The sequence below is a fragment of the Patella vulgata genome, chromosome 5, assembly GCF_932274485.2.
Source record: "Patella vulgata chromosome 5, xgPatVulg1.2, whole genome shotgun sequence".
NCBI lineage: Eukaryota > Metazoa > Mollusca > Gastropoda > Patellidae > Patella > Patella vulgata.
This window is the reverse complement of record NC_065883.2, coordinates 33193594-33256342: the sequence shown is the minus strand read 5'-3', so window position 1 is coordinate 33256342 and position 62749 is coordinate 33193594. Positions and strand designations below refer to the sequence as shown.

Here is a 62749-nt window from a genome sequence, read left to right as displayed (position 1 = left end):
AAAATCGGATAAAAAATTGTGACAGCTAGAGAATCTACTAGCTAAAAAACACGATTTTTCCTACAATCAGGGAACATAATCAAGGAAGTTACAGCCTGATATGCATAAATAGCAAAAGGAACTGAGATCTTTGGGACATAAAAATATATTTTAAGTTTCATCAAAACCCGATAACAATTATGACTTCTAGAGGGTCCACAACCTTGGTATGACACGATCTTTGGATTATAAACAAACATTTCAAGTTTCATCAAAATCGGATAAAAATTGTGACTTCTAGAGTGTCCACAACCTTTACACGTTTTGTGTACAAGGAGCGTCCATTTTGTCTGGTAGTTTTGGTCAGATTTTTACGAAATTTGAACTGAACTCTCAATTATGTGTAACAATGATATATTTAAACAATTTTTAAAATTGAATACAAATTGTGACTTCTAGCTAAAAATAGGATTTTTCGAATCAGGGGCCATAATCCAGGAAGTTATGTTTGGATATGCGCGATTATTGAAAGGAACCAAGATCTTTGTGATGTAAAAATAAATTTAAAGCCAAGGTTCATCAAAATCGGATAAAAATTGTGGCCTCTAGAGGTTCCACAACCTTGATATACCCTATTTTTACACTATTGACCACAATATGCGATATGCGCGAATATCGAAAGGAACCAAGATCTTTGGGTTATAAACATGACTGTATTTCAAGTATCATCAAAATCAGACCAAAATTGTGACTTGATATACCATATGTTTACACTATTTGCATACAGGGGTGGCTATTTTGTCCGGCAGTTTTGGTCCGATTTTCACAAAATTCGAACTCAACCGACATCACGGAGTAACGGGGATATACATGTAGTCAGAGTTTTTTTTAAATCGGATAATAAATGTGACCCGTAGCGGGACCACAAGCTAAAAACGCGATTTTTCGTACAATCAGGGGCCATAATTCAGGAAGTTACAATCCGATATGCGCGAATATCGAAAGGAACCAAGATTTTGGGGTTAAAAACATGTATTTCAAGTCTCATCAAAATCGGATCGAAATTGTAACCTCTAGAGGATCTTTGTGATATAAACATAAATTTAAAGTTTCATCAAAATCGGATAAAAATTGTGGCCTCTTGAGGGTCCACAACCTTGATATACCATGTTTACACTATTTGCGTACAAATGATATATTCAAATGATTTTTAGATCAGATAATAATTGTGACCTCTAGGGGGACCACAAGCTAAAAACACGATATTTAGTATAATCAGGGGACATAATTCAGGAAGTTGCGATCCGATATGCGCGAATCTCGAAAGGAACCAAAATCTTTGGGTTATCAACATACATTTTAAGTTCCATCAAAATCAGACAAAAATTGTGACATCTAAGACTGTCCACAAGCTAAAAATATGATTTTTCATACCATCAGGGAGGCCATAATTCATGAAGTTATGGTCCAAGATCTTTGGTAGATAGTTTTGTCAAAATGGACGGATAGGGGCAACGGCACAACTCTTTATCACCACGATAAATAAAAGATGCTAAATTTCTGATTATATATCACTGTTTATTTCGCAAAGGTGAGGTATATTATTAGCTCATATTTTTCTTTTATGAAGGTCACCTGAAACTTACCTCGTTTATAAACAAACTAAATAAGAAGAGCCGCAATTCATACAATAATATTGTGATCATATTAATCAAATACTTATATCATATTAAAACTGGATTTGAAACAATTATTGGCTTGCTAAAAACATTCATCATGTCTGGTCTTGTTCAAAAGTCTTCATCAGCAATGATGTCTGGGAAAAAACTGAACTCTGACCCCATTCTTTGCATTCGTTTATCATGTAAAAAAGAAAATGTTCAAAATTACAATTTCATGAAAATTATCTTTTTTTTCTGATCTTGATTCACAATCCGACGCAGACGCGAACTATATTAAGAAATATAAAATGAACCTACTTCACAGGCTTTTTCCATATTATTGCTCTTCTTTTCCACATCACTGTATTTCTTCCAATATCCATAGCAATATGGATAATGTAGAAAAAATTCATCATAGGCCTTTCTAGCTCCATCGATATCATTCTGCAAATAAAGAAACAGAATTTGCTAAAACTAAATAATACAAAATGTTTACCGAGTTTGCAATTTAAACAGTTATTTGATAAACCAAAGTGAAAAATCATGGAAATTAGCAAATATTTATGGACACTCGATAAGGCTAACAGCTATAAAATATTTTAGAACTTTCTTTTGAGTTTTTCTGATATATTGGGTCATTTATCTCAGTACCTCAACTACCAAATGAAAAAAACTGCGAAGTGGTTTACCGATATGTAATTTTGCACGCATAGATTTCTGAGGAATTATAACCCAATATTACCAGGAAAATTCAAGTCTCATATATATCGTTGGTGAAGTGTCAAAAGGGTGTATATAAGAATTTCTAAAGATTAAGAAATAGAACCTTTTGCATTTCAAAATTTCCACAAATCAAGATACAACATTTGGACACATGATACCCAGAACAGTTCTAATTGGCGTAGAGATACACAGTTTTGACAGAAATGTGCATATTAATTGGTAGATTTAAAAAAAAAGTGTATTTGAATAATTTCCCGAGAAACACCCTTTTGACATTTCACCGACGATAAATTTATATGAAAAATAATTATCTATCATTAGTTTAGTTCACATATTACACTAAATATAATTATAATGAGAGCTCTTACACTAAGAACTAAGTAAGGGTTGATCTGTGCATGGAGGCCATAGAAATTTCTGTCTGGGGTGTACGTCTATCGAAAGAAAATTAATTTCTTGAATATTACTTGGTGAATTAATTAACGCTAGAGGTAAATAACTGTGCGACAGTGCGTTTTCTGCAGAGGTGTGTTAATTAACTGATGGGTTAAAAATGAATGTCAGTGGTGTGTATTGTTTAACTGGTGTGTTTTCTCCATTGGGTGTAATCAAGGACCAGCAGACTTTATCTGGCATGTGCGTGATAAATTAAAATTTTGGAAGTAAAACTGGTTTGCCGTGCAATTTCTCATTGGACCATGTGTTTTATGCAGGTCTTTGTAAAATTAAGGACAGTCTTTAGATCGGTGTGTTTGCTCACTATATGCTCGATGTATTCTTATCAGACACCATACGCAGTTTAAACTGCACACCATAGTCACGCTACTTATAGATAAAGTTGCATTTAATAGAACAAAACAAGCCAACAGTGAGGCTGATGTCCCCCGCCGACATAGGAAAATAATTAGAGGACACATATAAAAATCAAATTGCGAATCGCTCTGCTTACCCTGAGCAGAAAATGCTCATTATCAAACTTAGTCAAGGTATTACTGTAATGAAACTATACACCAAGTTTCATCAATCTCACTTAATTAGAACTAAAGTTATCGTGTCTCAAAGCATCAACCAATCAAATTGCTTATCTCTGCTTACCCTAAGCGGAAAATGCTCATCTTCGAACTCCATCAAGGCATTGACCTAATCAACACATACACCAAGTTTGAACATTCTAGCTCAATTAGGAAGAGAGTTATCGTGCCCCAAAGTATCAACCAATCAAATTGCTTATCTCTGCTTACCCTAAGCGGAAAATGCTCATCTTCGAACTCCATCAAGGCATTGACCTAATAAACACATACACCAAGTTTGAACATTCTAGCTCAATTAAAAGTTATCGTGTCCCAAAGCATCAACCAATCAAATTGCTTATCTCTGCTAACCCTAAGCGGAAAATGCTCATCTTCGAACTCCATCAAGGCATTGACCTAATCAACACATACACCAAGTTTGAACATTCTAGCCCAATTAGGAAGAGAGTTATCGTGTCCCAAAGGATCAACCAATCAAATTGCTTATCTCTGCTTACCCTAAGCGGAAAATGCTCATCTTCGAACTCCATCAAGGCACTGACCTAATAAACACATACACCAAGTTTGAACATTCTAGCTCAATTAGGAAGAGAGTTATTGTGTCCCAAAAAGTGTGACGGACAGACAGACGGACGGACGGACGGACGGACGGACGGACGGACGGACGGACGGACGGACGGACGGACGGACGGACGGACGGACGGACGGACGGACGGACGGACGGACAGACAGACAGACAGACAGACAGACAGACAGACAGACAGACAGACAGACAGACAGACAGACAGACAGACAGACAGACGAACCCATTTTAATAGTCCCCTGCTTTCTTCGAAAGGCGGGGGACAAATATAGACCTTATCTATCGTACGAAATGCAATGTCATTTATAAATATCGAACAGGCAGGCCCTAATTTGATTTTGAATATCCCTGGGTATATAGCGAATAAGCCAAATTTGCCGTATGTAAATATACTTATTCTCGTTTTCCGACAAGTTAGCGTTGGTAATTTCAAATTTGTACGATATAACCCGATTCCTGATAAAAATAAAACATAATTCAAATGTCAACCCAACTGTTTCAGACTTCACGTATCACCGTTTCATGAATAGTTCGTGCAGAGCACACGGTCTGCCATCTCAGTAATGGTTCCTTGATCAAAGTAACAATGTAAAAGCGCACACAAGCTTATTCACACAGGGTTCATATGGGAAACTGTTGGTGTCAAGGCAACTACAGTTCGGTTGGCTGCCAGGCAAGATAAGGCAACATTTTGCAAGAAATGGATACAGAACAAGCTAAAAACAAAAGCAATTTTTTGCACAATCAGGGGCCATAATCCAGAAAGTTATGGTTTGAAATAGGCAAAAATCAAAAGGGACAGATCTTTGGGATATAAAGATATGTTTCAAGTTTCATCGGGGGCCTTGGAAATTACGTTTGGATATACGCCATTATCAAAAGGAACCAAGATCTTTGTGATATGAACATAAATTTAAAGTTTCATCAAAAACAGATAAAAATTGTGGCCCACAGATGGTCCACAACCTTGATATACCATATTTTTACACTATTTGAGACGAGGGGCGGCCATTTTGTCCGGCAGTTTTAGTCAAACAAATTGTGGACGGACGGACAGGGGCGATGGCATAATACGTCCACATGAAAATGTGGGCGTATAAAAAGATACCGATATTAAACTATAAAATTTGTCAATTTATTCTTTGAAAATTCTGATATATTGTTCTCGATTTGTGTATTGTATCTTTTTATACGCCCACAATTTTTTGTGTGGACACTTACAGGTCACAATTCCTATCCGATTTTGACGAAACTTGAAATATAGGTTTATCTCCAAATGATTTTGGTTCCTTTCCATATTGGCATGTATCGGATCGAAACTGCATGGATTATGACCCCTGATTGTACGAAAAATCTTGTTTTTAGCTTGTGGACACTCTAAGAGGTCACAATTTGCATCCGATTTAAAATCGTACGCAAATAGTGTAAACATGGTATATCATTGTTGTGGACCCTCGAAGAGGCCACAATTTTGATCCGATTTTCATGAATCTTGAAATGTATGTTTATGTATGCTACCGTCTCTTTGTCTGCAGGTGCTGTGGTGATGGCCCTGTCTTTCTGAAGTTCTTTGAAGGCTTTTTGTTCTCTTTAGGTGTGGTTGTTGAGTAGTCACCTGTGAGAAGGCTAACATTGATAACAGTTTGGGTAATAGTTTCATTCTGAGATGTTTTAGCATGTGCTTGGGTTGAGGTTTAGTTCATTGATATTATTGGTATGGTTGCATTTCACAAGGATGCATAGTTTGGTATTGGCTTCAATCTGTTGCGAATAGTGTTATATGTATCAGGAGGCGAGCTGGTGATGCTGAACTTTGGATAATTTTAACTGTTTTTCAAACCCTAATAGTGACGTGAGAATCTGCATTGACACATCTTAGTAACCTGTGGTTTATACAATTGTGTCATGTGACATGTCTGAAATGTAGAACTGTATAATAAGGTAATTCAATAGTCAGTGAGCAGCTAAAAAGACTAGTATATGTCCTCTTCTGGATCAGAATTGGAATCGTCTGTTTAGGGAACATGATAAGAATTATTAACATCAAGGTCATCAAGAGATGCATTCATTCTCGCAATAAGAGTTACAGTGAGAGTGGTGAGACAATGTTGGGAACAGTTCTGCGTGACTGGCATACTTCATCAATGAATAAGCCTGGGAGTGGCCATACGTTGGAATATGTTTATTGTTTTTGGGTACATATTATAGGGGTGATGATTTTCCGTGATCGCGGAAAAAACGCGGAAATCGCGGAATTGTCCACTCAAAACGGAATTTGAAATCTCACACGGAAAAAGACGGAAAAGCCGATATTTGCTGATACTAAACACAAACTCAAAATAATTTTGCAGTTATCAAAGTATTTCATCTTTTTATTCATAAAAATCGGAAATATTGAATGATATCGCGTGGTTTTGTTACTGTCTATTTTAGTATTTCGCTACTTTCATTTCATCATTTCATTTAGGAATCATAATTTTAATCGAAACGAAAACCCGTCTTTCATGTATCCCATTATAAAATTTCTCTGTAGTTTAACTTGAATTAAACATTGTAATGTATATATATGTCTTTAAAAAAAACTTCTGTCACTTCATAAAAGTAAAAATCGTTTCATTTACTTCTTATTTTACTGCCGGGCTCGTGACTCGTGTTTATCCGCATTAACCACGTGACATCAGAAATATACCGTAGCCTTGTGAATCCAGCCCTTATTCTCGAAGAAACGGTAGTAACTACGAAGATGTCTGGATAAATCGCCACTACACCTAGCAGCTGAGAAAAATGGCTTCGTCTGCTAAAAAGATGAAACGAGCTCACAAGATGTAATTTTCTGTTATTTAATTCGGGAAACAGGTTTAAAGAATAACTAGTCATTGAACATTACAAGTCATTCACAATTCAACATTTGTTATCATTGGTTTAAAATGATCCGTTTTGTAATAAAAGGAATTTTAAGATGTTTTATTCATTTATTCATAAAATAACATTTTATCTCGAAAAAACGGAATATGGTCAGCTCTGAAACGGAAAATAACGGAATTAAAAATACTTAAAACGGAATTTGCTATTTTCTGAAACGGAAAATCATCACCCCTAATATTATGTGGTAATGTACATAACTTTTCGGGTGGAGCAATTAGATTTTTGGCTGGGATACCCCACTATTGAAACCAGCAGCTGCCAGACAGGATACGCCCACATTTTACATGAGATGTAGAGAAAACAAGCTACAATCAGGGCAATAATCCAGAAAGTTATGACCTGAAATGTGCAAATATCAAAAGGGACAGATCTTTGAGATATAAAGATGTTTTAATTTTCAAGGAAATCTACTTGAAGGGAGACAACTCTATTTACCGTTAGTTTTAATATGGTTTCAGACTACTATCATTTTTTTTCAGGAATAAAAAGGTCCAAAAATGACGTTTTTTGTCAAATTAATTACACAATAGGGGTAGTTAACGTTTTAAAAACTACACAGTTAACGGGTTAAATAATACACACCTTTGACGTTGCACAGTTTTTCACCCCTAGTGTTAATTGACTCACCTCTCATTCTTAGTCAATTTCTCACCCTTGTTACAGTGGCATTATGGGAGATTGACTGTTCTCGCTATAATAGTTTAATATAGATAACATAAATAGAATATGTTGAAAACTTCAGTCAATTTACTCCACTCTAAAAAAAGATATTAGCTTTTGAATTTTAAGCCTAGCCTCGATCATCATTACTAAAGTCGGTAAATTAAAAAAAACATAGTCTTGGTTATCCATTTTTGGATTTAATCATCAATGAGCGTTGAGCAGCAGATCTGATTCAAATCCAGTGAAAATCACATGGCATCGAGAATTGATTTTGGTTACGATAAGTTAATTAATGTCTAATACTAATTAATATTTTATACAACATTTCAGGCCTAAAGAAAGACTTGCAATAGGCAGATTTAGCTCTTGCATAATGTATGTTTAATTAACACTCCTTATTTACAATGTTAATGCAGTAGTCGGAAAATTAATTTTCTTTCGATAGACGTTCAGATAACACCCCAGACAGATTTCTATGGCCTCCATGAACAGATCAACCCTTACTTAGTTATCAGTGTTATATGTCATAAATATGATAAGCTTGTATGTCGTAAATATGATTACTACATGTATATATGTTGTAATAGCTGTTATCAGTTTGCAAAGTGTTCAGAATGAGCTGCTTATCACAATAAATGTAGTTGATAATGTTGGAAACAGGAAATAATCGCAATATGGTTTCATTGCCACTGAGGGACTTTATATAACACAGTACCTATCAGCAATAATGTCAATATTTACAGATACCTAAGAGGTGTAATAGTTTAATATTCAAGTTAAGATAATAAACATTACTTAAACATGCATTATGCAAGAGCAAAATCTGCTTATTACAAGTCTTTCTTTAGGCCTGAAATGTTATCTAAATTATCAATTAGACATTAATTAACTTATCCAGACCATAATAAACTCTCGATGTCAAGGCTAGCCTTCGATGTAGGCTGGATTAGATTCCTATATGCCGCTAACGGCCAAAGATAATTAAATCAGAAAAAGCGGATAATCGAGACTATGCTGTTTATATTAATGATTTTAGTAATGATAACCGAGACTATGCAAAAATTTCACCGGCTTCTTTCTCGGCTCATAGTGGATCAATTTGACTGAAATTTTCAGCAAATTACCTTTACACTATATAGTTTTTAACTATTATAGCGAGAACTGCCATCTCTTTATCTTATCTCCAATAATGTATCTTTAATAAACATGTTAATAAATTGGTCCAGTCTGTAGAATATTAGAGTTTTTCCAGCTTTAATATTCAGCCTTTTTCAAGATACCAATCTTTGGTCTGAGCGCTCATTAATTTCTGATTTTTCTGTTTTGATATCACCAGTACTGAATTACAAATATCGGTGGGTACAAATTCCGGATTCAGTTTGAAGTGCTCAATGACTTTTAAGAAAATACAATATTACATAATTTTAGGTAAAGGTTAAATGAGTAGATCTATAATTATTTAATATATTGTATTGTATTTGTTTCATTAAAAATTAATAATTGATTATTGGATGTGGGATGTATTACAGTACCTCTTGTTCAACATATTGCAATAAATATGTCCATCCTGTGAAATCAGTTGGATTATCATTGACAGCTTTCCAATATTTATCTAGTTCACTTTCCGTTTTTGTTTCTTCTTTAACCTCTGTGGGATTTTCTAAAATAAATGAGAAATAAAAATCTTTTAACTACACAATACCAACACACTTGATGTTTAAAATACAGTGTAACTAGTGTGCTTTGTCTCTAGCTTGTGATGCAATATCTATATTAAAAGCAACATGACCGTTTATTATATCGTGACAATAAATGGGGAAAACCAAGGTATGCGGAAGCCCCACGAACAAGTGCCGTTTGTTCGGTTTTGGTCTGTGATATCACTTTTGTGGAAGCAGACATTAAATTAAGCTATTTCACACTGTTTGTTCTAGCTAGGTCTTCAGTTGTTGTGCACTTACTACACTAGGCATAATACTATCCTCCATTGTCGATATGACATTATAAATGATCAATCTAACAAATTATTTTTAAAAATAATAAGGTATGCCCATTCTCCTCCAACTTGTGTTCCTTTATAATTATAACCATATAATAACTATTTCTGAGATATGATTATCACAATGTTCTTAAAGATGCCTTCCCGCGTATAAACTGTGTGATTTTATGATGTATTTGGACTAAAAACATTTTCAAACTAATCAATTTATCAAAAATTTGCTTCAAATCCCTTTCAAATCTTTGTATTCGCAGAGAGATACCCCAAGCTCTATTTCAGAAGCCATGTTTGTCACCTAACTTGATTGAGGGAGGGTCCATTTTTCAGAATGTAGTTGTCATTACTTACTGTCTATTTACCATACATATTGAGGTCTAAGTTATTTAATGAATTATTTTCTGCCAGTTTCTTTTTCTGGCGTTTAATTGCAGAGTCTGTTATACGTTTATAACCCTAAATTTTCCCCAATACCTAAGTCAAGTTGGCAGACAATAAGCTGGCAGGCAATAAGTCGGGTTGGCAGTTAGTAAGTAATCTGTCACTCTTAAATTTTTTTGGTTCTTATTGTGATCCATAAACAGTATAATTTCTTTGACATAGACAGAACTAAAAATTCTTGCCATCAGCAAGCAACTTGTAAGATTCATGCAATTACATAACATGAATTTACGTTGATTCCACCAAATAAAACATAATATACCCCTATCCAATACTCCTAATTAAATATAAATGCCAGTGAAGTTACAGTGACCGAATGCATGAATGCATACTAGAAACATTAATTCTTTAATTATTATACATAGCAAGGATTTGTACTCATTAACGCCTGACCAATTCCTTAATTACCCAATAAAATAAAACAATTAACTACAGGTTATTTTTTTCATGTATATGAAATGGAGACAAATTAGCATATCTTAAAAGAATGATTTAACTTTAGAATTGGATATCAGAAGGCCATCTTTTCCCGGTAAGATCACAACATCAATGTTGATTTAAACCGACAAATAAATCTTGTTTTCAATGTCGAAGATTTTGGATGATATTGAGTTAGAGACTTAGCTACTTTAATTCAATTGGTTATAACGGCCAAAAAATTTGGTCTTAACGGCCATACAAATTGGTCATAACGGCCAAAAAATAAAAAATAAATAAAAAATAAAACCATTTAATTATTACATGTACGAAATGATATTTATTTATTAACATAAATATTGAATAGGCTAAATATACATACATTACATAAACATTAAAGGAGCTAAGTCGCTAATATTTGGGACCTAGAAATTGACCAATTGGGTCGCAACGCATACAATAATGTAATATACATGTACTGAGCTCCATGGAAAACGCATCACTTAGTTTTTCGTATAACAAAATGATCCTGTAAACATATCTTATTTATTTTGCTTCTTATTGTGAACAATATTCAAATGGGAACACATCAATAACAACACATTTGTACACTTATGGATGTTTAATCTGTAATCAACGGTACAAAGTCAGAGGGGTCAAAACCAAAAGTACGACACAGATGTCAGCAGCGCGCGTGTCCTACACGGGCTCTTACGCACGCTGTGCAGCGACGTCGCATGGAATTAACCAATTTGTTTGAAAGAAGGCCTGGGGCAAATTGTTCCATTCTTGGACAAGAGCAGCTTCTAAAGCAGCAATGGTGTGCATCTGTGGTCTCCGATACAGACGGCGTCCAATCTCATCCCAAACATGTTCTATCGGTGCCATGTCCAGATACAGATGAAAGCGACCCATCACTGAAGGGCACACTTTGCCAGTCTACTCTTCTCCATGTCTGGTGTCCTTGAGCACATATCAAACGCTGCTGACGGTGATGATCCCTGAGGATAGCTCCAACATAAGGTCGTCGTGCACGGAGTCCTACTTCTCTTAGACGACGTCTTACGGTGTTGGCACTTACTGGTCCTTGTCTTCCGACGACTGCTGCACCCTTTTTTGAGTCCCTTATTACACATAGCGCTGAAACGCATTATGGCAATTTATGGTACACAATTCGTGTAAAATGTTTATTTTGTCTTAAATATTGGATAACAGAAGGCCATCTTTTCCCGGTAAGATGACAACATCAAGTCCGTAACTCAATATCATCCAAAATCTTCGACATTGAAAACACAAATTGTTTTGCAATTTAAATCAGCATTGGTGTTGTGATCTTACCTGGAAAAGATGGGCTTCTGATATCCAATATTTAAGACAAAATAAACATTTTATCATTGGTACACGAATCGTGTACCAATAATGCGTTTCAGCACCATTTGCAACAAGGTGCTCAAAGAATGAGGCTAGACATATTCCACAAGTCATGTCAAACGGTGATATTATCATATTCTTATTTGGAGAGCATGCGCAATAAATGATATCGGTGTTGACTGGAATAAGCAGACGCTAGAAACTGACTTGCGGTTCAGACTTCTGGCGTATTTCGCCGAACATAACTGATGACAATTCACGGCAAAACGGACAGTTTATATAAATTCATATTACATTATTATTTGTGTTGCGACTCATTTGTGCCATTTTCTAGGTCCAAAATTAAAATATTAGCGATAGCTCCTTTAATAAACCGACAAATAAATCGTGTTTTCAATTAATGTTGAAAATTTTGGATGATATTGAGTTAAAGACTTAGCTACTTTAATTTAATATGTAAATTTACATAGACATATTAAATGTCTATAACCCGTTCATTCATTCTGTTGTTTGAGACTCTACTTTTCAGACTTTGGTGTATAAATTTCATGATTTACTGTGTGAACCATCGTAAATTTTAAACGGATTTCTTCGATTATGAACAAACTACTTAACTTTGGTTATTATAAACTTACCTGTGTGTTTGTAATGAACTCCCGTTCGATAAAATCCATTGCACAACTAATTATCACAACGATGAGAACAAGTTCTCTCTTGAAAAATTTGAAAATTTACTTGTAATTTCGACAGAGTCGATGTCAACAATGTCTTCGTGACGTATTGGTCGAATCCAATATACCTGTTGCGGGGGTTGGTTAACATTGAAAGATAGTTTGACAGCGCGATCATTTTGATCGCATATGGGTTTGGCCGACGAAAAATATCAATTGAAGGCAATTACATAGGAGATTACATATGGAAACCATTGATCGCCAGTCTATCAAATTTTCTTCACAATTAAAATATCACTGATTGCACGGATACTCGTAAAAATAAAGTCATGTATAAACTATAAATATCCTATCTTCTTTATGTTATAAATTATTTAACAAGGATCATGAAGCTTACCTCCGAATTCTCTGAGTGTATTTTTAATTTTATACACATTCTTTCGATCGAATAATATCCGCTTCAGTAAAATCTTTAAGCGTGTTACGGCAGCGATCAGCGTGTCTATTGGGTGCCCGGGTGGGTATATAATGCTACTAAGCACGTATGACCCCGTAAGATACGGAACATTAATTCTCGATTCGACAGTTTTGACCGAAGTGTGATAAAGCCCGTAAAACGAATGTATAGTTGTGTTTGTGCGGCATGCGTGTTCAAAAGTAAATAATCCCATCCGAGTCACTAATCAAATAATTAGAACAAAATATTTCAAAAAGTAAAGCTATAAAATTTGCAGAGATTTTACTAGGATGTAAAAGACGGTAACTAAATACAGGAATGCGGGTAGTTATGTGTGCGAACGCTCAAACTCAATGCCAATTGTCGTAGGTATCCAGACCACTCGGACCAAAGACTACTCGGACTAAGACCAGTCGGACCAAAACAAGACCAGTCGGACCAATTAAATTATATTATAAGGCTAGACAATATGCTATTTATTTATTATGAAATCACAATACAAAGAAGCAAATAATTCTTATACGGAATTCTTATATTTAGAGTTGTTTAGTTCAATTTTGTGTACGGAAAATAAATCAACGATTAGTTTTAAAATTAATTAATAATGGTGCCAAAAAAAATTATCAATCTAATGAGACTCGGTATGTCCAGACTTTTGACAGTTTCTACATATACGGGTATACTGTTCTTGTCTGATAGCCTAATTTTACTTTTTCCACATTCGCGGTATCCCCAGTGGTTTCATTTCGTTCTACCCCACTAACCCCTGGGTTACTATATATGGGGGGGGGGGGGGACACGTTTTCAAGTTATCCGCCTTTGATGCGTTAATATAAACAGCACATAATAATACGAAGACCGGACGTTTATATGCCCCTTTTTAAACGTGACTACAAGTGTGGTTCTCGATATTTTGCGATTTGGAATACAATTATCAATTTATTCAAACAACACGTTATTATTAGTTCGAGTAGTCATATTAAAACACACTCAATTAGCAATTTATTCAAATAACACTTTATTATTGGTTCGAGTAGTCATATTAAAATAAACACAATTATCAATTTATTAAAATAGCACTTTATTATTGGTTAGAGTAATCATATTAAAACAAACGCAATTATCAATTTATTAAAACAACACTTTATTATTGGTCCGAGTCGTCTTTCTGTTGGGTCCGAATAGTCTTTTTGTATGGTCCGAGTAGTCTATTTGTTTGAGCTGAGTGGTCTATCAGTTGGTCCGACTGGTCTTGAACCGAGTGGTCTTTGGTCCGAGTGGTCATGGATTCTTGTCGTAATTGTACTTGAATTTCCTATGCTGTCACCCCTAATACGAAATGATATCTTCCGCAGAGTGACGTGACCATCTTCCATATTGGTATTTTTCTCTGGGCAAAGTTTGTGATATTTCAATTTTTCAAGAGAGAACTTGTTTTCATCGTTGTGATAATTAGTTGTGCAATGGATTTTATCGAACGGGAGTTCATTACAAACACACAGGTAAGTTTATAATAACCAAAGTTAAGTAGTTTGTTCATAATCGAAGAAATCCGTTTAAATTTTACCAAGACTCAGACAGTAGATTTCTATTTTTTTTCGGACAAATCAATCATTTGAGAAATTAAGGCACGTGTCACAATTCCAGAATCCATTGTTGTTTAATTTATAATAAAAAGTATCAAATTATATTTTGTTTATTGTTTGTTTCATGACATTGCTACCACTGCATCCAGTATCCGAACACTGTCTTTAAGCCTACATAATTCAAATTTTGTATTCATTTAATTTGACCATTTGTACACGTAAAATACAAGATATGAGGATACAATATAATTATTATAAAATGCCTGTTAAACATAGTGCAAAATGCTATCAGAGATGTCATAGCCAGTACCTGGATTTTCTTTGGATTCTCCTGATGTCTCATTTTCTTTCTCAGAATTTGTTCCTCGAATGGGAGCTGACATGTTTGTTTACGTTATGCATGATGGGAGTTTGTTATGATCTGATGACTTCCGGTTATGGCCGAGTAAAAGAAGTTTCGTTAGAGAATAAATGCCCCCTAAAGTGAAACTTAAATGAGAAAATGGCACTTGGCAATCTCATCGTATTGTCGCAGGTTACCTGCTTCATTTTGTCGTTTCTTCTTTCTTTTTTTGTGTTTGTGCCTGTCAGTATAAACAATCATGAATTCAACGGTCACTGTTTACTTCATGCAACAGGCAAATGGCATCCAGAGAGTAAACAGGCTAATATAGAATTAACTGACTTACATTGGGGTCCTTCAAGTGCCTGCAATTTTTCAGTATTTATTGGAGTAGTTGTTATGGTGACATCATTCTGTTATACAATATGGGTATCTATTTATTTGTTCAAAGGAACTGACAGGTAATAATGAAAATAATAGATTAAATTAGATCTGTTGTAAAATAATTTAAATTACCAGTACCGTAAAAAAGAAGTTAATCAATCAGGATTGTAGCTAAGACTAATAAAGAGTAAGACGATTATGATGATTCATGAGTGACATAAAATAATATATAGATATTAAGAGAAATTACCTTTATTCTCAACTCTGAATGTGCATTGTCGGAAACTCCAAGTAGGATGGGTTTTATAATTGTGTAGGCCTACTATTATTAGGCCCTATGGTACAGTACTCAATTTTGAAGTAGATGAGGCACATTTGAAAAATGGAATGTTTTGATGTTTTTATACGCCCACATTTTCATGTGGACGTATTATGCCGTTGCCCCTGTCCGTCCACAATTTGTTTGTGGACACTCTAGAGGTCACAATTCTTATCCGATTTTGACGAAACTTGAAATATAGGTTTATCTCCAAAAGATCTCAGCTGCTTTTGATATTGGCATGTATCGGATTGAAACTTCATGGATTATGGCCCCTGTGCTTTTTGTACGAAAAATCACGTTTTTAGGTTGTGGACCCTATAGAGGTCACAATTTTTATCCGATTTTGTTGAAACTTGAAATGTAGGTTTATAACCCAAAGATCTCGGTTCCTTTCAATATTCGCGCATATCGGACTGTAACTTCCTGAATTATGGCCCCTGATTGTACCAAAAATCGTGTTTTTAGCTTGTGGACCCTATAGAGGTCATAATTTTTATCCGATTTAAAAAACCTTTCAATTATATCACCGTTACACCCAAAGGTTGGCTGAGTTCGAATTTCGTGATAATCCAAAGATCTCGGTTCCTTTCGATATTTGCAAATATCGGACCGTAACTTCCTGAATTATGGCCCCTGATTGTACCAAAAATCGTGTTTTTAGCTTGTGGACCCTATAGAGGTCATAATTTTTATCCGATTTAAAAAAAACGTATTATTATATCACCATTACACCCTAAGGATGACTGAGTTTGAATTTCGTGAAAATCGGCCCAAAATTGACAGACAAAATGGCCGCCGTTCTTTCTGGAATAGCATAAGAATATGTTATATCAAGGTTGTGGACCCTATAGAGGTCACAATTTTTATCCGATTTTGTTGAAACTTGAAATATAGGTTTATAGCCCAAAGATCTTGGTTCCTTTCGATATTTGCACATATCGGACCGTAACTTCCTGAATTATGGCCCCTGATTGTACGAAAAATTGCGTTTTTAGCTTGTGGATCCTATAGAGGTCATAATTTTTATCCGAATTAAAAAAACGTATTATTATATCACCGTTACACACTGAGGACGACTGAGTTCGAATTTCGTGAAAATCGGCCCAAAATTGACAGACAAATTGGCTGCCGTTCATTCAGTTCCTTTCGATATTTGCGCATATCGAATTGTAATTTCCTGAATTATGGCCCTTGATAGTAGGAAAAATCACTTTCTTGTTAGCTTGTTCTCTATCTATCTCTCGAAAATGTGGGCGTATCCTGCCTGGCAGCCGCTGGTTATCCGATTTTGTTGAAACTTGAAATGTAAGTTTATAACCCAAAGATTTCGGTTCCTTTTGATATTCGTCCATCTCGGACCATAACTTATGGCCCCTGATTGTCCGAAAAATCGCGTTTTTAGCTTGTGGACCCTATAGAAGTCATAATTTTTATTCGATTTAAAAAAACGTATTATTATATCACCGTTACACCCTAAGGACGACTGAGTTCGAATTTCGTGAAAATCGGCCCAAAATTGACAGACAAAATGGCCGCCGTTCGATCTCAAATAGCGTAAAAATATGGTATATCAAGGTTGTGGATCCTATAGAGGTCACAATTTTTATCCGAATTATGGCCCCTGATTGTACGAAAAACCGCATTTTTAGCTTGTGGACCCTATAGAGGTCATAATTTTTATCCGATTTAAAAAACTGTATTATTAAATCACTGTTACACCCTAAGGACGACTGAATTCGAATTTCGTGAAATCAACCCAAAATTGACAAAATTTCCGCCGTTTGTTCTCAAATAGCGTAAAAATATGGTATATCAAGGTTGTGAACCCTATAGAGGTCACAATTTTTATCCGATTTTGTTGAAACTTGAAATGTAAGTTTATAACACAAAGATCTTCGGGCATATTGAATTGTAATTTCCTGAATTATGGCCCTTGATAGTAGGAAAAATCACTTTCTTGTTAGCTTGTTCTCTATCCATCTCTCGAAAATGTGGACGTATCCTGCCTGGCAGCCGCTGGTTTCATATTTCTTTAAGTTTTTCTTAATTTCATTTTCTTTCACTTTCAGTTCATGGCTGGATGCATTTATGACATTCATAGTCAGTGTTTTAGTGACTATTTGTCTATTTTCTACAGCTTTAACAATTAGTGGTGGATTTGCTGTATGGTGTAGTTTAGTTACAGATAAACTGTCAGGAATAGATAGGTGTGTATCATATTCAAGATGAATTTCTTTACAGGCCAATTTCGAAATACATAACCATTGAGAAAGAGAGAAATGGGATTTAATTTCCACTCAACCCACACTAGATCATTTCAGGACTAATGATATATTTTTAGGGAGAGGGTTTAATACATGCAGGCTAAGCCTATTCCCCAATTCGATTCAGATATCCTGAATAACAATATTGTTTTAAAAAATAATCTTTATTTTAATAAGTCAGGTTGTGTTCTTGAGTTTTTAAAAGTAGAAGACAAATAGACGACCAGAGAAAACCACTCTATGTATACAATACTGGGGTCGAAATCACAAAACTTGACTCGATGCGTAGAGTGTAAAAATATAAAAGTGCCATTTAAAACCACCATAAATGTCCACAGTCCTGACTGGTTTCGTCAAATAAAGTTTAACATTTTCAAAAGAACAGTTCAACAGAAACGAGAAGCAAATTTAAATAATTATGTCATCATCACCCTTGTCTGTCCGGGTACATGTACATGATATATTGAAATGTATTTTGGTTGTGGAAGTCAACTACATGTATACAATTTTACAAAGATTTACAAATAAGTTGCTTGTTTATCTTGTAGGTGTGAAATGGGTGATTATACAACATTTTTACCCAAAAATCTTAATATAGACAGTTCGAATTATTACATGGAATTTCAGATAGCTCAGGTAAATAAGTTGATTATTATAAACAATGTTTAAATATTTTGACAATGTAAAACGAGATGAAATAAATATATCATCAATATTGATTAATTTTGGTGCCACAAATGAGATCTCCTGGAAGTAAACACTTGATCTAGTCTACTCTGTTCTTTCTTATGGATGCCCCCCCGTAAATGGATGCTTGTGACTCTGCCCCTCACTTTGCATCATATTCATAATATATAATAAAAAGCCTTACCTTAGTAGATATTTCCCCCAATTATCATTGACACTGTATTTAAAAAGTTGTACTCCAAAAATTCACTACAATCATACATGCCAATTCTGCACCCCAACTGACTATCTTTTAGTGCAAACTCAGGTTGATTTGAAATTAGTCAGGCAAAACCAGTTTAATGATTGATCCCCGGCTGGATTAAAACAGCGGCCACCAGGCAGGATATGCCCACATTTTTCAAATGATGGATACAGAACAAGCTAAACAAAAAGCGATTTTTCGTAACATCAAGGGCCATAATTCAGGAAGGTACGGGAACCAAGATCTTTGGGTTATCAACATGCATTTCAAGTTTCATTAAAATCGGATCAAAATTTTAACCTCTAGAAGCTCCACAACCTTGATATACCAGATGTTTACACTATTTGAGTAGAGGGGCGGCCGTTTTGTCTGGCAGTTTTGGTTCGATTTTCATGAAATTCGAACTCAACCAACAATAATGGTGTAATGGTGACATATTCGAACGTTTTTTTTAAATCGGATAATAATTGTGACCTCTTGAGGGACCACAAGCTAAAACGCGATTTTCCATACAATCAGGGGCCATAATTCTGGAAGTTACGATCCAATATGTGCGAATATCAAAAGGAACCAAGATCTTTGGGTTATAAACATGCATTTCAAATTTCAACAAAATCAGCTAAAAATTGTGATTTTTCGCACAATCAGGGGCCATAATCCATGAAGTTACGGTCCAATACATGCCAATATTGAAAGGAACCAAGATCTTAGAGAGATAAACCTGTATTTCAAGTTTCGTTGAAATCGGATAAAAATTGTGACCTGTAGAGTGTCCACAAACAATTATGAACGGACAGACAGGGGCGACGACAATATACATCCACATTAAAATCCATGAAGTTACGGTCCGATACATGCCAATATCGAAACAAATCGAGATCTTAGAGAGATAAACCTATATTTCAAGTTTCGTTGAAATCAGATAAAAATTGTGAACTGTAGAGTGTCCACAAACAATTGTGGACGGACGGACAGGGGCGACGACAATTTACGTCCACATGAAAATGTGGGTGTATAAAAAAGTAATTTTCATACGTCCACATTCATAATGTGGGCATATATTGCTGTCGCCCCTGTATGTGTGTATCTGTGGTTCGCCTACAGGCCGCAATTCTTAACTGATCATCTTGAAACTTTACATACTTATTCCTTATACCCTAAGGATGATCCCTGTTGTTTTTGGTGCATGCCCGACCCCCAGGAGCAGAGCCACGCTTATCTCTTGCATTTGTTTGTCGTGTGGAGCACTCTACCGCTGTAACACATCTAACACCAGGGCAGTATGGACATTGGATAGGACTCACAATAACATTTTTGCAATCTGTATTTTTATTTACTTCCCATCAATCATTCTAATATACCTCTAAGACAAATAAACCAAAAAATCATGCAAAGATAGTTTGAAATAAACACCAAAATCGCAAAAGTGACTTTTTTAAAATATGCACAATCTAAAACTTTTATAATGTGGAATGGGAATTGAATAAATATAGTATTTGATAAATAAAAAGTACTAGTCAAATTACAATTTGTCTTCTGTGTGTTGGAGAGACTAGTTATGATTGTCAAGGAAAACATTAAAACTCTATTGATTCATACTAACGTCTTATGTAATATATTTAATTTTATCTATTACAGTTTGGAATATGGGGTTTATGGATGTGTTGGGTAGTTCTAACATTGTTGTCAATCATTAAATTATACCGCTACCATAAACAAGAAGCATTTTTGAAAAGTGTGAACCATCAGAGACAGCGATTATTACAGAGAGTGGGTCATTCTTCATCTTATTCAGGAGACTTATCTACTTGATCATTTTGTAATTAACAAATTAACCCTTTAGCACTTGGACCACTTGAAACTACTGCTCCCTCTACAGCTTGCGCACCACAAATCATCCGAGTCACATGAGTAGCTTTAAACCATTTAAAGGAGGCAAGTCTGTAACTCAATATCATCCATAGTCTTCGACATTGCAAACAGGACTTATTGGTCATTTTAAATCAATATTGATGCTGTTATCTTACCGAGAAAAGATGGGCTTCTGATATTCAATATTTAAGATAAAATGAAAATTTAAAAATTGTCACACGAATCGCATGGCAGAATGCTTTTGGGCACCATTTGTATTGAAGTGACTCGTTGAACGAGGCTTAACATACCCCACAGAAGAATACTGGAATAACCAGACGTCAAAGACTGCCATTCAATTTGGACTCTTTGTGTATTTCACCGAACGAAAATTACTGATTACAGTAAAAACAGAAATGATGGATTGTAAATCAGTTTATATACATCCATATTACATTATTATATGCGTTGCGACCCATTTGTGTCCATTTCTATGTGCCAGAGAATAGAGATTTAGCTCCTTTAAGGACTGTATTCTAGTTCTTTGACTTTCTAGATAGTAGTTTCTGCTGGTTTCGGAAATGAGCTACAAATTTTTTCAGAGAACGAGGGTAGTCTATATTTACTTGTCTCAAGTGCTATGGGGTTAATTCTCTCTTGCAATTTATTGATATTTCTGTTTTAGTCAAAATTTGAAAAGGGAGATAAATCTGTTCTGTAATATATAGATTTGTGTACCAGTACTGGTAATATTTTTGATTAACACACTTTTTTTAGAAAGGCATTTCATGATTTTTTTTAAAACTCTATCAAAATTGGACATTGGTGGAATACAGAAATGTTATTGACCCTTAATAAATTACTCACAGATTTTTGTAATCATTAATGTAGACTTTACATGCATCTGTTATACGTTTTTTAAATAATCATCAATTTTATAGTAACTTTAGGGCTTGGGCGAAAAACAATCTGCTTAACACATGACTTGGCCTTAACATATGTGCATGCACAGATCGTTCCCACATATTAACACTTGTCAACTAGGAGCATCTGTGAGAGGTGCTGTTGTGTGAATGAAATTCATGTACATGTAGCTAACATCTTTTTACTGGATTCTCAAGATATAGAATATATGGAATTGGTCCCCGACTTAAAATGAAAATATTATTACAGGTTTGGGTTGGGTTTTGATAAGTAGCATAGATTTGATATGAATTATATATCACTAGTCTTGTTATAGTCTTAATAATACTCTACACAATTCATCTTTATAAAGCAATAATTGGCTAGTACTATTAACATATTCGATTTGTCATACTACCTCTAGGCTCTAGTATTGTTTTAATGTGGGCTTACAAGACCAGATATTATAATATATTGCGTTCGAAATTGTTATAAAGTGTATGTATGTTTGGAACTGATCAAGATGTGATGCTTAACATAATGAATTTTATCTATTCTATTTAGAAAGAAGAAAAAATGTTATTTAACTTTATAAATGTTTTCTGTCATTTGGCACCTTCTCCTGTAAAGAACTGAAAATTGCATTAAAGATACATTAGTTAACAGTTTAATAAAGAGATGGCCATTCTGGCTATAATAATGCAAAAATAGATGATAAAAATATAAAATATTGAACATTTCAGTCAAATTACTTTGTTCTGAACAGAGTTGTTACTGTTGGAAGTTTGGACTAGAAATAGGCATTAACTGTGTCCGCACCGTCTACGAGAATTGCCGATCGTTTGATTGACAGACGATAACTCCACCCACATATTCTCGATTATCCAGTAACATACTCAATGGATATGTTACCCTCGCTTGGTAGGCCTTTCATCACCAGACGTCAGTGACTAACAGTAAATGTTAGCTTATTCGGTCATTTCTTGATTTAATTTTAAATGGACGACTGTTTAAATCCAAGCCATCCGAGGGTCTACATAGTTGATTTTGAGCTTGTCAAGTAAAGAAAGGTCTAATTGATAATTTCTATAACATCTGAAGCCTAAATAAAGACTTACAATAGGCAGATTTAGCTCTTGCATAATGTATGTTTAAGAAGTGAATTAATTTGTATAAAAGAAGTTTGGTGAGTTCAACCAGAAATACAGTGTTCAGAAATTATAAATAAAAAAAAGTACTGACTACCATTGCGAACTTAGAACAACACGAAGCAGCCACATGCTATCTGAAGCAATGTAGTTTGAGTTACTTTTCTCATTTCTGACACTTGATGGATAATTGTTGCCCTGAATGTTGGTATATTAGAAATCTTAATACTAAAGTAGATGTGGAATTATGTATGATTTTTATATACCTATATGATCATTATCCCTGTCTGTCCGTCCATATCTGAAATAGATTGTGGATGCTCTAATATTATTATTTATACAGTGTTTATAATCATGAGACAAAGTACCTATGGATTTTTTTTATAATTACTGTCAGATTACTTGTCTTGTAAATTCTCCCATTAAGCTACAAAAGAGTAGAAATGTGGCAACCTTTGTGAACTGCTGGGTTAACTTAGCTGCTGTGGGCGTATATATTTTATTGTCTGGCAACCATCCATTTATATTTTTGTATTTTATTCCTTTTCTCATGTATATAATGTGTAGAAACAAGATACTATTATGGGTGCCCCGCCAATTATATTATGCACAGGCGCCCATGATCTCGTTGTGGACAGCCCACCGATCTCGGCATTATAGGTGCCCCTCCGTGTTAAGGCACCCCACCAATCATGTTGTTTTGGGCACCCCCATTGATCAAGTCGTGGGCGCCAATTAATCTCACTCGGCATTATGTGCGGCCCGACAATCATATATTGTCATTATAAGGTGCACCACCACTCATGTCATTTTGGGTGCCCCTCCGGGATAAGGCACCCCACAGATCATGACGTTTTGGGCGCCCCTTTAATCAAGTTTGGGGGGGGGGGGGTGTGGCGATGGCCGAATAGTTACCATGTGCGCGCGCTGTATCATAAGGTCTGGCATTGAGTCAACTGGCGTGGTTTTGATTCCCCGGTTGTAGTGACAAGGAGTATGATCGCCTGTCCAACTTTGTGGGTTTTCTCCGGGTCCTCCGGTTTCCTCCCACTGCTAAAGACCCCTAAGCGAAAGTGAAATATTGAAATAAAATTGAACCATATGTTAGTCCCGAAATGACCTAGTATGTGTCAAATCTCTCTCTCTCTGATCAGGTTGTGGGCACCCAACCAATCTCTCCCCCCCCTCCCCCCGCGTAGCTATGGGCCTGCTGTTACATGTCTATTATGTATATTTTCCTTATGAATTTTCACCAATCAAACTATACTAGTGTCAGTAAAATAATACTTTAACAGGCATTTATGTGTTTTTTCATTTAATGGTATTAAATTCAGTATATATTTCTTGTATATTATGTATATTTCGAGTGTATTATGTATATTTCATGTGTATTATGTATATATTTTTTGGTATATATTTCATGTGGGAGTAGGTCTATTGTATTGTGGTCACACCTGTACAAGGGTTCTTTGTATGGTTTTTCTTTCAATGATTTGGTGAGATTTTTCAGCTAATCATAAAGACAAACTCCATTCAAATTCATCTGAGTAACAAAAATTCATATTATAGAGAGTTATGTGGGATATTTTTTAAAAATATGGTAGGTTGGTCGACTAATGCTACTGATTGAAAAGCAGAGTAATGAACAGGTTTTTCATACAGTTATTGTCCATGTCAGTGGAACCTTGAAAATACTCAAAACTTCAATATATCTGAAATTGAGTTCCTGCTACATTGAATAATACAATAACATACATGTCTTTGTTTATTCCCTTCACAATCTGCATGTAGGCGTATATTTGTTTCCTGGTAATTTATATTCAGCCAAACGATCCATGTCTGATTTCATTCTATAATTATAATCACATATTATCCTAACAGATGTGTATTACAATATAGTATAATAATGTTTACTTCCTATATAAAATATTGAGTTGATTTTATCAAGGCATTCCATTCCTGTTTAAAAGGACACAATTGCCAGATTTGAATGTCTTCAGATGTGTTAATTATACATTTTATTCTGTAAAGTTGAATAAAAAAAAATATAAATTGTTTTAAAATTATTCAAATATGGTACATTTGAAATTCAGCGAGATCTGTATACCCTTGGAAATCAAAGAGATTTAGGCAGAAACCTCAGTGTCGATGAAAATTCTTCTTCTCTCTAGCATTAAATAACTATTCTCAGTGTGTGTTGACAGAGGTTATCAAATCAAAGAGATGTAGGAACCAGTACTAGTAGGCAGCAACCTCACTGTCGATCAAAATCTTCTCTCTAGCATTAAAGATGGGTTCCCGCGTACAAACTGGGTGATTTAATGGTATATATGGACTAAAAACATATTCAAACTAATTAATTTGTCATAACTTTGCTTCAAATCCTTCTCAAACATTGTAATTTGCGAAGGAATGTCCTGCTATAAAAATTTGATCAAACCAGGCCATGTTTACGTCACGTGACTTACCTCTCTTGGAAGTCAAAGGAGAATTCATTGCATAAATAAGACGATGTTGTCTTTAATCGCTTACTATTTATTACAAATATCGAATCCTAATTAAATTCTCGGATTATCCACTACCCGCGTCTTTTTCCGTCATTTTTATCGCAGAAAGTGTTGTACGTCTAACTCTTCATAAAGTTTATCAACTTGTACATCAAGCGCTCAATGTTTGCATATGACCTTTGACATCACGCGTGCAGAAATTCCTAATAGTCGGGCCGTTGATTAGGGGAACCCTTACATTTTTGTCCTGTATACGCTCCATGAGTGATTTTCTGGGAATCCATTATTTTTCTAGTAAGATTGGATATCTCTACTTTCCATATATACCAAAATTACCATACTTTTATTGGAAATAACCACCCAATAAATACTTTTCTGGGAACCCAACTTTAAATAACTATTCACAGTGTGTGTTGACAGACGTTAAATCCCATTCCATTACTAATACACTGTTACAAAAAGCACTATTTACCGCTGTATATTCCATGTATATTTCATATACTGGTATTTACAGATAAAGTGGAAAGATTGAAAATGTGACTGGATGATTGGAAGTCCGCAATATCATTCATTTCCGCTCTTGATTTATTTTTAAAAACATAGAAAAAATACAGGACTTTTCACAAGGAACAAGTTCCAAATACCGGTACCATTTTAAAGCGATGTCTTTTATTTATTTATTGACAGGACATGCTTCAAAATATTTTGATGTTACTCAAACTTTTATTATTTACCTCTTGTAGACTGCCAGGGGTGGGTGTGAGAACCGGAGGTGACTCGTTCTGAAGAGCTCTAGCGACGTGGCGTGCGGTGACCGTCTTATCAGAAAATTTTGAAAATTACATCGCCCTAGATGAGATATAGAGCACTTTTCTGTTGGTTTAAAACACACTGGAAACGGTGATTTCTTTGCCCAAATCTGACGAAACAATATGTGAGGGATAGTATGCCCGCACTGCGTTGTCTTCGAGTATTCTTTTACCAGATCCTTCGTTCGAAACCCCGTGTAGGCCGATAAAGTCCCTCTTGAATTTCCGGCGTGGTTTCCCATTGTCAATGGTCAAGGGCAGAATCCTGGCAATATGAATAGAATTGAGTCACTAGGATGGGACGAAAACCCGATGTTGGAAATCGAAATGGTAGTAAATCGTGGCCAGGCAAAATTTTCCTTATAGCACACTGTGTATGTCCGTCTTCATTATCCTGGTTGGTGCAGAAAAGTACAACATCAAACCCCATTTCATATATATTCACCTCGGAGAAAAATAAGGGCTACATATTTATTGTACATGAAACATCTGACATTTTCTCCGTGGCAAAAGTGTACACAGAGGTGAGGTTACTTCAGTTGTAAATGCTAAATTAAATTTAGGAAAAATTGATTCGTGTGCCTTTTGGCTGGAAATAGAGAGAGAGAGAGAGAGAGAGAGAGAGACCTTTCACTCGCGTCAAGGGGGGCCCTTTTCTACGAATCTGAGGCCCCTGTACACGACTGGGGGCCCTGTCTAAGGGGAGGTCATGTCAAGTTTTCTTCCCCGATTTGACGTTTTCTTTCAGTTTTCTTTTTGGAACTCTTCAAAAATATTTCGGGGCGGAGGCTGCCTCTGGGCCTCCGCTATAATATGCTTCTGTACAGTGCATTTAAAGAATAGGACTCATTTTATAATTTTGAGGCAAGTCCCTAACTGAATATCATCCACCGTCTTCGACATTGCAAACACGACTTATTGGTAAATTTAAATGCAAGAGTTAAATCTGTCGATCTATTACAGGTCTTTCTTTAGGCCTTAAATATTATCTAATTAATTATTAATTTGACATTAATTAACTTATCAATGTAACATCAACGTGTGCCATAATGGAAGCTTTATTATTATATTAGAGTGTCGTAATACATTAGACCAGTGATTCTCAACCAGTGTGCTCTAAGTGTGCCGCGAAATTTTGAACGGCACACTAAGAAAATGCGAAAACCCACACGTGCCCAATTGAGTATTCACTGGTGTCTACTGATATTGAGTTTGAGTCATTCTATGTTTCTATGACTACCCTCTGCCTACTTTTGTATGCCGTCTGACTTACCATGTTTTTATTTTGCAAAATTCAAATATTTTTCATATATATTTAACCAGGTGTGCCGCTAATTTGTCATGTGTTCCAAGGTGTGCCGTTGGTCAAAAAAGGTTGAGAACCACTGCATTAAACAAAAGTGAGTGGGTCTTAGGGGTCGTAGGTCGTACGCCATACAGTGTACTATGAGGGAAATTTTGCCCGGACAGCGCACTACGACCTACTCTTCTTATATCGAATTCCAACTGTCAAGGGATCTTTTACGTGCACCCCAATGTGTACACAAACGGTTTTTCGTCCCACCCGAACGACTAGACAGCTGTCATTGTCAGTGCGAGGGGGTGACCACCAAATGGAAACAAAACCAGACCCAGCTTTTCTATAGTTTTTTTTTTTTTTTTGCGTAGAATACGATGCCGAGCTGTTATCAGTCCGCCGTTGGGGCGTTTTCGAGATATTCGGGGTCAAAGGTCAAAATGAGGCCATTTAAGGTGAAAGTGAATACGCCGCCATTCTTGTATCATGAAAATATGCTGAAGATGATCGAAACTAATCACCCTTTCATTAAAAATGTAAACTTGCAAAATTCACCTGCATGCGTTCTTTGTGACCCCAGGTGTCAAAGGGTCAAATTTTCCGTTTTTGCACCAGGGAGATTTAACACAATACAGCGTAAAATATAAAAATTATAGAGAAACCTGTTCTAATTAATAAAAATTAAAAGGAACATTTAAAATTTATCTTTAAATGGTGTTTCGTCTCATCCGAACGACTAGACAGCTATCCTTGCCCGACCCTCAATCCTGCATCACTGACGAGGGGGAACCACGCCGGAAAATCTGGATGAATTATCTCGGCCAATGCAGGGATGGAACACCTGACCTCCAGACTAGCGAACCAGCGTCTTACCCACTTAGCCACCGTGACCCCCTCATAAGTGGACTATAGACGAAAAGTATTGAAACCTTAAAAGGTATATCAATGTTAAAGTTCTAAAGAGATGTACAATTACACGTTTCCTGTAAATTGTACACAAATCCCGTATTTAAACATGTTTGAATAGTAGAATTACCCATAAAAAACAGTTAAAGTACAACATACATGTACTTTTAACCAACATAGTGATCTCTATTCTCAGGGTACGAAACGTGGAATTCTTATCGCGGAGCCATTGGTTGCTACAGCAAGTCCTAGTTTTATCACTGTAGCAACGCCGATGCATCGAAAATTCCTTTGCTATCAGGTCAACACCCAAAATTGCCCGCTTCATTATTTAATCGTGCCTATGATATTACCGGAAATCCATGCGGCTAGTTTACATTTTTATTGAAAGAGTGATAGTTTCGATCATTTTCAGCTGTTTTCATGATACAAGAATGGCTGCGTATTGACTTTCAGTGTAAATGACCTCATTCGGCCTTTGACCCCGAATATCTCGAAGATGCCCCAACGGCGGACTGATTACCACTCACGCAAAATTTTACTCTAGAAAAGTTGGGTCTGGGTTTGTGCCCATTTGATATCCCAACCCCACCCCAACCCCCGTTCTGAGCCACCGATCTAATAGTCAACTCTCTATTCCATCGTTAGCCTGCGATATTTAGTGGATTTGAATACGGTTTGTGATGGATGATTTATCGTAAAGATGGATAATCGCGACTTTGTTTATCATCGTACCAACGATAGTAATGGCGATCGCGGCTAGCCTAAAATTGAATGACTACTATCTGGGTTCAGAGTGTGTAACACTTTGGTCCTTAAGACAATTTTGGTTCTTTGAAATTGTTGCTTCACTCTGTCTATAGAGTCACTTAATGAACGTGACTATAATATATGTAGAACATCCACAATTATATGTATAAACCCATCTAGTTATTCGCGAGATCTATTATCACCCATTACCCTAGATGCAATAAATTGTATCGAGTAAACTAGTTTCAAATGCAAAATTCTCAACACATATCCCAGTTTGCATGGAAATAAGTAATTATGTTACAAATAGTTAAAGGAGCTAAATCGCTAATATTTTGGCCGAATGGTTAGCACGTGCGCGCTGTATCACAAGGTCTGTCATTGAGTCAACTGGCGTGGTTTCGATTCCCCTGTCCAACCTCGTGGGTTTTTCCGGGTCCTCCGGTTTCCTCCTACTGCGAAAGACCCATACGCGCAAGCGAATTATTGAAATAAAATTGAACCATGTGTTAGTCCCAAAATGACCTAGTTTGGCCGAATGGTTAGCACGTGCGCGCTGTATCATAAGGTCTGTCATTGAGTCATTTGGCGTGGTTTTGATACCTCGGTTGTACGTGACAAGGAGTAGTGTCGCCTGTCCAACCTCCTACTGTAAAAGACCTCTACCCGCAAGCGAATTATTGAAATAAAACTGAACCATGTGTTAGTCCCGTAATGACTTAGTTTGTGTCGAGTGGAATACACATGGGACTCAAATAATGAGTTTAGAGACTCATTTTTGTGACTCACCCAAAAATCCATAAAACGACTGTTAAGTGAGTCAAGTGACTCGTCTGGTAAATTGAGTTCTTTGACTACTTTACATTGCCGTAATGTATATACAAAACATCAACACTTTTAGTTCATTTGTTTGTGAAACGTAAAAACAGGTTTGTTTAACTACTTTCTGCCCCCTAACATACATCGAGCCTGTACGCTAATTTAAACAGATAAGCTTTCGCTTTAACTTTAAAAGGTCAATCTTTTTTATAGTTTGGAGAATAATCCAGCTTAATTTTGTGTTAAAAGCCCTTACAATCATCTACCTTATGGTCGAGCAACTAACTCAATATACGTGATACGTTTTCAAACAACTGGAAATGGAGACCGGCGTCCCAAGCTGTATTATACGGTGTTTGGATAAAACCAGACTTTATTTTATAAAAATAACGCGTAGGTGAAATTTACCTTTTGTTATCAAGCACAACACGTGCTTCGTGCACTGTATAGACCTCTAAAGGAACGGCAATAGATTACCATTCACCCAACGAAAAAACTGACCCGAAATCTTAAAAAAGTTACGTGTCCGGATAAGTGGTTTTGACGTTCACGTCCAAACGACTCAATGAGACAAGGTAAAAATACACCATGCATCTATACTTTGGTGCTTAAATTTAATACGTACACTGACATTTATTTCTGAGGGTCTGTAAAATCGGGATGGTCCCTTTAATCACACTGAGCTTGTGCCATCAGTCACTAATCGAAATTACGCATCAGATCAACTTTTGAACGTCGTCCCTGCTTAGTTTATAACGTCAATGACCGCAAAGTCATGGACCCATTATAGGGCTGACAATCTGAAAGTCTTAATTATAAGTTATCAGCCATTATCAGTCTGAGTATTGCTCCGGACACTCACCAATATTTCAGTGTTAAAATGCCACTATAATACCTATGTACGTGTATATCGACTATAATTAACGAAGCAGAAATCACTCATCAAAACAAATTTAACCGATAAAAAAAAGTTATTAAAATTCACTATCTAAATTTAGTAAGCCCGAATTGCAGGAAGGTAAATACTATGTGAGCAAGACGACAAAAACATGTCATAAATTAGTATGGATGGAAAGTTCTAGGTCAACAACTTGTTTACATTTGATCCGCATACTTTAGGTAGACTTGTTTCTTATCTCATAGTACAAAACCACTCAGGCAATACCACTCAGTCACGTGTGGGCCTGTTCTTATTTAAACCCCCAATTTTGAGTCAGTCATAATAGAATAGAGCTCACCATGATGTGTGTATAGTTACGGTTAGGTTACCCATATGGAAACAAAACTAATATTATCTTATATAAAATAGTATACATGAGACAATGCTGATTGTATATTAAACTTATGTTCATTGTACATTATTGCTTATTTATTTTTTTAATGTCCTGTTTAGTACAGGATGTACATAAATTTAAACTGTATTATTATATGAAAGTTCATTATACGCGGAGGGTAAATAAGAAATCCACTAATTGCACTGTAAATTTAATAATATTGTATTAAAATAATCAGCTATGGGTACCTTATCGACATTTGAAGTTATTATATTCAATCACAACGGAGTGTGTGAACCTGGTGATAAATTGGAAGGGGAGGTTATCGTTGAAAATACTCGCCCTATGAAAATTAAGGGTAAGTTTTTTTTTATATTTCAATTTGTACTTTGATACTTTGATAGCCTAACTGCCTAAACATGTTTTCTTCGCTGACACACACATAGATTTAATATGTTATCTGCATTGCATATCATACAGACTTCATAGGGGAGAAAGAAAAACATGGACTTTAATATCATCTTTGTTTCTCAGCAAAGTACCCCACAAAAATATGTGTTTCGACATCTTGCAAGATTTTGTCGATGAAATCACAACTTGTTAAAATTTCGATTTAAGTCAGAACAAATCGCGTTAAGAGATTATGTTAGAGCTAAGACCTGTGTAAAAGGTTAAAGCTATTAGGCTGTCAACTTGGCAACTTGCCATTATGAGTAGATAAGCCGTGCATTCTTGTTAATCATTAATAATTGCCTTCGGTGGTCATTAATAAAAGAGCAAGAATATACCGCAAATTTAAAAAGTATAGGCCCTATCACCCTGGCGTACACCTTATTATGTAGGACGCGAAATTCATTACCAGTTACGACAAGACTGTTCGCGTTGTCATTTATCCCAATCAGAATGTAATATACATATATATATATGTATAACTGAAGCCACAAGGCGTTACGATTTATAAATTGTCACAGTAACTTTAACTCGAAAGCACTTGGGTTTTGTGAAATATAATAATGTAACACAGCGAAATATAATACGGAGTGTAAATTCGCCATTCGAATGGCGAATATCCTAGAACGATAAGGATGGTTATTCGCCATTCGTTAAACCTAAAATTCTTGTAGATTGTTTGTGCTTTTATTGAAAATACAGACCCAGAATCCCCTCTTTAATTGTTATTTGAAGCTTCACAATGAAAACAGACACCGAGGAAGCTTCCTTCACACATTGTGTGTAGATGGAAATGGCATGCATGTGAAAAGTTCCGTACTCTATGAAATTTTCTTTCTTAACTATTAAACTAATCCAGAAACATTGAAAAACGCATTTATTTGCACTTTTGTTGATAACAAAGTAAATGAAATACAAACTTAATCCAGTTTCATTCTTGTCGAGCGAAAGCAGCAGGAGCTTATTTTTTTTATTTACCACCCGTATATTTCTTCCATTTCAAAACGAGTGTTTTATTGGCCTCTCGTTTTCATTTGCTACCCATAGCCTACATTTCTTTTCGAACCGTGTGTTTTATTGTCAAACATATAATTCATTTACAATACTAACCACATAGGCGTACGAGCCATGGATGAGGAGGCGTGGTGTGGGGGTGGGGAGCTGCCCCTCATTTTCGGGAAATCAAATTTTGCATGGAGATGGGTAAGGTAAAGTAAAAAAATATATATATAATATTTTATGGGAGAAATACATAATGTACCCGAAATTCGATGATTTCTAGGTAATAATAAAATACTAATTTTCCATTTATTTAAATTGAGTACGGCAAATTTGTAAAGTAAAAAAAAAATATATAATATTTTATTGGAGAAATATATAATGTACCCGAAATCCGATGATTCTTAGGTAATAATAAAACACTAATTTTCCATTTATTTAAATTGAGTACGGCAAATTTGTACTGTGTTTGCTACGGATTTAAACATTTTGTCGAAAGACACTCTTTTGCGACATTTCTTGGCATCGATCATTATTTGTATCATCATCCTTTCGGGAATCGTAACTTCTTTAAATTTGGTATACAGTTTAGAACATTTAAAATCAGTTTAATAAACAGTGACATTTTTACGGGAATCACCAATCTTTGTTTGGACGACCGGGAGAAATCAGGAGGACCGAGAGAAAACGCACGATGTTCGACAAGCGACCACTAATGGCAGTAAGAAATTAAATATTGGGACAATATTGGGCGAACATATGAAACTGAAATTAGAATGTCACAAACTGTTTAAGTGCTGAACCCCACAAAGTGTCCCATTCTTCCAATGTTAGGAAATGAAATGGGGTTTAAGGTTTTACTTTTCTGCTAATGAAGACGGGCATTCGCCACGCAGTGTTCTATGAGGGAAATTTTGCCTGAACAGCGGTCCCATTACAGCCTACTCTTACATCTAATTCTAGCTGTCGAGGGTTCTTTTACGTGTACACGGGACCACCCGAACGACTATGTTGTCGCCTGCCAGACACCCCGTCTTGCATCACTGATAAGGAGGAACCACGCCGAACATTCTACACCAACATTGGGTATCATCATTTTGACGGAGTACTGGGTGCTGAACCCACAAGGTACCCCACCCTTCCCATGTCATGTTAGGAAATGCAATGTCTGCTCGGACTCGGCTGTTGTAGACGGACATACGTCCGTACAGTTTGTTATGAGGGAAATGTTGTCTGAACAGCTGCGGTCATATTACAGTCTACTCTTACATCGAATTCTAACATATACACGGGATTTCCGTCCCAGCCGAACGACTATACGTTGTCCCTTGCCAGAACCTCCGTCTTACATCACTGATATGGGGGAGCCACGCCAGAAAATCCAGATTAGCGAGCCACTGAGCCACTGACTGAGAAACCGCCCACCCCATATTAGGTACGTGGGTTGGAAGGGGCGTGTGTGTGTGTGTGTGTGTGTGGGGGGGGGGGGGTTAACGCGTACGCCTTGGATAAGGTCTGTCATTTAGTCAAGTGGCGTGGTTTTGATTCCGCGCTTGTACATGACAAGGAATAAGGCCGTCTGTCAAATCTCGCTGATTGCTAAGCGGAGGGTAGGGGGGTGGATGGCCGAATGGTTAGCACGTGCACGCTGTTTCATTAAATCAACTAGCGTGGTTTCGATTCCCTGGTTGTACGTGACAAGAAGTAGGGTCGCCTGTCCAACCTCATGGGTTTTCTCCGGGTCCTCCGGTTTCCTCCCACTGGTAAAGACCTCTACGCGCAAGCTAATTATTGAAATAAAATAGACCTAGTTTGTGTCGAGTGGACGTTAAACCCCATCAAGGGCGTGAATTTATCATAACTTTGGGGGGGGGGGGCGGACGAACCCTGGAATCTGGAACATTTCATTACCAAACGAAATAAATAATTACAAACAGTTTACTGTACCAGTGTTATTTCGATGAAGGCTGTAACGAGGTATGATGATAATATGGAAAAATGAAGTTAAGTGAATCTACGATCAGGGCTGTTCTCTTTGAATATCTTGGCGACATGAAAGGGGTCATTATGCACCGCACACGCCATCAAGTGGCTCAGTCGGTTTTGCGTCATGGAGTTGCGCAGCCAAGTTTTATACGGAGCAGAGTGCTGAAGAATCACTCGGCTGAGCAGGAACTAGCAGGGTTCAGCAGTGTGAGATGAGAAGTGCTTCGGCAGAAGGGAACGTCTGCCTCACTCCAGGTGACATAATGAGGAACGCTTCGTGCACAAGTGAAATAGATTTGGCCGAAAACAGGCGCTTGAAGAATGGCAATTCTTGTTCCAAGTCCCGATTCAGTTCCAGATACATAGAAACAAGCTCACCATCATGTGGATATAAACCTAAAAATATGTTCTGGCGATCAAAATAATGGGGGTGGGGAGATAGAGACCTATTCGTCCCCCCCTTCCGATTCTATGGGGGGAACGTGCCCCCCCCCCTAAATCCACGCCCATGGACTCCATCTCTCTCTCCCATCTGCTAAGCGCAAGCGTATTATTGAAATGAAATTGAACCATATGTTAGCCATTCAATGGTCATATAGCGTTTGTTTTAGTAGTTATTTTCGCATATGTTTACTGCAACGAAAATGATTTAGGCCTATGTTCATTTTGTAGGACGAACTTAAACTATTTTAAGTGTTTGGTAGCATTACCTCTTGACCAGACAACGTGACAGGACAGAGAATATCGATTTTAAAAAAAAGAATGGCAAATAACGTAAATGAATGACGAATAACTCATGTCTTTGCCATTCGAATGAATGGCGAATATCCTCTGTAAATATAATATCCTATATATAGTTCAAGGATTTTATGCACACAATTTTAAAAATAAAATTTTAATTACTATGACTAAAGATTGGCTAACCCACATACTGTTATCAGTTTAGCATAACTGCATGAATTGACATTTATTTTATCTATATCAAGTTAAACCTTGAAACTTAATTTATGACGATATTATAATTATGGTATCTGGTACCATTCACGAATCGTGGCAGAGTTGACATTGAACTAGAGATATGCGAATACAATTCAAATGGCACATTGGGTTGTTGTTGAAATTAGACTGTATTTGAAACCGTTTTGAATTTCAATTTACAATTAATACGTATATAAATTATAACACTTCTTTTCACGGAATTTAACAAACGATCAGTATTATGCCTTACTGTAAACAAGTCAAAGCTTGGATTTTCCATTCATTGGAGAGTCTAGTGTTATTGTTATAAAACTGACTGCAATTTTTACTTTTTATGGATAACAATGGGTGCATTATTTAGTCAGTTAACAACATGGAAATGCACTCAGTGGAAGAAGACGTAAATTAATAATTAAAAAAAAAGGAGAAGAAAAAAGTGTAATATCTCCCAGGCCTCAAAATTCTGGAGTGGTCGTTTGTTCGAATAGGGATATCGGTTAATTGGTCTATGTGTCCGAGTAGTTTCAACTTAGTTCAACAGAGACGCTATGTTATTCTTCATTTTAAGTTATATATTTGACACGCTCAACGTGGATATTAAGGGTGGTATAGCATCTTCAGCAAAGAAAATTGTATGTTTATCAACCGATAAAACGGTTTTACAGGTTTTTGCTTTGCAGTCGGTCTTAACGTCCCCTTCCATACTGGGTGATATCGCAGACATTAACTAATTAACTTTGTCTCGGTGATTATAATTATGTAAGGCCAAACGGGTCAAAGTTGATCATATTAACCACACTATACAGCCTCCATTCACGAGTGTTTCGTCAAATGCAGCTCAGTCTAAACTTGAATCGATATGAAATTGATGATATTTGTTCACAAATTTAAAATATTATGTAGCAATTCTTCAATATAAAGTCTCTTAAGTTTAAATTGTCTTAAAAAGAAAATATCATTTCAAAATTTTATTGCATGGAAACTTTAAAAAAAAAAGAAGTCTCGGTCTCTATACATTATTACACCAGAGGGCGCCCGCCACCCAGATTCGAACAGAGGGGAATCTGGTAGTCGAAGTAAGCAAACATTCCTTGCTCCAACATATTTATACTTACTATTTTAATAATAGTTTATTATATTGAAATGGTATATAATCTATATTACAAGGAAATAAAAAAAAACTCTAAATTATTACGGCAAAGATATTAAAGTATGGCGCACTAATAACATCCAGACTATATATATAGCTTTGGTGGATCGAAGATGTTTTTTGCCCCATTGGCAGATGAATAAGCAATACATATGCTACAATTCATTAATGTTCGATGTGAAATTTTCGAATTTCCCGGGTTCTAGATAAATTTGTACGTAGAATAAGCAAAATATAGACCTACGTAAAGTTGGGTAAACGTTCGTGTGTACGTAAATAAATCCCTGCCGTGGTCCAGTCAAAAATCTCCCTCATAGCATACGTCTGTTTAAATTACAGGGGCAGGGTTTTCAGCAGAGACAGAAATTTCAGATCTAATTATTGAAGTGACAATTCGCGCTTATGGTGCCTGACTCAAAGAAAATTGAACGCTGTAGATGCCATTTACTACGGATTTAAATATTTAAGTTTGGATCTATAAAGTCACGCAGTGACAAATCAGTAAAAATAAATGAAATAACTTTAGATATCGTTTAATAAGCAGGTGATATCACCCACGTCATCCACTGGCGATAAGAGGTGATTACTGATTATTTTATTTGATTACAAATTACCGGTATTGATACTTATTTGTATGACAATATCTGCAAATCCTGTTATTGTTTAAACAAAGGGTTGGTTTTGGATTAGCCAATTGGCAATACGCAGGTACGATTGTTTGTGACACGGAAATGTCACACTAGCGAATATCTTATTGATTTTGGTTAGTAATTATGTGATAACCTATTAATCATATCCTTTATTTTGAAAAACAAATGCGAATCACAAATGTTTGTTTAAATGTTGATTATAATTTGAATTATTTTTTTTTTATCTCAAATGGTTATCTTTTTTTTTTAAATGTTATTATTCCAGTCACACAAATGACAGAAATGTACAAGTGATAATACGCATCTAAGATAAAACGCCTTATACAAAGTCATGTGCAGGCTACATGTCATTTACATACAATGTATGTTGTATTTTGTTGTTATAGCTAACACTGGTCAAATGTGCTTGTTTACTTCACCGCAACCATAAACCTGTCCAAAGAATACGTCAACCATACATTAAGCACTCACTTTATACTTTCATATTATCAAACATATCTTGGATGAATTAAAACTAGACACAGCTACGGGCTATCAGATGGGCAACTTTTGTAAACAATCTATCTTTTAATGGCTTTTAGACACAACAATAACCCGTAAACTCTCCAACAATAAATATTTTGTTATGTTTCAGTTTTTTATTTTGTTTACACCGAAGAAAAAACACAACATTCCGACCGCAAGCATTTCGAATTTTGGGAACTTAAAGCATTGTCATTGTCATAAAGAAAATAAATCAAATTAATTTTGAATTACATGTATATCATTATTCCAAATAACCCTGGGCTCTCATAATTATCACCTCAAATCAAAGAACAGACATACTGATTTTAAGCTTTTGTTGAACTCTTTGCAAACCATATTGAGTTCGAAATCGTATACAGTTCTACAGATTTGTCTCACATTTTGAATATACAAAATGAACATTCGCGATTTAACTGTATACGGCTATGTTTTTTACCAATCGGCCAAGACCCCAAATTATCGCGGTTGGTGCAGAGAAGTAGGGTCTTAAACCCCATTTAATTCATTCATTATTCCAAAGCTCAAAAGCCTCTGTAATAGATATAGTTCTATGCTGTTTTAAATGGCCCATTATAGTCACATAAAGATTTGGACGTAAATTGTTTATCCATGAAAATAATGTCTTTTGGGAATAATAATCATAGTATACTATTCAAAAAAAGTAGGGGATATTTGATTTTGGGGGCATAATACTAAAATATGCAAATGATTACGAAAAAAGTCACTATAGAACCTAACAGAAGAAACATTTCCAGTTACATGTGACGCCCAAACGCACCAATAGCTACCGCATGGAATGCAGGTGATGCTTGGGATCATCATGGGGGTCCAACCCAAGATTTGCACGACTCTGACTTTGAATGTTACAGTTATTGTGGCATTGAATTCCAGGGTGGAAACATCAGTTTAATTGTTTTAATGACCAGAAAACAAATTTTGATATGCGTCGGCTTACCCAAAATGAAAGGTTACGTGCCCTTGGCATGCTACAGATCGGCACAACACAGGCGGTTGTGGCGCGGACGATGAATGTTTCTCAGTCTGTCATAAGCAGGCTATGGTCCAGATACCGTGATACACAATCTGTACAGGACAGACCACGCTCAGGTCGACCAAGGGCGACAACTCAAGCCCAGGATCGATTTATCCGTACCTTGGCCTTGAGAAATCGTGTCATCACAGCAAATCAGATCAGCGCTCGTCTTCAAACAGACACTGGTGTGAGAGTGAGTGGCCAGACGATTCGGAATCGACTGCATAGGGGTCACCTTCGCGCCCGACGTCCTCGCGTGATCCCTTGTTTGAGAGATCATCACATTCAGGCAAGACGTCGTTGGTGTAGGGATCGTCAACACTGGGATAATCGACGCTGGAGCAATGTGATGTTTTCAGATGAGTCAAGGTTCACTGTTGATTTTTGGACAGACGTAGGAGGGTGTGGCGTCGTCGAAACGAGCGCTTCCAAGACGTTAACGTCATCAGACATGATCGATTTGGGGGTGGTTCTGTTATGGTGTGGGGAGGCATCACTGTTGCTGGAAGAACGGCTTTACATGTTGTTGCAGGGCGTGTTACAGGCCAGTACTACCGGGACAACATCTTGGCAGTCCATTTTGTGCCGTTCGCACGACGTCATGGCCGCCGTTTCATCTTCCAGGATGACAACGTAAGATGTCACAGGGCCAGGATCGTTACAGGTTACCTCCAACAACAGAACATCACCACATTACCTTGGCCAGCACTGAGTCCCGACCTCTCCCCAATCGAGCATGTCTGGGACATGCTTGGACAGAGGTTACGTCAACGTCAACAACGTCCTGCCAATGTCCAAGAACTTGCTGCTGCGTTGCAACAGGAATGGGACAATCTGGACCAAAATGACCTTAGACGTCTCATTAGGAGTATGCCACGTTGGATCAATGCTTGTTTGGCAAACAGAGGAGGATTTACCCGTTACTGACTTGGTTGTGATGCTGTGGTAACTTTGCTGTTTGACCCCGGGTATCATTTTACCCTTATAATGGCCAGTCTGTGCCTTACTTAGTCTAACGATCATTTGGAATAAATCGATGAATGTGAACTTCATTTCATTTTGTCATTTGTTTCTTCGTCAGTTTCATTAGGTGACTTTAATAACACTTAAAAATCAAATATCCCCTACTTTTTTTGAATAGTATATTATAAGTTAGTTCTCTCGCCCGATACCCATTGTTGGATGGGCTCGGGACTACATAATATACACATGAAAAATATAACGGTTCTTTCTTTTGCTACACTTGCAAGGGAAAAGCTAGAAAATATTTAACACCGATTTAACTACTATTTGTTTATATGGGGGACAATTTATCTTTCACCCGTGAACATGATGGTATAATACAACCAATCTGTCCTACAATTCGTGATACTTTGGCATTTATGCTGAATTCTTAATCTTTGTTCTCAATGACCCTATTTGACCGATGGTTCCAAACAGATATTCACTAAACATTGTGTAATGAGGGCAATTTTGCCAGGACAGCGACGTTACCGCCTAGTCGTCTCGAGTTCAAATTGTCACTGATTCATTGACGTGCCTGCCAATGCTACCTGGGACCTTAGTTTTTGGTTGCACCCAAATGACTAAAGACTGTTCCTTGCTAGGGCCCTCCATCCTGCCCAACCCCCCTTTTCTCAATCTTGTTTGAGGTATTATAAATCCTTTTTTAATTTTTTTTTCTCAGAAATCCGTTTAGAAAGTTCTGGTATAGCCCACGTGCATTGGGTAGATACAAGGAATGCTGAGGGTAGTGTTGAACCGGAATCAGCAGATGAACAATATTATAAATGTACAGAAACATTGTTTCCACAAGAAGAAGGTTTGTATTCTTATGCATATGAACCAAACTAAGACAAACCAAAAACCGATAATCCCCTTTTTATGGCTGGTGACATACTTAGTTATTTTGAAAAGAGTTCTAGCTTGCCGTTGAGTGTGTTATATTGCATTTGAAATGGATAGAAATATTCTTATAAATTCATACAGCTTAAAACATCATTAATCTTTGCATTGTGTACAAACAAATTTGAAAACCCAACTACTTGTATGAATACTGGATGTAACTAGAGGGTGTTCTTGTGGTGGAGCATAAAGTGCCACAATTTAAAAATTAATATGCAAATTTAACAAGTGGTATGGTCATGATGAAGGCAAATTATAGGCTTATTTGGTAAGGCCATGGTGGCTCTGTTAGTATGGCTCACTAACCAGGTGGTCCCGGTTTAAATCCTGGTGTTGGTCGGGGGAAGTTCTTCTGGGGTTTTCCAAGCTTGTTTCCCCTTGGAAGAGCATCCAGTCGTTCAGATGGAACAAAAACCACTAAGGTCCATAGGCGTAGGAGCTCAAAGTAATTCAGGGGGGCATAAGAGAAAATTGCTCGAAATCAATACCGTTTTTTCGGGCATACATATCATAAGAGAGCTTCGGGCATGTTTTCGGGCATGCAGTGGACAAGAAAAAGACGAGAAAATACTTTTCGGGCAGTGTGGATCTCATAGAAATAAGTTAGTTATATTTTTTTCTCTAAACGTTAATAGAAAAAAAAGGTCGTCGAATTTTTTATTGCCCGAAAATAAACTTTAGGGGTGGCAAATGCCCCCCCCCCTGGCCCCCCGGCTCCTACGCCTATGCTAAGGTCCCGTGTAGACATAAAAGAACCCATTAGGAATTCGTTGTAAAGGAAGCAGAAACTCTGCTCGGGCACAATTTCCCTGATAACATATTGAGCATTATCTCGGCTGGTGCTCAAAAGTACGATGTCGTTAATTCACAAAGCTTATTTTAATTCTAAAGATTTTTTTTTCTCCAGCAAATCTGGTTCGGAATTCGTTAAGAACTGGTGATGGATACCATTTGTTACAGCCTGGCCACCATTCATTTCCTTTCAAGTTTCCGATACCTCCAAAATTGCCATGTTCTTTTGAAGGACCATATGGCCACGTCCGTTACTGTCTAAAGGCAATCATTGAAAAAACTTGGAAATTAAAAGTTAACACTCGACCATTTACAGTTAAATCTAGATTGGATCTGAACAACATACCTCACTGTAATGTAAGTATTATGGACGTTTTAATTTTCGATTGTTTACTCTATATAATAAGGCATGTTCAGTAATAGCAGATTGTGATTGGTCAACTACATATCAACCTACCAAACATAACCCTACAATTTCACTAAATTTATTTGAAGGCGTTCACTATACAAAAGTTTGATCTTTTGTTATAAGCATGTCAATACACATGAATAGTTAGAATCGTCAACATCAAGTTTCTTGATAACTTAAACTGGAGAACTGAAGTCATTTTTACAAATAAAATTGTGTTTGTTTTCATTAGACAAGAGACTATATAAATACAAGAAGAAGTAGGGGGTGTTTTATTTTCTTGGTGAGCCAATCTGTGTCTAATGCTTTTATTTTTACTTTTAGGAGGAGCTGGTGAAATCAAACAATATTCAGCTATCATCAATACTGTTTTCCACTGGTTCCTGCTTCGCATCTCTTCATCTTTCTAAACGTGGTTTTATACCAGGAGAAGAAATCCCAGTTAATATCTTTATCAAAAATGATAGTCAACTTAATATTCGTTCTTGTACTCTTGCATTGAAAATGGTAAGTTGGTGAACAAAAGCAAGTCATATTGTAGCATCTTTTAGAGGCGAAATTCTTCTTGATCTTCTACAAATCTAAATCTTTTCTATCTGTGTTTGAATTCTGACATGGTCCTGGAAATACTTTAGGATTTGATACGGAAAGTGTGGCTAATTGTTGGGATGGGATGAAAATCCAGGGTCCTCACGTCAAGTACACGTAGATGTGCGCGTGATTATAACGAATCCTGGAAGATAAGCAGGCGCTGCCCGTGTTAACTTATTCTCCATGGTCGAAATATAGGAACACGTGATTTTAAATTTGGTTTAATCTAAAGATTTGGATACTTTGAGAAACATAATCATCGCCATTGTCCAGTCTGGTTATAAAAAAAATTCTCCAGGAGCTACAGTTTCCACACTATGGATATTGGGGACATGGGCGTGGTGACCCATGATTTTGCATGTGGAACAAGATCCTGTCCGGGCACCACAACAACATTTATATGTATGTGCGGGGGAGAGGGGTGGGTGCTCCCAGTGCCGCCGAGTAATATTGGGCTGTGTGGAACATGCTAGAGTCAATTTGTATCATATCTGAGCCTCGGTATATGTTTGACACTGGTGAAGCATTATGATTATGATTATGATGTTGAAAACCACATTGAAACAGCGTGATTTATTTGCCGTTTGCGAGGGGGTGCAAAAACTCAAAACCATGACGCAAAGCTCGTCATTGCGTCCCTCTCACTTAACACCTGATTGGGGAAATGTGCGCCTAAATAAAATGGTATATTTTTTTATATATTTTCAGATATTACATTACGAAACACCAAGTCAAAGTCGACGTACCAAAATTAATCTTGCAAAAGTAAAACTTGGTAAAGTTCGTGCCGAATCAATCAGCGATACATTTAATAAGAGTTTAAGAATACCAGCAGATTTACCCCCTAATTTAAATGGGTGTGGTTTAATCAACGTGCGATATGTTCTTCTAGTAAGTATAGTATTGTAGCTAATACTAATATGTCATTGTATATGCCCAAATATATTGCTCTTTAATAATCTCGTCTGTTCAGGAGTCGATCGCCCTGTTCAGTTAATGGCAATATTTGAGTGGCGCTTGAATTACTCTGCCTCGGGAACAGTCCGACCCACCCCCTCACACACGCACACACCCACAAACACATAATGTTTGCAGAAATTATAAAATTATATTCAGTTTTGGTTAAAGTAACAATTCTTGACAAATTGATATCATTCAAGAATGTGTGAGTTTAACTTGCTATGTTCATATAATCGTCTTCTTTTTTATGCTGCACTCACAGTCACACAGTGGCGAATATCCTTGCGAATATATAAATTTGACATTCGCGATAAATTCGTCGAAATAGATAAGATTGGCCTGGGAAATCCTTAAAAAAAGCGAGGCCAAACAGATGTTTATCAATGCTTGCGAATTTCTTACGAATCTTTTGCGAATGCTTACGAATGCTCTTGCGAACGAATGAAACGACTACACAAATTATGCGTGGCGAATTGCATAAAACCCCTTGCCCATACTTCTGCTTTGTGATCGCAAGGCCTTTGTAAGGATTCGCAAGCATTGATAAACATTTTTCAGTATTTCTCCGGGACAATCGTATCATTTTCGGCGAATTTGTCACGAATTTCAAATTTTCATATAAGGATATTCGCCACTGTGTGAGAGTATCCGCTAAGACGATTGCTAGCAAATCCTGACAGTAATTATTGTCCTACGACAACTGCTAGCAAATCCTTACAGATTTCTTACAATCATTACAAATACCTTATCATCAATAAGAATGACTTGTGTTTGAAAGCAATGAGAATATTTATTCCTGGTTAATTTTAGGAGCATGTTCCTGATACTCGCAACACCCCATTTACGACCACGAATGCTCACGAAAACCTATGAATATCTGGCGATCACCGATCATTGCGAATTGTTGGCGAATTATATTCGTAAGCTCATTCGCCACTGTGTGAAAGTAGCATTATTTAAACATAGTATATTTTCTTTCCACCATTTCTGCCGTTACATTTTAATCCTTAACCGGACACGGGATATTGAGAATATACAACTTAAGTGTAAGCTTATAACTCTCTACCCTTTTTATCAGCTGAAGATCAAGCCATCGTTCATGTCACTGTCATCTCTGAAGATACCTGTAGAGATAGTTATTGGAACCATACCAATAAACCCATCAACTTTATCTTTATCCCATCGTAAGTACATATATATTTGACATACTGCCTTATTACCCGAACTTCAATATTTAGATGGAATTGAATGAAATGTACTGTAAATGGCGTACATACTTGAGATTTTTTTGATCAGCTTTATTTGTCATCGTACATAAAATGCATTGCAGTTGAAATATACACAGCCCCGTCTACCTTACTCCTCGAAACCACGAAGCTTTGGTTTTCGGATCGTTTTACTCTGTGACTCGTTTAGTTTTTGTTATAATAGAAATTGTAGGTTAATAAAGGGTCGAAAGTAAAAGTGCAAAATGATTTGGACCTAAAGTTCCCAAAGTAATAGTCCATTTATAAAATGCCCTAGTCATAGATGTTTACTAGCGCTAAACAGTTGAAGATGCGAATACGTCGATGCTCTTTGAAATGTCATCCTGTGGAATCTTTAACTACGAACATTTAACTAACTGTATTTAAATTTCATATTGCAGCACCACCCAGCTATATTGAAGTAATGACATCTGAATCTGATGCTTTGCCCAACTACCAAGATGCCATAATGACCTACCCGGCAATCTCACTGTAACAGGATAAAACCCAGTAAACAAGAAACAATGTGCTCAAAATGAAATGATGAATGGGGTATAATTCACACATTCTTGGAACTGAAACGGGGAATAACTCAGTATGCACATGTAAATCAGCCTGGAGTGTGTTGATGAACAAAAATATCCGTGAAAATATCAATGGTATATAATCATTCGGCTTGCCTTCAGTCGGATTATAAAGAGGCCAATCAAAAGAGTTTAGCGAAGATTATAGGTGGTTCTAGTTTGATCATATCGACAATATTTCAATTCATCATATTTATCTGCATGTGTAAATACCTATATTTAAATTTTTGGATTGATATCCCTTGATATTACTTTCACAATAATGTAGTTTGCAACCACGGAATCTCTATGACGTCGAGGGGTTTAAAACTCGTGTTTCTATCATTATTCAACTTATTGAGAACTTTAAAACTCATAAATGGAATAAGTATATCAAAGACAATGGATTATTATCCACCAAAGGATAATAATAGTTTATGATTAAATGTTGTTCTTTATAATAAAAAGTAACATGAAGCACTATAGTTTACAGTGACATGATCACGAAAATTCCTTGCTGTAGCAATGGAATAGGGTTTAACACCCTTCTCAACACTCATTATTATATGCGCATTGAAGAGAAATAATTATTCTATTCGTGTAAAAGTTGTATATTGTGGCTTTTCACACCCACCTCATTAGTAGATGCGTCGACAGAAAGGGGTGTGGACATCTGAAGTCACCACAAAGGCATTGAGTCGAATATAGACGAGGGGCAGTTTGATTCGGGTGTTGTTTGAAACAAAAATAAAATCTACCAGTAATTACAGACTTCGGACATGGATTTCAGACTACGCTCGTGTCCGGTTCCCACACAACAAAAGGATATCATTACTCCCCTGTTCGGACCTCATATAGGATTGTGTGACCATTCTGTAATGTGTCCCCTTAACAGTTATCGCAAACATTTAAGATCTGAATGAAATGAAATGAAATGGGGTTTAACGTCCTACTGTTCTGCTTCTATACTGAGCTAATGAAGACGGGCATACGCCATACAGTGTGCTATGAGGGAAATTTTGCCCGGGCAGCGGCACTATCGCCTACTCTTATATCCAATTCCAACTGCCAAGGGATCTTTTACGTGCATTCCAATGTATACACGGGACCTCGGTTTTTCGTCTCATACGAAGGACTAGACAGCTGTCCTTGTCAGGCCCTCCGTCCTGCATCACTGACAAGGGGGAACCACGCCGGAAAATCTGGATGAACTTTCTCGGCCAATGCAGGGATCGAACACCCGACCTCCAGACTAGCGAGCCAGCGTCTTACCCACTTAGCCACGTGATCCACGGGGATAGCAGTCTCTTGGTATTGTAGCATGTTCCGGGAAGCTTTGTCGCTATTTGCATAAAGGAGAGGGGCAATTTTATTTCATAAAACCTACCTGACATATGTACATATGGATTTCCTTTTTGCGCTATTTATAACTCGCACTCTCCGGTAATAGACTAAACAAGTCTACCGGAAGTTAAAAAACGTGTGTACTACGTCATCATAATGTGACTTCCTGCACACGTGATATAATATGTCAGTTTCCTTTCTCGGCGCGTGGAAATCGCACGTGTTTTTTGTGTGAACTTTAGTTTGTTTTCGGTTTTATGATGTCCGAAATTTCGAGTGATTCATCTACAACGATGACTTCTCTTTCCATTGCGGGGCCCAGTAAGATGGCTTTGGATTTAGACGGTGGAGCCGATGGATGTGGTAAAAATTTTGATCATGCGAATGATCGTGTCACTGTAGCGAAAGAGACAGCCATAGATGAGGTAAGAATTACTTCAAAAAAGAATAAATCTCACAAGAAGTCAAAGACAAAAGCTAGATTAGATGCTTTAGAGCTTAAACTAGATAGTATTTGTCAAGCGATCGAAGGTAATGGCGGCAATGTTTTGGCCAAAAAGCCAGTTACCTCTCCTGAATCATGTAGACGGACAGAACTTCGAGAGAAGTTAGCCCATGTTAGAACGGCCAATACTGATAGAGTTTTCTCTAGGAATGAAGATTCTTACGAATCAGATGACATTTTGTCTATTCAGCCAGGACAGCAAGAACGCATAGACTCTGACGACACTAGGTCTGATGTTGAAATGCCTATTTTAAGTCGTGAAAATGAACACACGTCTAACAACTTTTCTGACAGCGTTATGAAAAAAGGGCTATTTTCCATTTTTGGCAAGGATGCATTGACCAAAAAGGAGGTTACACATTTTGGTATCAAATTAGATGAATCTCAAAGTTGGAGAGCTGTAAATCCTTCTAGCATTTCTGCTTTTCCTGAAGAAAATTGGAAATGTTTCCCATTGATGAGGAAACAAGAACTTTTTTACAAGTCCCATCAATGGATGACATGATAGAAGCCTGCTTAATTCAAAAGCATGGTTCAAAAGCATCTTTTGCTAAATCTGGTCGCTCATTATATAAACAACCGTACAGAGCGGTAGAGAAAGTAGCATATAGGGGACAGCAGGCAGCTTTTATGGGTATCAGTATTCAGCTTTATATCCAGCAGGCTTTGGGTGAACTCATGCAGCAATTTTTTGAAAGTCAGGATCTGAACTCTATAAAAGAGAACTTAGTACAGCAAGTACAGAACATTTTTGCAATGTCAACAAAAAATTTAGATCAGATAGGTAGAGTGGGGGCTTTTCACCATATTATTAGACGTTCGGTAGCTATGACTGACACGTCGCTTTTTGAAGTTGAAAATTCAAAGACTGTATCTAATCTGCCTCTTACAGGAGATGGTGTGTTTGGTCTTAATTTAGAAAAAACTTTGAAGGAGAAAAAGGACCAAAAGAAAGCTGTTCAAGACCTGTTACCTGATGTGCATCGTCGAAAGCGTAAGGGGGCGTTCGTTAGTGAGTCTTCCCCAGCGAAACGGAGCGCATCTTTCCACCCATCTACTAGTAGGGAAATGCTTTTTAATACAGGGTCTTTTCGTGCCCCCACACAGAAGTTTACAAGTAGGCCTTTTGAAAAAAGGGGATCATATCCTAACAAAGGCTACCATAATAACCGCAAACCTTCCTTTACGGTCGGCTCTCATAGGAAAGGCAAAGATCCACAACAATGACGAGGTGAGTGTTTTAATGAGGTGCCCAGAAGTACCTGTTGGGGCCGTCTTTCTCGTTTTCTGGAACAATGGCAAGAGATAACTACAGACAAATGGGTTTTATCAACCATAAAAGAAGGTTACAAACTGGAATTTCTTCAGTTACCTCCTTTCTTAGGAGTAAAGCACACTATTATGGGTGTGGAAAATTTAAAACTTATAAAAGAAGAAATTTCTTCTCTTTTGCAAAAGAATGCCATAGAGATTGTTCCAGAGGAAGAGAAAAGTGTAGGTTTTTACAGTACACTTTTCTTGGTTCCCAAAAAGAACGGGGAATGGGATACTCTACGGAAAGTTTTGAATTTAGTCGAATCAATCAATCGATTTAAAGGATCCATACCTCCATATTCCTATTTTCCCAGGCCACCGGAAATATCTTCGTTTTTGTGTAGAAAACAAGGTGTATCAATTCAAAGTGTTATGTTTCGGCCCAACATCGGCACCTCGTGTCTTTACAAAACTTCTGTCGGTTGTAGAAGAAAATCTTCGCATTCAAAATATCAGAATGGCGTTTTACTTGGACGACCTTCTATCGGTAGACAGCCAGAGGGAGAATCTTTTAATAAATCGAGAAAAGATTGTACATCTTCTGATTCGACTAGGTTTTATAATCAATCTAAAAAAGTCACAACTTGCACCATCCCAGCAAATCGTTTATATAGGCGCATTGTTTCGTCTAGACCAGGGCTTAGTTTATCCCACGTCAGAGAGGGTGAAAAGTCTGTTTTTATCTGTTCAAAGTCTGCTCAAAGATCAGTGCACAGCAAGGCATTATCTACGTCTTTTGGGGATAATAGCATCTTGTTTAGAGTTAATTCCAAATTCAAGACTAGCAATGAGACCTGTTCAATTTCACCTTTTAGGTGTTTGGAAACCCGCAACAATGAGTTTAAATTTGAAGGTGCCTGTTTCGCCAAGTCTAAGATCACATCTGCAGTGGTGGTTACAGGAAGCAAACATTTTGAAGGGTCGCTCATTATGTCACATTCACCCTTCAATAACGATAACCACAGATGCATCATTGAACGGCTGGGGAGGTCATGTCAACCATCTCTTCGTTCAAGGAGTTTGGTCGAAAACTCTGAGAACACAGCATATCAACTTTCTGGAATTGATAGCAGTGTACTTAACAATCAAACATTTTGTTCCAGTTCTTATGAACAGAGATATACTAGTTCGTTCAGACAACACTACAGTGGTGCAATATCTAAACAAACAAGGGGGAACAAAATCTGCACAACTCTGTCAGGAAACTATGGAAGTGTGGAATTTAGCGCTCAAGAACAACATGACTATACAGGCAGCTCATATAGCGGGGGTAAACAATTCTTTAGCAGATCGCCTCAGCAGGGGCAAAATTCTATCAACAGAATGGTCACTGAATCAAGATATAGTCAACATCATTTATTCGCGACTGCCCAAAATCGCAAGGCGCTGATCTTTTGTTCGTGGATCCAGCATCATCTGGCCCATGCAATAGATTCTCTGTCCATTCCGTGGACAAACATGTTCGGGTATGCTTACCCACCAATAAGTTTGATTCCGTTAGTGTTACGACACATTCAAAATTGTCAGTGCGAAATCATTCTGATAGCACCGTGTTGGCCACGACAGCAATGGTATCCTCAATTGTTACGATTTCTTGTAGCCCCTCCTCTGAAGCTGCCAAATTCAAAGATATTGCTGGAACAGGGCAATCCCAAAATATTTCACCCAAACTCAACAATGTTTCAGTTGACTGCATGGAGGTTGTCGACAAACGTTTTGAGACAAAAGGATTTTCTGCAAACACTAGAAAATTACTGGCAGCATCCTGGAGGTCGGGAACAAAGAATGATTATAGGTCAAAATTCAGACGATATGTTAGCTGGTGTAGTGAACGGGAAATTGATCACTATGCTTCAACTTTAAGCAACTGTGCTGATTTCTTGTCGGATCTGTACGATAGCGGCCTTAAATATAGAACAATTGCTGGGTATCGATCTATGTTATCAACAGCATTACAACCTATTAATGGGGTACCAGTGGGACAGCATCCATATATAATTCGCTTGCTGCGGGGTGTGTTCAACTCTAGACCACCCGTTCATAAACTTTTGCCAGAATGGGATCTTCCACGAGTTTTGGAATTTTTGAAAAAGCCACCCTTTGAACCAATGAGGAAATCAAAGTTAAAATATGTAACTTTGAAAACAGTTTTCTTGTTTGCCATTACAACTTTCAGAAGGTGTGGAGATTTCAGTCTTCAGTAATATTAATATACACTCACTGGGGATAACTTTTATTCGTCAAGGTCTTTCGAAACAGGACAGAGCATCTCACATGAATCCAACTATTTTTATTCCATGTTTTTCAGACTGTAAATTATTGGATCCAAAGAGAGCTTTTTCTATATATTTGAAGAAAACAGAAATTTTTCGTCAACAAAATGGGCAAGATCAGACAAAGGTCTTCTTGGGTATTAAGAAGCCTCATCATCCGGTAACGGCACAGACATTGTCTAGGTGGATTGTTAATAACGGTTAAAATGGCTTACACAGGTGATGTGGAGCCAGTTGTGCGGGGACATTCAACTAGAGCGGTAGGAGCATCTTGGGCTCTGTATAAAGGGGCATCCATGAAAAGAATCATGGAGAGTGCGGATTGGACTCAAGCCTCCACGTTTATTGATTTTTATTTACATGATGTTAATGTAAATTTTTTACAAACACAATAACGGGTTAGTGAGGTGTTTGACTGAAATTTCGGCGAAAGTCGAATGGTTATTTGTTTAATTCCCGGCGAGTTTTTCGGGAAGGTATGTATTTTCTTAACTGTTGTATTTAGTATGAATAACTATAAGATGGTTCTTAAAAGTTTAGGTAAATGAACTGATCTGGAACCCACCGCCTTTTTAATGGTACTGCTTGGGGAATCTAGGATTAATCCATATGTACATATGTCAGGTAGGTTTTATGAAATAAAATTCAAAAATTTGATAAAAATTCAAATTTTATGAATAATATACCTACCTGACATATGTACGAACCCACCCATCCTATAACCCCATATACCAAGATCAGTTAACACAGGCGTTTTCACACGCGCCTCGTTGAAACTGACATATTATATCACGTGTGCAGGAAGTCACATTATGATGACGTAGTACACACGTTTTTTTAACTTCCGGTAGACTTGTTTAGTCTATTACCGGAGAGTGCGAGTTATAAATAGCGCAAAAAGGAAATCCATATGTACATATGTCAGGTAGGTATATTATTCATAAAATTTGAATTTTTATCAAATTTTTGAATTTTGACGGGAAGTTACAGTTCAATTTCAACCCAAATCGAACTCAATCGCAAATTGTGCGCAAATGCAATATTTAATTTCGGTAGCACAATTTATCCAATATCATTTAATTTCGGTAGCACGATTTACCTAAAGCCATCATTATTTTAAGTCATGCCCCAATAATTTATGTAGATTTATTATAATTTACTGTTCTTTATTCCAAATTGTCATTTTTATTTTAAAATTGTATTGTTCTTGTGTCCAAATGTGAGTTTAAAAAATGGAAAATTTGGATATATAGACAAGTTATGTCCCTTCCACACGACGCCCAAACTAGCATGAATTGTCGGATTTTGAAATGAAATGAAATGAAATGGGGTTTAACGTCCTATACTGTTCTGCTCCTATACCGGTGTGCTATGAGGGAAATGTTGCCCGGGCAGCGGCACAATGGCCTACTTTTATATCAAATTCCAACTGCCAAGGGATCTTTTAAGTGCATGCCAATGATGTATACACGAAACCTCGGTTTTTCGTCACATCCGAACGACTTGACAGCTGCCCTTGTTAGGCCCTCCGTCCAGCACCACTGACAAGAGGAAACCACGTCGGAAAATCATGATGAACTTTCTCGGCCAATGCAGGGCTCGAACACGCGATCTCCAGACTAGCGTGCCAGCGTCTTACCCACTTGAGGAATGAAATGAAAAGAAATGGGGTTTAACGTCCTACTATTCTGCTCCGACTGGGAAAATGAAGACGGACACGTGCCATACAGTGCGCTGTGGTGGGAAATTGTGCCCAGACAGCGGCGTTACGGCCTACACTCATATCGAATTCCGTCTGCCAAGAGATCTTTTACGTGCTCCAATGTGTACACGGGATCTCGGTTTTTCGTCCCATCCGAACGACTAGACAGATGCTTTACTCGGGCCCTCCGTTCTGCACCACTGACAATGGGAAATCACGCCGGAAAATATCGATGAACTTTTTTGACACAAGAAGGCTGTGATTTTAAAGTACATTTTTAGCTAAAAGAGTGGTCGTATATATTTTAAAAAAATACAATAATTATTGTGATATAATATGCTGAAATACTGGTGGATTTGGGTAAGTAAGTAAGTAAGTAAATTTATTGCATAAAAACGCCCACGAGGAGCAGCATACAATGACAAAAATTGCATAATTACAATACAACAAATATACATGTAACAAATAAACGAACATTAATACAATGCAACAAATATACATGTAACAAATAACGAACGTATTATGTATATAAAGTTAGAAATCAATTAAATAGCAAGGGGGGGGGGGGGGGGTTATAGGCATGTGCTTCCTTTCGGACTCTTTTGTTTCGGAGTTAAATTATGTTGTGTATTGTAAATAGTAGATTTGTGCATTACAACTTCCAAACTTGCTTGGAAATCGCGTTTTGAGGCGCAGTTTGACACAAAAACCCTACGATTTTAAATTAAAACTGGCAATTTGGCATAAAGAACGGTATATTATCAAATATCGATATAAATTACTGTGATGTGATTTGGGTAAATCACTCTACACATTTAATTCTAACTTTTATAAAAGTCGAATACAAATTGTGACCTCTAGAGAGCCCACAATTAATATAGTTGATTTTGTACAATTAGGGGTAATAATCCAAATAGTTACGGTCCGATATACGTGCCAAAATCGAACCCATGCGAGATCTTTGGGATATAATCAAACAGACGCCATTTCAAAACGTGGAACATATTCCTGAAGCAATGGCCCGGGAAATCCCTCTCTGGCCATTTCTATATTGACTTATGATATTTTAGCTTTTGCAATCTGTTTTACAGAGGATTGCGAAAGTCTTCTAATATCTCTGTAAAAGATGACTACCTTCAACACGTGGCGTCTCATCACACGGCGTCAATCATTGATTGGCTCAATGGCGCGTGCATTGTTTACATAAGACCTTACTGGTTCGGGCGAAATGGAGCCTTTTACTCATTTTAATGCCCATTTACACTAAATAGGAAATAATTTTTACCTACAAATACGTCAAACGTCTTTATTTATTTTTCTAATACATCCAAAAAAAAAGTTTTAGAATTTCATTTGTCGGAGGAAAAAAGTTAATGTGTGTGGCTCATTAAGTCGCATCGATGTCATCCTTATATATCAGTGATTGTCGCGGCCTAGCGAATATTCACTGCTGACCAGTGTGGAGCTTTTGAGGGAGTGTGTCTAGTCTTCCCGTTCGTTCGTTTGTTCGTTTCTAGAGTTTTACGTCCACTTCCACCTAAGGTGCTATCTTTAGACAACCTTCCCGTTCAAACAAATCTCTCCGAAGTACAACAACATGACAGCCCTGCGTTTAATCTGGGGTTTTCCCTAAAACTTTGGACAGTGATTTAAGGTATTAAAAACGGTGAAAGTATTATTGTTCGTCTCCAAACAGTATTGTTTACATTGTAAGCGTTGATAGCCTCGTTTGTCACGCAATTAGTTTTTCTGCAATATTCTGCTATGCACTGGTTAATTGTGCCTAAAAAGTTTGTGAGTCATGGCGTAACGTTTGTAAACAATGTGGGCTCGGTTTAAACCCGAATGACATTGTTACGCAGTTAGGCACTGATTGTTAATCGGACTATTGACCAGTCATAATTTGGAACAGAAATTTGCTTTCAACACGGCAGTGCTACTGCTAGGGTGGGATTAGGTCAAATCAAACGAGGAGGAGTATTAACGTGGAATTGTGTTACAATGAATTAATGGGAGTTTAGTGTCCTACTTTTCTGTACCAACCGGGATAATGAAGACGGACATACCTCATACAGTGTGCTATGAGGGAAATTTTGCCAACTGTTGATGGTTCTGGTTCTTTAACGCGCGTGCCAAGGTGTATGTTGGTGTTCCTTCCCAAGTCCTCCAGGATCGAACTCCGGATCTTCTGGTTAGCCAGCGCTTTACTCACTGAGCCATCTTGGCACCCAATTGTTTCAAGACTGTGAACATATAACTAAACTTGACATTGTATTGCCAGGTTTTATATCAATGCTTTGGATTGTGGATTGTGTTGGTGAACTGAAATGGGTTTTGCACGAGTTGCTATTTTAAAAAAAATTCTTGTCGGACATTTCTATCGAAAATAAAGGGGCATAACTTGTATCGTTATTTAAGCAGGTGGTGTAAGGCCACAATTAAAAATCATGTGTCAACAAAATATTCAAATTCGTGCGTAATAAAAAATAGGTGCACCTCGTTATTTTTCATATTTAATTTCCGTGCGGTATTCAAATTTATGTCAGTAATATTCCTACAAAATTACGTGTTGTCGTAATACAACAGAATGAAAGCGTGCCGACTACTGCTCCGTAAGTGTTTCAAATTCAAGCCTGTAATTTTCCTAAAGAATTATTTTTCGGGGTATAAGTCGTAAAACAATAGAATGAAGACGTGCTGGCTATTGCCCCGTAAGTGTTTCAAATTCACGCCTGTAATTTTTTCCTCCAAAATTACCATATTTTTCGGGGTATAAGTCGATACCTTTTTTCCGCAGAGGTTTCGAATTATAATATTATACGGATGAAGGTAAAAAAAAATTACATCCCAGCAGTGTTAAACTTTAGTCTACTAAAAGTTATTTAATAAAATCACATTTAAAGTCTTAGTCTCCAAATCACGTTTTCTCCATATTTAAACTTTATGATTTTCCTATAAAATAAACATAATTTCGTGCTCTATGGCAATTTGATTTTAGCTTCACTAAAATTGAAAAGAAAGGAAATTTAACATCTTACTTTTCTGCACAAGATGTGCATAAATTTTGCACGCCTACTCTTCATCGAACTACAACTGTCAATGGTTATTTTATCTACACAACAACGTGTACACGTAAGCTCGGGTAAACATCCCATCCGACATTCATGAATATTCATGATATTGTAGCGGAAGAGGAGTAATTTCATCACAAAACATACAATCTGTATTATGTGACCCGCTAGATTTATGTTATTTAGCAAAATAGTTGCCATTGCGATAGTCTGGTTCATTAGTGGTAAATAAAAGGAAATGCCTTTGAAAGAATGAAAAAGATATTGCGATATAAGATTTTTGTAGTTAAGAATATGTTACAGTATTTATTGAAATAATCTCTTTTTAGAAACTGAAATTGAACGGTAAATTTTTGATCCTTAAACAATCATAAGATGATAAAATAACGTATCGTATTGCTTGTACATCACGCATAAAATTTTCTCAAATAAATACATAAATTAAAATGACTAGACCTATTTCATTTGGGCCCAGAATAATGAATGAAATGAACGAAACGAAATGAATGAATGAAACGGGATTTCAAGTACCCCTTTTCTGCACGTCCTACTGCGATAATGAAACACGATCATATGCCATACAGTGTGCTATGAAGGAAATTGCCCGGACATCAATTATTATTGATATCCAACTGTCAAGATTTATTTTACGTGCACGCCAATGTATACACGGGACCTATAGGTTTTTCGTCCCATCCCAACTCGGAACCACCAGGTTAGCGAGCCAGTGACCTACTCACTGGACCACTGTGGTCCCCGATGATTTGGAAGCTTGAGCAGATATAGAGCTATACTTGAATAATATCAAAAATACTTCACTGCGTAAAAAATATCATAGTTTTGAGGGTAAAAGATACCTATTTATATTTATCTATTCACTTTCATGCAAGGCGTGTACACGTGTGCGGTAGATTACAAGATATGTCATTGGGTAAAGTGCATGGTTTCGATTCCCCGATTGATGACAAGGAGTCGGGTCGTCTGTCCAACCTCGTGGGTTTTCTCCCCCCCCCCCCCCGAGACCCCTAAGCACAAGCAAATTATTGATATAGACCTGAACCCTGTGTCATAGGCGTACGGGGAAATTTTTGACTGGGGGGGGGGGGGGGTGGTGGTGGTGGTTGGTGCCCAAAAAATGTAGTAAGGTTTTTAGTATGTTACATAATAATAATAAATTCGCTGTTAAATTGGACGCATTCAAGAACGCAATATTATTTTATACAACTTTTACAAAGTACAATTGTGTGCCCAAATTTTCCCAGCATTTGGTGCCCAAAATGGGGGGGGCGCCCCCTCAGCCCCCCAGCTCGTACGCCTATGCCCTGTTTTAGTCCCACAATAACTTAGTTTGTGTCGAGTGTTATCGTCCGCTGTTGCCTTAGATAATTACAGGGTACTGTTTGACATTAAATATGTAATGGAAATCTTAAATTTTAAATCATTTGCGATCGTTATATGCAATATGAATATTATGGAAATTAGTTTGGTGGTCCATTCTTTCATTCATGCTATTATTAACATAGTTTTGAAAATATACTCAAAGCCATTAAAAACGCAATGTCTAATTCTTGAAATATTTCTGGTAAACGTTTTAATGGGCTTTCCTATCTTATGGCACATAGGTGCAACTTGTGATGGGTCTCTTTTTGTGTGTGAGTCAACTGGCGGGGTTTCGATTTCCCGGTTGTACGTGACAAGGAGTGTCCAACCTCGTGGGTTTTCTCCGGGTCCTCCGGTTTCCTCCCACTGCTAAAGACCCCTACGCGCAAGCGAATTATTGAAATAAAATTGAACCATGTGTTAGTCCCTAAATGACCTAGTGTGTGTCGAGTGGACGTTAAACCCCATTTCTCTCTCTCTCTCTCTCCCTTTTTGTGAAGTTCTGGGTTTGAACCCAATATCAGTTCTCGGTAATGAACTTTGTTTGTGCAAACGCAGCACTTGTCTTCTTTCACGCTTTTAAGCAGTCCTATGTCACACGTTTTGCACGTGCATTCCCTGCACTCTGGTCCTTTAACTACAGATCAAAATTTCAACATTCATCACTTCTGAAAAATGCCATGCCTTCCGACACAATGATTGCTCTGCAGAAAGACACTTTACACCCCCTATCCCTCCGCTGTAATATCATCAGTATTACCCAAAACTGCTATGAAATTGCAAATTTGATCCCTTTTCTCCAATTCTAGACCAAAAAGTCAACCCAAAAATGCAGGAAGAGGGGAGAAAAAAATTAAGGGAAAAATTGTCTATTTATAACTCGCACTACATTCGTCCATCATGAAATAAGGGGAAATAATTACTAGTCTTAGTCCAGACAACGCTTCCACGCCACTGGAAGAGTTGTCGATCGACCCCGACCTGGAGCGCAACCTGTAACAAACGCTGCTCAAGATCGCCACACCCGACTACAGCATCTGCGCAACGGGTTCCAGTCAGCTACTGCTACTGCCAGGGATCTGTCGGAACACGGCAACGTCAGATCAGCCCTCAAATAGTCCGAAGGCGCCTGGCTGCTCTTGGGTTACGCTGCCGTCGACCTTACCAAGGTCAAATCCTTTTGCATCGTCATCGACTTGCCAGATAGCAATGGGCAGCAAATCAGGGGTATCTGCATAACACACCATGGCGAAATGTCATCTTCTCGGATGAATCTCGATTCAACCTCAGTTTTCCAGATGGACGTCACCGTATCTACCGAATTCGACGTGAACGCTTTGCTCGTAACTGCGTACTGGAAAGGGGTCGTTTCGGGGAGGTGGCGTCATGGTTTGGGCCGCTATCAACGTCAACTTCAGGTCCCAGTTGGTGGTGGTCCAAGGCAATCTCGAACGCCCACCATTATGTTGACGCTATCCTTCGTCCGGCTCAACATGGCGTCCGTCGACAGATGGTTTTCCAGCATGACAACGCCCAACCCCACACTGCCAGGTTGACAAGAGACTTTCTGAACAATAATCATGTCCGTGTTATGTATTGGCCCGCTATGTCTCCCGACATGAACCCGATCGAACACCTTTGGGATTAACTTGAACGACGGGTTCGAACTCAAGCCGTGCCACCACGAACTGTTGCAGAGTTGGCAAAGGCACTCCAAAATCATTGGCAAACAATCCCACAACGTGTAGTGACACATCTGTGCCTGTCTTAGTCATGGTGACTTCAGGCATGTGTAAGAGCTCAGGGTGGACATACCCGATATTGACTTCAGCTGTCCCCTGCTTTGTTTCATGGTTCTGACGCTTCGGTTTTGTGCATTTGTAGTGGATTCTTTCATGAAATTATCCACGGATGCTTGTTATCTCGATTTTGTTAATTGCTATGTACATTTGTTAAAAGTTGTTGTAGTAAATAAACTTTAAATTTGGCATTGCGTTTTTAATGGCGTTGAGTGTATTTTAATATCTTTAACCGAGAGACATGGCTGTGTAGACATGTTTCACATGTCCTACTAATATGGCCACAGATCACTAAACATTTGCCCATTGACTTTAATGTTAATTCTCGTCTCTTAGACCGACAGAAACTTTTTCCCAAATTTTCGTTGGGTAGAACGCTTTCTACCACAGATGGAGCAACATGTGGCAACCTCTTGCCCAAAAGCACGTACGAGGTTCACCATGGAAAACTTGAGATACACAAGCTGGAAGTAGAGACAAGGAAACATGCAATTTTGGACCCTACATTTCAACCTAACCAACCTCTCAACTCTTGTATCCTTCCGCCTCAAAATCATGAATATTCACCAAAACCTGGTAGAAAATGTTTTTTCAAACCCTTTTCTTCGATTCTACACCAAAAAGTCAACAAAAATCGCCATGAAAAAGGGAAAGGGAGAGAAAGACTAAAAATAACTTTTGCCCTACATTGTGACGGCGTAGAAATATTTGGTGAGCTTTGTCCATAAAGCCTATATTATATTTATGAGACATGTCCTTTCAAATGACCAATCAAATTCAACCATTATCAGGTCGTTCACCAACTTTCGATATGGCCTCTTTATGCTACAATTATCAGATCTAGTGTACTTCAAAAACATAATGGAAACCGAAAGCTTATTAACCATCCTAAGTTAGATAACAAATATTATTCATTTTCCCCATTTTGAAATTTGTTAGATGTGATAAGGTAAAAAATAGGGACCTAATTGAGGCCTGTACAAAGATCGGTGTATTGTTTTATTGAGATGGGTTCAGATTAGAATGTGAATGTAAATCTTTTTTAGTGGGTTGCCCCGATAAGGGCCATTCATGGTTGTATTTTACAAAGCAGTAACCTTGTTTAAAAAATAATGTTTGGCCACAAATGAAAATTACTCGGATCTACTAGGTAATGTCTTATTGGATGGGTGTCTAATTGTTTATAAGATTAGTACAATGTACGTTGGTCATTAAATAACAATGATTGGGGGTGTGATTTATAGATTCTTGTATAATACTACTTGAGTTATTTTTATACCTTTGTCATGTAAGTGTGATTTAATTAACTTGTTGAATGTGTATTTCTGTATATTGCTAGCACAGTTTTACACATTTGTCAGCCAATTCAGTGTACTGTTTTCAACACTTACTAGATCAGGCCGGTCTCGACTATTTGGTTAGATTACATTCATCAGCATCTATAAATATCAGAAAAAATGATATATGTTCTATTTTCGTAGATTTGACCAAGGCTTTTAACTTTTCAAATACTTTGCAAAGCGAAAATCAAAGGTCGCATGCATAGGTGGATTGAAGAGTTTCCAAACAATAGAAACATTAGAGTACGTGTAGGAAACTATGCATGAACGCAAAATTCGCAATGGAAAATGGATCACCTCAAGGTTCCGTCATTATCCCAGCTGTTTTCAATATCATGATAAATGATTGGAATGCCGATTTGGTACTCTTCGCAGACATTATATTCTTAATCAAATCTCTAAATGGACAAATGACTTGGGATACAAAATATTGGAAGGAAAGACGATAGCGATGCCGTTCTATCCGATTGATAGCAACATAAAACTTGAATTAAACCTCAACAGCACAAAACTAGAAATTAAATCAGAGACAAAGTTCCTGGCATGACCTTCGACTCATGGCTAATATGGAAGCCACATATCGACAACATATTCAACCGCACATCCAAAACCCCGAATACGATGATCAGACTGATGGCCATCTTATATAATAATACGGTACATATTTTAATAATTATTTAGAGTTGTTTGATTTCACACTCACAAAATATAATGATTAAAATATTATACGCGATATCACCCAAGGTGGAAGCGGACTTAAAGCCCCAAGGAACGAAGGAATACACAAAACACTTTATCGCAGTATCGCAGATGCGTTGCAGTAAATTATACTGGCATGCAACTTTTTGATGATAGGCTATGGTAATATTGGGTAGCATTGGGGTATTTGGAGTTTTGTGTGACCTGGAATATTGAGAAATCGTCAATCGCAAGAAGAACATTTTCAGTAATCATTCCCTAGTTACTTAATCCCTAATTAGTGAATGGTTTCTATTTATTTCCTTTCTTTTATGTTGTAATCTCTTTCATGTTGTTAATTCCCCGTGGTTATTGTTTTATCTGCTAAATGGATAAGTGTTATCTATATATTGCTATTTCACACCCAATTTATCTCATGTCTCGTCCTGTTATCTATTGTCTTCTGTACACATATATATATATAAAAAAACTAATTATCCCTTTTCCACTAATCACATTGTAAATATTTCACTATGTATATATAACATGTAATTGTCTGCGATATCACCTCGGTGGAAGTGGACGTTAAATAAAGTTATTTCACACACACCAATTTAAAATCATTTCCCTATGCTAGACGATGGATATTATTTAGCTCTTCTGGCAAGTTTCTCCGGAAACACTTGTCTGTGATATCACCCAAGGTGGAAGTGGACGAATAAAAATCATTATTTGCTTGATAACGATACATGTATCTGTATTGAAACGTAGCATGTTAGTAATTCAGAAGTAGGCCTACCGGTAGTATATCCATATATGTAGCTATTTTAATTTGTGAAATCTATATATGTCTTATAAAGATTAAACTAATTATAGGCCTACTATTTATTGTCATTTTTATCATATTAGTCTATTATATATCTGGAAACACATTTTAAATACCCTTGCCATCCAAATAATGGTCCGAATTAAAGAGCCAAGAATCTGGTTCGAATCAGCCGATTAACGTACATTATGAGTTTCGGATCGATTGGATATTTTTAGACATTCGCGGATATATTGGGTACATTAAATACGGTGGTGCATGCATGTGCTGACCAATAATTGGCACGCCTACTCCCACATTTGTCCAGGATGGAGGGAGAGTCCGTCAAGCAGGTTAGTTGTTCGGATGAGACCAAAAACATAGGTCTCGTGTAATTGGCGTGCACGTAAAGATCCTTTGGCAGTTGGAATTTGATTTAGGAGTAGGTCGTAGCGCCTCTGTCCAGGCACAATTTACCTCTCATAGCACACTGCTGCATGGCTTATGCCCGTCTTCATTAACCCAGTCGGGGGGTTGGATGGCTGAATGGTTAGCGTGCGCGCGCTGTATCATAAAGTCTGTCATTGAGTCGACTGGCGTGGTTTCGAATCCCCGGTTGTACGTGACAAGGAGTAGGGTCGCCTGTCCAACCTCGTGGGTTTTCTCCGGGTCCTCCGGTTTCCTCCGACTGCTAAAGACCCCTACGCGCAAGCGAATTATTGAAATAAAATTAAACCATATGTTAGTCCCAAAATGACCTAGTTTGTGTCGAGTGGACGTTAAACCCCATTTCTCTCTCTCTCTCTCATTAATCCAGTCGGAGCAGAACAGCAGGACGTTAAACCCAATTTCATTTCCCACATCTGTCAGGAAAACAACACGTGGTTTTGTTTTGATTCATTAAGGAAGTGATGTAGTGAGTTTGCGCACTTGGTGGAAAATCCGGGCATCTTACAAGCCGTCGCAGCCAAGCAAAATCAACATGGCGGCCCCGAGTGAGGGTGGCAGCAAGGATGAACTGAAAACACATTTTGGTACTCGAGAAGGGACTTATAAATTAATGCCATTATCTGAATATTCAAAGCCCTCTCGTGTAGCATACAACGGACAAACTAATACCCCAGTAAAAGTGTCATTTGTCAAAAGTAATGACGGTAATGGTTCCGCAACGGATCGAATATGTTTCAATGTTGGTAGGGAATTGTATGTTTATGTTTATAAGGGGGTAAAAAAGGTGAGTTTGAAATGTGTATGCATATCCTAAATAGATTATTTATTGCGAAAGTCC

At 37.2% G+C, this 62749-nt stretch overlaps 3 protein-coding genes and 1 long non-coding RNA gene across 4 annotated transcripts in view; all 4 read left to right on the top strand.

Annotated features, from left to right (window-relative positions):
- Positions 1–14932: 14932 nt before the first annotated feature.
- LOC126821782 (transmembrane protein 179) lies at positions 14933–24707 on the top strand. The gene is made up of 4 exons (XM_050550283.2): positions 14933–15308; positions 17623–17760; positions 18366–18453; positions 20387–24707. Exons 1-4 carry the CDS (start codon positions 15007–15009, stop codon positions 20558–20560), a joined length of 702 nt encoding a protein of 233 aa, XP_050406240.1. The 5' UTR covers positions 14933–15006; the 3' UTR covers positions 20561–24707.
- A 6271-nt stretch (positions 24708–30978) lies between these two features.
- On the top strand, positions 30979–45727 carry LOC126821778 (arrestin domain-containing protein 17). The gene is made up of 8 exons (XM_050550277.2): positions 30979–30997; positions 31251–31370; positions 40471–40605; positions 41596–41837; positions 42214–42396; positions 43189–43371; positions 44519–44624; positions 45089–45727. Exons 2-8 carry the CDS (start codon positions 31253–31255, stop codon positions 45181–45183), a joined length of 1062 nt encoding a protein of 353 aa, XP_050406234.1. The 5' UTR covers positions 30979–30997; positions 31251–31252; the 3' UTR covers positions 45184–45727.
- Positions 45728–46894: 1167 nt separating this feature from the next.
- On the top strand, positions 46895–51150 carry LOC126821787 (uncharacterized). The gene is made up of 3 exons (XR_007680496.2): positions 46895–47019; positions 47992–48330; positions 50722–51150. It is a non-coding gene; the product is annotated as an uncharacterized LOC126821787 (long non-coding RNA).
- Positions 51151–62422: 11272 nt separating this feature from the next.
- Positions 62423–62749, top strand: part of LOC126821776 (WD repeat-containing protein 20) — a 15423-nt gene continuing 15096 nt past the window's right edge. Inside the window, exon 1 of the mRNA XM_050550273.2 lies at positions 62423–62695. Within this exon, the coding sequence (XP_050406230.1) occupies positions 62444–62695 (252 nt within the window). The 5' untranslated portion in view covers positions 62423–62443. The remainder of the gene's footprint in view (positions 62696–62749) is intronic.

Excerpts from the sequence above, each read along its gene's own strand:
- LOC126821782 (XM_050550283.2), top strand. The coding sequence starts at position 15,007 with ATGGCACTTGGCAATCTCATCGTATTGTCGCAGGTTACCTGCTTCATT. Across the intron at positions 15,309-17,622 it reads TTGTTCAAAGGAACTGACAG|TTCATGGCTGGATGCATTTA; the intron begins GTAATAATGAAA and ends TTTCACTTTCAG. Across the intron at positions 17,761-18,365 it reads AAACTGTCAGGAATAGATAG|GTGTGAAATGGGTGATTATA; the intron begins GTGTGTATCATA and ends TTTATCTTGTAG.
- LOC126821778 (XM_050550277.2), top strand. The coding sequence starts at position 31,253 with ATGGGTACCTTATCGACATTTGAAGTTATTATATTCAATCACAACGGA. Across the intron at positions 31,371-40,470 it reads TCGCCCTATGAAAATTAAGG|AAATCCGTTTAGAAAGTTCT; the intron begins GTAAGTTTTTTT and ends TTTTTTTCTCAG. Across the intron at positions 42,397-43,188 it reads GTACTCTTGCATTGAAAATG|ATATTACATTACGAAACACC; the intron begins GTAAGTTGGTGA and ends ATATATTTTCAG.